Consider the following 72089-nt stretch of genomic DNA (forward strand, 5'->3'; position numbering starts at 1 on the left):
ACAGTGTGGTGTCAGAAAAGGTAGGCACTAGCTTGTGTTAGCTGGGCAGCACTGCCAATGGGACTTTTAATGTCCCAGTCAGCGGTGCTGACCAGAGCAAGGTAACCCAGCGCCTTACATGCTGTGACCTAGTAGTGGGTCACAACCCACAGTTTGAAAAACACTGCACTAGACACTACTATTCCTGAAACTTCTCGTGCCTGACTGCTTCTGCCCTCCAGCCTGTCCTAGTCCTAAGGCCCCCCAACTCCCTCATTCCATTTCCCATCCTTCCCACCTCATCTCGGCTTCCAATCTCCCCTTTGCTCCTCACTGCAGTCTGACCCTGCCACTATACCCCAAGTGTGACTCCACACTATTCTGCATTTAAAAAAAAAATCAGTCTGCATCTCCCTTCTCCTTCTCTCTGCTAGGACACCAATAGGGGATGCATTAAAGGAACAGGAGAGGCAGTCTCCTGACTTTGTGCATGGAATAGCCATGGCAAATGGGAGGAGCAATTGCAGGGAAATGCCTGTAGCCCCAGGCATACTCAGCAGCTCTGAAGGGATGGCACATACAGAAGTTGTCCAGCACATGCAAGCTGTGAGTGGATGGAGGGTGCTCATGGCAGATGGAATCATCGGAAAATTTAGATGCCAAAAACTCTAATTAGTCTTCTCTGAACAGGTGTGAACTCAGATTTTCAGAGGCTCATAACTTGGCCAAATTTGGGTGGACTTTCACAGGGATAGGAAATGCCATATCCCTGACAGTATGGAGACTGCTGCCCCAACCAAATTTCAAGTCCCTACTCCACACAATGGAGGCACGAGAGCTTCTCAACTCAACAGTTATAAAAAAAAAATATTAACATAGGCAAAACAATGCATTTTCCCTTGAACTTGTCTGAGAAATGGTGGATGCATTTTTGCTGAATTAAAAACAAAAAAACCATCAGCCCGAGGCAGAAACCTGGCATAGAAAATTTTAGCCTAAACTGTTAATGTCTGGCAAAATTATAAGCAACTGCAAACAGGGTCTTATAATGGAAAGTATTAGGCAGCCTTGACTAGGCATTGCTACTTGCACCACCTATATTAGGTGTGAGTATATAGTGAACACTCTTTTCCAAAGGCTAGCAGATTTCTTTAGCATTGTTCTTTCAAAGGTCACATTGCACAAAGAACATTAACGTCTGTCCTATTAGGCAGATGTTTATTTTATACCAATTCTCTAAATGACTGTTCTAATTTAAGGCTGTCAAGCTTAAAATTCAAAGCAGATACATGGTATTTAATCCTTTGTAAGTTTATCCTCCACCTTAATTTTTGTTTCTATTAGCACAGATCAGTAAAACTTAAGGTCAAGGAATGATATATGCATCAGAATTTGAAAGGAAGTTACAAGATCAGGGTTCCTTGCTCAAACTTCAGTGAAATTTAACTTCTCACTAAAGAGGTTATTTGACTTAATGAAAGATTATGAAATAAGATTTCCTTTACACTGAAGCCAAAAAAATTTACTTGCACGTGTAGACTACTATGAAAACATTTATTTTTATTCACTTTTCTTTTCTAAGATGGAACAAGTCTTATATTTCTATGGTGTTAGATCTCTGTGACCTTGCCTACAGTAGGCTGAAAAGCATGGCCAACAAGTTGCTCAGTAAAGTTTGAGACTATCCCAGCTGTACATTTGTAACTAGTGAAATAAACAAGCATTATACCAGAGCAAAGGAGAGGAGAAGCAGTCACCTGGTGTTCCGACAACACCTACCCCAGTTGTGTTACAAGCAATGCTTTTGTACCAGCTGAACTGCAACTTTGCTCACTACTTCCTACTCCTAGTGTGTGTGGGGGGGAGGGGGGAATTACACTAGTTCAGCAGAACCTAACTCCAGCCCTCCTTGAAAACATGGTTCGTTCAAGTTGACAAACCTTATATTAGAGTTCGTGCCGAATTCCATGAACACCAGTGTATATCCAACACAGTGTAAATCTTAAATAGGAAGAGAGAAGAATAATGATTTCACCTATTTGTGTAACCAGTGTTTAAAAGTCTGGGCACTCTTAAGATAAAACTGAACTTATCCCTAGCACAGCCCTTTTGAGAGTTGATCATTCTGTTTTATAGGGTCAGAATCTGGCCGCACAGTCTATGCACGGATAGGTATATGTTGTAAAAGCTAGAGGCAGACACATCAGCATGAGATTTAAAAACAGAAAAAAACAAAAAACACACCACCACCCTTCCTCTTCAATTCTGGCATAACTACACAGAGGCATCCATCAATCACCATTGTAAAGACGGAAGCAGCCATACAGTAGTCTAAATTGTATGGAAGAAAAAAAATGAAATAAAGCCACATTTTTTTGGGACTTTTCAGCTAAACAATTTACGTACCTGGTTGATTTTGTTGAAAGTTCTGGACATTCCAGAAATGTTGTTTTCAATCTCTTCATGACTTTGTTCCAGTTTTCTATGAATGGGTGTAAGCAAGGAAGCATCCGTATCACACTTAAGGGTGAAAAGAAAAGGAGTACTTGTGGCACCTTAGAGACTAACCAATTTATTTGAGCATAAGCTTTCATGAGCTACAGCTCACTTCATCGGATTTTCCACTGAATGCATCCAATGAAGTGAGCTGTAGCTCACGAAAGCTTATGCTCAAATAAATTAGTTAGTCTCTAAGGTGCCGCAAGTCCTCCTTTTCTTTTTGCGAATACAGACTAACACGGCTGCTACCGTGAAACTTAAGGGTGAGTGACTTAGCTGCTCTTTCAATGCCTAAAACAGGAAAGAATAAAAGATGTTTTAGATAAAGAAAACTGCTCAGTAGATATCGTAGAGAGAAATGCAGAATTACAAATGTTTTGTTCAAATAAGCATTGCAACTCATTTTTTTGTAAGAAAACACAACTAAAACACTCTAGGAGCAGAAGTATAATGTAATAATTTTGCTGCTCAAATTGAAGACATTAAGAGAGTACTTGTTTTATTGAAGTCAATGAGATAAATTGTTAGTTCATGTAAATGGTTTAAAGACATGTCAAAAGTACTTTAGCATGACAGGAGTGCTAGTAAACTCCCTAGGCTTAGTATTATAGTAGGCAATTACTTCCCACATTAGAAATTTGCTACTTCACCTACAATATTATCACTTTGAAGGAAAAAACAAACAAAAAAACCCCACAACACTATAGCAGACCCACGTGAGAAACTACAGGCATATGCTCTGTCCCACAAAACTCTAACTTCAGCCACTAAAAGCAGGCTGACAGAAAAAAACTGAAATTAATTTTCTCAAATAGAAGTGGCAAATTTGTCTCAATGTGATAAGTAAGGGTCATTTTATTAATTGTGCTTGAGTGCTTGGATGAACACCAGTTATTCACGAAAAAGTTCCTAAATCCTAAAAGTGTCATATTTAGCAGAATGATTATTCATTTGAATATTTGTTTCAGTAGTGCAATGTTCACTAATTTTTCATTCTCATATAAGATTTCTCAGTCATCCAATAAGGAAGCAGAAACAATACATGGTGACTTAGTTGATCACATTACTATGACTCATGAACAGCAAACAGTATAAGCTAAATCAGAAAAAAAACACACACATTCAGGAACGAGAATGTGCAAATGGGGAGTTACACTGATCTGCCGATATGGTAAATTTCCCTTGTAGCAAAGCCTTAAGAGGGGAAAGGCTGTCTACAGCCAGGTGTTTTTGTTCAAACATTTTAACTGTATAGAACTGGTCTAATGCATATGTATACATGTATTTATCTATGGAGCCCCTGGGTCTAGCTCTGAGCTGATACAGGCCACCAGCACTACTGCCAGCAAGCAGCTTCCAATTCCTGCTGTCTGCAGTGCTGCCATAGGTCGCGCAGGGACTCTGCTGCTGGAGCACCATTCCCACTCTCTCGTTCCAGGCCTCCGCTTTCATAGGAGACTGCTTGGAGGAGGCCCTTCTAGTGTCATGAGAATGGGGATGAAATTGGAAGAGCGGACAGTATTTGGTGTTTTTCTTTAAGCCCCAGCTGCTGGAATGATGTTAGTACTTGAAAATTGCAACTCTATTTAAGAATAAATTTGTAACCTTTATGGCTGTGAAGAAAAGCTTGAGAACATGATGCTTTAAGGTTCCCCCACCAGAAGGCACATCTCAAGCTTTATTAATAGTCATAAGGTTTCAAAATAAGCACGTGGGGTTAGTAATCATGGAATCTACCCACCATCTCCAAATTTCTGTCCTCAGTTACTCCATTTTAATCACACTGACTTCAAAGGAGTTCCACTGCTCTACTAAAGAGAGAATTTGCCCTAATGTCTCAATTTAGATCATGGTGAGACAGGGTTGTTTGAAAATATGAATACTGAGTACATGATTGGTTTCAGAGTAACAGCCGTGTTAGTCTGTATTCGCAAAAAGAAAAGGAGTACTTGTGGCACCTTAGAGACTAACCAATTTATTTGAGCATAAATAATTGGTTAGTCTCTAAGGTGCCACAAGTACTCCTTTTCTTTTTGAGTACATGATTAAACATGTAGTCTCAAATAATTGGGACAAAAACAACTTTAACTGTTAGAACACTCAGGTGTTCAATTAACCTATTTGCATGAGTAAATGCAGTTTCTGCATACAATGTACTGTTACTTTCACAACAAGTTGCATGTAAAAAAAGTTGGGAATGCAAATTTTCAGCCCAGAATTTTTAAAGACCATGCTTGAAATTCTGACCCTTAAAAGTTCAACACTGGGCAATTCAAAAAAAAATATTTTTTTTCAAAAAAGTTATTAGAACTTATTAGGGGCTAAAGCCTGAAAAAAATTGGTTTGATTAATCAACCAATTATGATAATACAAGATAGAGAAATGAAGACCTTTCAAGAACTATTTGCTGCCCCATAACCAAAAGTGTCTGAACAGATTTTTTTTTTTTTTAAATATTGTGCAAGATGGCTAAGAAATTGCATTTCAGCACAGGACACAAGTCTTTATTCAGCTGACTTGTGAATCCTGATATAACAGGGGTTTCTAGAGAAAGCATATCCAACCCTACTTATGTAGGAATTACAATCCTAACTGCTGTTATATAACAAGTTAAAGCCTACAGAGATTACTATGTTCCATAAGAGAAAACTGGAAACATGCCAACTTCGCAGATAACGCAGTTTTTTAAAATGCTATCTCCATATATAATTTAATACTGCCCTCTGCTGGAACTCATGCTCTACTTTGTAGGTTGCATGGAAGATCTCTCTCTTCCTGAACTAAAACATGATAAATTTGTTAAATATTTTCCTGTAAATGAAGCACACACCAAAATAACCTTATAAAATAACAGATTTTTTTGTATCTTACATTCAGGTCAGTCTATTAGATTGAATCCCTGGGTTTATTTGCAAAAAGAAAAGGAGTACTTGTGGCACCTTAGAGACTAACCAATTTATTTGAGCATAAGCTTTCGTGAGCTACAGCTCACTTCATCGGATGCAAAGGTACTCCTTTTCTTTTTGCGAATACATACTAACATGGCTGTTACTCTGAAACCTGGGTTTATTTGGATTCTTTAACTTTATATTTTTAAGACAGAGCACATTAAAAAATGAGCAGGTAGCCTCACTCAGCTCCATATAGGGAGGCTCTGCATGACAGAGTGAGCTTGGTCTTTACTTCATTGGGTGGTGCAGGAGAAGCATGATCTGCTTCAGACACTCTCAGCCATGCCTTCAGGGTAAGTGAGAAACTCCCAAGACAGCTGCACACAAGCTTCTTTGGATGGAGGACAAAGTTATAACAATGCAGATCACTTAAAAAGGAAGCTTCTCCAATGACTGGGGTAGAAAAAGCACTCAAAGATCAAGTAGTAAGGCAGTCTATGAATTCAGCAGTCCTCCACCTCTGAATATCTGGGCTCCAATTTTACAAAAAAGTCACAGACAAGATGTCTCAATCAGCTTGTTGTAAGCCCTAGCAGATATTTTCTATCATTATTGACCTGCAATTTGTCATGACCTGTCCACTTACAGTGTCTACCCAGCAACAGAACAACAGACATGCTTGAAAGTCAGGACTGAGAGGCAACAGGAGCAGTGTTTGAGGAAGCTTGCATTGTACCAGTCATGATGATGACAGATACAAGCTATTTTTAACAGCTTCTCTAGTACTGAAGTTGATCACATCTGCCATGAAGTGTTTTGTAAGAGCAATGACCTCCTTTGGAAAAATAGCATTATATTAAACTAGGCAAAATATAGCCATTTTTTAGCCTCCCCCCTCCCCCGAAGTGTTCATTTGTTCTAGTGCAAGGTATATTGTAGAAAGGTATAACTAAGCTTATAGTACACAATCTTTTAGTGATTCACAGAAAATTACTGTATACAGTACAATTTCCATTTGAGTGAGATAAGGAAGCCTTTTTTTGGCGGGGGGGGGGGTAGTGCTGTTATTGGCCCTTGGTGGTTTTCTACAAGCTAATGGGGTGAGAAGGAGCACATAGGGACTTCCTCTACTTGCACAATGCAGTCCCTGTTGATAGGGGAGAATAGGGACTGTTCCCTCCAAATGTCCCTAAGGAAACATCACTCTAAGGACATGGCATCAGTCTGCAGCAGCTCACAGAGTAGACTTAGAGCAGGCTGCATGCCCTAAAATAGGCATATCTTCTTGAGGTAGGTACAGGGTGGCTCCATACCACCCCCAAGCCCAGACTGTGTCTTAACAGCATAAATTAGTCTTAAATAAGTGACAGATTTGCTGCTACATTCCTTTTTTTCTTAAACCATCACCTTTTTAGTCAATTTAGCAAATTATCAGACTAGATTAAAAATATCTAGGCCCGAAGTGTGCCCCCATTAGGGTGGAGTGATGTTACATTACAGTTTGCTATATCTGCCCCCTTCTATCAGCATCCGAAGAGTGCCCCCTGCCGCTGCTGCACTCCCAAACTGTAGGGAGTTGGAGATGTCAGAAACTAGTGGTACCATGCAGCAGTAAATTTGTTATCCTTGCTCCTTCTCTAGCCCATTCTGCCCCTCTTTCTCAAACTGTTACAAGGGAACAAAAAGGAGGAGCTGCTACACAGTTAAGCTCTGAATTCCTGTGAAACGTAGCCTTGGCAGATCCTCCACCTGTACAAAACAGCGCCATCTGACGTGCTCAGGGTGGAGGGGATAAGATTTAGCCCATAATGCAAGTTCATCTGCACACACAGAAAAAAGGGTTTCTCGCTTACAGAAAGATTTTTTAAAGTTTCTAGAACTGTAATGTGCCTGGTCATGTTCTGTAATCCTTTATTATTTTATTCAGGTACAGATGGGCAAAAGCTACCATCCTCCCACTTATGATTTACCACCAGAGCAAGAAGGGAAATCTGAACAGTTCATATAACCGTCTGACGTTGTGCAAATTATTGTGATGGTTTCAAAACAGGATCAAGACCTAATTCTGCAGTGAACTCATAGAAAAGAAACAATTGGAGGATCCAGCCCTTAAATTGGTAGAAATGAAAGGTTGCTTTGATGAGAGCAGAGCCAAACTAACTTGGACCTCTCCCGATAGTTCTAAACATAAGCATGCCTTATGCTTGCTATTAAGGTAGGTATATTGACTGCGTGACCTACTTTCCAAGTAAAAACAAGATGAGAGATACACATTTAAAACATTAATTAAATCTTATTGGCCTTCAAGATTGAATGACTAGCAGAGTTGCTTACAATCTCATCTGTCAGGGCCAGAAATGCGCTATTCTGAGATTTTATTTCCTGCAAGAAGTCCTGCAAATATTCCCAGGCATCTTCAACGGACAACACTTCATACACAGCTGCTTTTTTATCTTCATGGGCCTTAGAGTTCTAAGAAGAAAGAGATTAATGGAATTCTACAGAATAGCAAATTAAGAATTATATTCAGTGCACTGAAAGGAATAGGACTTGAACACTGAAGAGTTCAAAACAAAAATCACAAAAGAAAAGATTTCACAATACAATAAAACAAATTCAGAGATGTGATTTTTCTAGTATACTGCACGTTATTCAGACCCTCATTCTAATGGAGTCATAGTCATTCCTCATGTATAGTATCTGTAGAGTTACACAAAGGAGGAATCTGGTACACAATGAAGTTTTGATCAGGAAGACTGACTATAGTGAAAATGGCTCCTTCACTCAAGCAGGAGAGATTTCTGTGTGCATTCAAGGTCATAACTGCTTACCTGACTGACAAAAATAAAGGTTTTATTCTTCTTTCTGCCAAGACAATACAGCTCTGGGCAATTCTTTTCTGACTCCTCCATCATCAACAGATTTGTTGACCAAGTTCCAGCTGCAGAAGCTTTATTAATGGTTATAACATGCAAGCCAAGAGGAAGACAGCTAGTCCCTAGCTCCCAAGCTGACTCTGTAGCACTAGTAGATAAAAATGTTTTTCTAACTTATAGACATACATTCCTGTACCAGAGAGGGCAGCTCCTCCTGTAGAGGCATGTGACGACACACTGTAGTACCTCAACTGCCCTCTGCCAGGAGGAGGGCAGCTTTGAATTGCAGTCAGGCCTCCATAATGAAACATTCTGGCAGAGGCAGCTCAGAAGGCTCCTTCCCATTCCCTCAGCCTCATCCACTTTGCGATGGCACATACTAGCTCCAGACACCTTGGTGGAGTGAGGATTGCAGGCAGCTTGCAAAGCTGTACTCCATTCATGGGGACTTTTTATGGCTATGAACTGCAGTTGGAGTTCTATCAACAGAACCCAGTGAATGAATTGGGCCCATTGTCTATATACTGTATTACGACCCTGCTGAATCAGTAAAATGTTGTCAGTTAAAAACATTTTTTTGTAAGTGCCATGTAATAATACAATTCTCTATACTAAAATATTGGGTATAGAAGTAGGAAAAGTCATCCATGGAAGTTGCAGAACTTATTAGAAGCTTCATTTTCAACAGGATCTTGTTTCAGTCAAGAAAGATTAACAAAGATGTGCACTACTTCTTACACACCAGATCTACCTAGTAAGAGTGTAGCTTTAGAGAGAGACTTAATTTAGCAAGAAAAATATGATTAAGACCTACTCTGTCAGTAATCATATTTTGTTCTGTATTAGCAAGGAACTGGCATTAGAACTCATAACATCTAGAAATCACATCCACCTCTGGTCGAAGGTAGTTATTGGCTTCCTTCCTGACTGATTCAGCAAGGTAATGAAGCACCATACCAGTATTTCGGTCTAAAAACGTCACCTTCTTTCAAGTCTGGCATCCATCCCCATTACTCTCAAAACAGATAAAATGTTGCTGGTCTCTAAATGGGGGGGGGGAGAGAAGAAGAAGTGTGGAAGTAAACACAGGAAATGAAACAAATAACATTCTACAGATTTTTCTTGCAGAAACAGATAAGTTAGTGCTAACTATACCTATTATTGCACTGGAGTTTAGTCTCAGAGGATTGGGGGGATTACCATATCCAGGGCAGATGAGAAGTGAAATTAATGATTTTTTGTTTATATAAACAAGACTATTTTAAAAATGCACAAGAAAAAAAAATATGGAAAACAAGAGAAAGCTTATCCCCAGAGAAAAAGAATGTTAAAGTTACAGAAAAGCACACTTACTGTACCTAGCAATTATTTCCATTGGGTTAACAGTTTGAGTCTTGAAAATTCAGATCCCTTGCAGTTTGTTTTGTCACAAAGAGACATTGTAAAAACCTCAATTAAGTTTCTTTTTAAAAACAAAAAACAAAACACACACAAAAAACCCACAACAACACTACAGTTGTTAGTGTGCCAAGCAAGACTTTGTGCTATTGATTTAAACCTCTGACATTTTAAAGTGATCTGGTACTTACCTCCTCTAACAAAGTCAATTTTGAAGTGAAAGATTCAACTTTTTTTTCCTGTTATAAAAAGGAAAACAAGATACATGAAAATACACAGATGAGAAAAGAGTCATTATCCTCAATGAAAACTTAACATCCTTTAGTAATGAATACAGTAACTAACAAGGATTAAATATTGTTTATCTGCATATCAATATTTCAAGGTTTCTCTTGTTATATCTTTACACACTCTGATTTTTAAAAACATGGCTCAGCGCTGATCCTGTACTTTGAATTGTCTTGTGGAAGCCCTGGGTTTGCTTCCCAGTTCCACAATCCCTTGCTCCCCAAGCCAGCAAGCCAAACTGAATTCCCACATACTGTGGGCCCTTTGTCCTGAAGTATTTCTTTGTATTCTGTTATCAGTCAGAAAATTGAAATCTTATCATATCATTAAAAAGGTTATGAATAAGCCTATAGAAATGTTATCTAATATTTATTCTAAATATTAGAAAATATTTTATTAGTACAACTTTAAAATTATTTCACCAACATAGGACACAATCCTTTAAACACTCCATGCTTTGAGCACCAACTCATGTCCAAGTTTTACATTCAAAGTATTTGCAGGATCAGGCCCTTATCAAATATGACCCAGAAATCATATGAAATGTGAAATACAGCTAGATTAACAATAGTTGCTAGAATTCTTATTAAAAAAGGGACAGCATCTTTTGATGTAATATAATAAAAATATACATACCAGTCTTCTGCAGCATTCACAAACCACATGATTCTCCTCACACAAATTAATTGTTTTGCACTTGATGTCTTCAAGCTCATTTGATACATATTTTAAATTTTCTAGAGGTTGCTGCATGCTGTAAGATAGATGGACAAAAGCCACATTTACTTTGAAAGAGAGAGAGAGAGAGAGAGAGAGAGAGAGACGTTCATAGGCGCCGACTCTATGGGATGGAGCACCCATGGAAAAAATTGTGGGTGCTCAGCACCCACCAGCAGTTCTGCCGATCAGCTCCTCCCCCTCCCTCCCTGTGCCTCCCATGCCGAAGATCCGCTGTTCAGCAGAGTGCAGGAGGTGCTGGGGCAGGGGGTGAGGCAGGAAGAGGCCGGGGAGTCGGCTTGGGGCAGAGCAAGGGGTCAAGCACCCCCACCCTGGCAGAGGAAGTTAGCCCCTATGCACACTTTTACAGGATTTAAGGCCACAAGAGGTGGATTTTTAGATCACCCTTTACAGTATGGCATGCTGTCCAACCAGGAAGAAAAAACACTGGTGTGTTAATAGCTGAAAACCTTAAAAAGTGATTAGAGAAGATCGACAATGGGGAGTGGTTCAAGGAAGAGAAGGGGGGGGGGAACGGAGTAGAAGAGACAAAAACAGAAGAAGGAAAAAGTTAGAAAAACTAGTGAAGAGGAAAGGAAAATTGATTGGTTACCTAATGAAACTACATGTGGTCAATATAAAAGTTTAATTTTTAAAAAGTCGCATTAATGACAGAGGAGTTAAATAGGAAATAGAGAAAGACTTTTTGCTGTACTGAAAAACCACAACCAACCAACTTCCCCCATCTTTACTTCTTCTGCTTCTCAGGTTTCCTTCTTCTAGAGAGTTTTGAATCAAGTATTTTCACTCACCAGAGTTAGAAATCAATACCAAAATTAAAAGCTATGCTCACAGATACTTGCTTATATAAATTTGACTAAGTTATGTGTTGCTTTAACTTCCTGTTAAAATTTGTGCAAGTGCTAAAAAGGCCCATTTCAGAAACACGTTCAATTGTTCTACCAATGATGGAAAACAGAAGACATTTTAAAGTAAGGTACAGTCTCAGGTGATTTGGCCCATATTTGACTCCTACCACTGTCTGAAACAGAAATTGTTGAGTCATTTTTTTCAAATTTTTTATTAAGTTCGTACTGAGGCAGAACTCCTACTCAAGTCAGAGGGAGTTATTTTGAGGGAGAGGGGTTAAGCTTCAGATTTTGACACTCTAACTGGCAGGAAGCTAGGCATTAGCTATCATAACATACAGAGATGGTGACATTTAAATTTACTGTGAAGGAACTAGATTAATAGTCCAAATTTAGGTAGTTAATCTATCACTCTGTTAGCATCTTTGGTAGGCTGTCAAGTGATTAAAAAAATTAATCATGATTAATCGCACTGTTAAACAATAATAGAATGCCATTTATTTAAATATTTTTGGATGTTTTCTACATTTTCAAATATATTGATTTAAATTACAACACAATACAAAGTGTACAGTGCTCACTTTATATTTTTTATTATAAGTATTTGCACTGTAAAAAGACAGAAATAGTATTTTTCAATTCACCTAAGTACTGTAATGCAATCGCTTTATCATGAAAGTTGAATTTACAAATGTAGAATTATGTAAAAAAAAACAAAAAACCACAAAACACTGCATTCAAAAACAAAACAAACAATGTAAAAATTTTAGAGCCTGCAAGTCCACTCAGTCCTACTTCTTGTTAAGGCAAATCGCTCAGACAAACAAGTTTTTTTACATTTGCAGGAGATAATACTGCCTGGTTTTGTTTACAGCGTCGCCTGATAGTGAGAACTGGTGTTCTAATGGCACTGTTGTAGCTGGAATCGCAAGATATTTACATGTCAGATATACTAAAAATTCATATGTCCCTTCATGCTTCAACCACCATTTCAGGGGACATACATCTATGCTGATGACGGGTTCTGCTCAATAAGAATCCAAAGCAGTGCGGACCGACACATGTTCACTTTCATTATCTAAGTCAGATGCCACCAGCACAAGGTTGATTTTCTTTTCTGGTGGTTCAGATTCTGTAGTTTCTGCATTGGAGTGTTACTCTTTTAAGACTTCTGAAAGCATGCTCCAAAATCAGAGGGATGAGGTGTAGAAGGCACTTCAGATTCTTAAACCTGGGGTCAAGTGCTGTAGCTATCTTTAGAAATCTCACATTGGTACCTTCTTTGCGTTTTGTGAAATCTGCAGCGAAAGCGTTCTTAAAATGAACACCATGTGCTGGGTCATCATCCGAGACTGCTATAACATGAAATATATGGCAGAATGCAGGTAAAACAGAGCGGGGGACATACAATTCTCCCCCCAAGGAGTTCAGTCACAAATTTAATTAACACAGTTTTTTAAAGAGTGTCATCAGCATGGAAGCATGTCCTCTGGAATGATGGCTGAAGCATGAAGCGGCATACGAATGTTTAACATATCTGGCATGTAAATACCTTGCAGTGCTGGCTACAAAAAAGTGCCATTCAAATGCCTGTTCTCACTTTCTTATGATACGGCAAATAAGAAGAGGGCAGCATTATTTCCTGTAAAAGAAAACAAACTTGTTTGTCTTAGCAATTGGCTGAACGAGAAGTAGGATTGAGTGGACTTGTAGGCTCTGAAGTTTTACGTTGTTTTGTTTTTAAGTGCAGTTATGTAACAAAAAAAAATCTACATTTGTAAATTGCACTTTCACGACAAGGATTAAACTTCAGTACTTGTATGAGATTAATTGAAAAATACTATTTCTTTTGTTTATAATTTTTACAGTGCAAATATTTGTAATAAAAAAATACAGACTTTGATTTCAATTACAACACAGAATAAAATGCATATGAAATGTAGAAAAAACATCCAAAATATTCAGTAGGTATTCTTTTGTTTAACAGTGCAATTAAAACCACAATTAATTTTTTTGATTTAATCATGTGAGTTAACTGCAATTAATCAACAGCCCTAATCTTTGGCCATTTTGAGCTCCATGTTAAGCAGTTTCCATTTCAAACAGCACCACAATCAAATCTGAACAGGATTCATGTCTAATGGTAAGAGAACCAGAAATCCTAGGTTAGTTTACATGCACTCTTATTCAAAGGCACCTTGAGACAGTTTTCTTTAAGTGCACGTTTGTTTTTTAAATAATATTTTAAGAAGGATATGAATTTAGAGCACAGAAGAGAGACACCTTTCTTCCCCTCCCCCCAAATCAGCATAGATGGGTCCAGATGAAATACTTTCAGACACAACAGTGCTGTCTAGAGAACAGCCAACTCTAGAAATCAATCATATCTTGTTAGTCTGCTGTTCAGCTCTGCAATTTCATCTGCCAATTGCAGACAGGTTTCATCCAGTACTTCCATTGCTTTCTGCATACCCTGTATTTGTCCATTTAATTTCCAATTCACATACTTTAAGTCTTCAACATTGCTGGTTAAGGAGTCAAATCCCCTTTACCAAGAAAAAGAAAAAGTACCTCTTTAGTACATATATTTTGGGGAAACGGAACCTAAATTTAATTTGAACCCTATCTTAAAGCAGTGGTGTACAACCTTTTTTTTTTTTTTTTTTTTTACGCACAAGATCACTTTTTGAATTTAAAAAAATCAACCCCAGGATCTACCCCGCCCCTTCCCCAAGGCCCCACCCCAATCACTCCATTCCCCCCACCCTTGCTCACTCTCCTACACCCTCATTCACTTTCACTAGACTGTGGCAGGTGGTTGGGGTGTGTGGAGGGGTGCAGGGTCTGGGCTGGGGCCACAGGGCTCAGAGTGTGGGAGGGGGCTCCAGGCTGAGCCTGGGGCAAGGAGTTGGGGTGCAGGAATCATTATTGTCACACTGCACTTAGTCTCTTAGAATCCACTGGATATTTCATGACTTTTACTTTTTATTAGTGTCATTTGTAGTTTATAGATCCAAAATCCTTCAGGGATTGTCACAAATCAGTGTAATATTCTCAACTGTGGGTTGGCTGAGCCGGGTGCAGGGGGTTGGGGTGCAGGAGTGAGGGGTGCAAGCTCTGGGAGGGAGTTTGCTGCAGGAGGGGACTCCAGGCTGGGGCAGAGAGCCGGGGTGTAGGAGAGAAGTGTGGGCTCTGGGGTGGAGTTTGGGTGCAGGGGGGATCCAGGCTGCAGGAGGGGGTTGGGGTAGGGGAGGGGGTGTGGTTGGGAGGCACTTACCACATTCAGCTCCTGGCTGGCCGCACAGAAGGGCTCAGGCAGGCTGCCTGCCTGCTGCCTGGCTGGTTCCCAGCCAACGGGAGCTGCAGGGACAGTGCTGGGGCAGCATGCAGAGCCCCCTCATTCCCCTGCTCCCCCGCCCCACAATGGCTGCAGAAATGTACCAGCAGCCAGCTGCTTCTGGGAGCGGCGTGGGACCAAGGCAGGTGGGCAGGCAGCATGCCTGAGACCCACTGCTAGTGGCCCAGAGATCACAATCTACTGGCAGAGGCTCCAGGATCGACCAGTCGATCACAATCGATGGGTTAGTAACCACCGTCTTCAAGGGAGGATAATTTCTCCCCTCCCCCATATGCCACTATACTGACCTGGACAAAATCTGAACTGGTGAAAAAGGGCAGATTTTCATCTTTTAACCATTACTTATTGGATGTAGTGTACGAGTCCCAATATTTAAAAGTGGTTATATTTTTAAATGTGAAAAATGTTAAGGCCAAGGGGAAGAATAAATGTAAATCAATAGGATAAGTTAATATTAGACACAAGTCCATCGCTTCAATATAAACAGTTCAGTGCTTTATCAAATAAGACACTAAACTGGGAGTCAGGATATCTGGATTCTATTCCCAGCTCTTCCCCCTTTCTACTGGGTGACCTTGGGAAAGTCACTTCATCTCTATGTCTCAGTTTCCCCATACGTAATATGGGGATAATGACACTTGCCTCTTTTGTAAAGCACTTTGAGATCTACCGATAAAAAGCACTATATAAGAAGTAGGTGTTATTACTGGAAGTTTTATTTTATGTTGGCAAACTTACTAGAGTAATTTCCACATTCAGGAGGGAGAAAGAATAGGAGGAACTTGATGTTTTTGCAGTTCTCGTCACTTGGGCCTTTTTCAGACCCAGCTCATTTCCTCTTTCCCGCAAAAGGGTACATCAGTATTGCCGTTTGAGGTGTGACTGCAGCTCAGGTAGACAGACATGCACTAGCATGCGATCAAAAAAGCCATGCAAATACATTGCTTACCCACGCCGAAGTCTGTGCTGCTGCATTAGTCATGAGGAAAAGCTACTCAAGCTGTAATCACACCTCATATTGCACTGCAGACAGGTGCATAGAGGAGGAAAAGTAACTTCAGTCTCCTCTACTACACTGTTCCTCCTTCCCACAACTCTGTGGTGGGTGCTCATTAGATTGAGGCCCACATGGGGAAGGAGTGGAGACTGCACCAGGTGGGAGAAAAGCCTGGGAGGACATAGGGTGGACAACACCGGTGCCAACCTTCATTGGCGCCAGTGGGCACTCGCGACCTGGCCCCGCCCCAGACTCCACCCCCTCCCTGCCCCTATTGGACCCCTGCCCAAATCCCCACCCCAGCCCCACCTCTTCCCCGAGTGCACCACATTCCTCCTCCTCCTCCTCCCCCCTCCCAGCGCTTACCACATGAAACAGCTGTTTTGCGGCGCAAGCGCTGGGAGGGAGAGAGGGGGGAGAAGCAGGACATGGCGGCACGCTCAAGGGAGGAGGCGGAGCAGAGGCAAGCTGGGGCTGGGAGGCGGGTTGGGGAGCTGCCGGTGGGTGCAGAGCACCCACCAATTTTTCCCCGTGGGTGCTCCAGCCCCAGAGCACCCACGGAATCAGCGCCTATGGTGAACAATATGTTTGCTCCCTCTGCCCTCCATCCACAGATTTCCCTGGAAAAGAAAATATAGCCTCAGGCTTTGTTTTTCTGCAAAATTCCCCTCCTACAGGTCCTAGGGAGCTGCATAGGCACCCCCTCAGCACCCTGGAAGCAGAGCTTGAGTGTGGAATCTGAGGAGCTCTGTGCTGCTAACAACTTCTGCCCTTGGGACAGGGAGTTTGTTTATAAACAGAGGCAGAGCGATTAAGATAAAAGGGTTGCCATTAAATTAAGTTGCTAAAGATCGTTAGAGGATCCTAAAAGCATTCCCAGGCACTCCAGTTAAAAGAAAGGAAACAACTTTTCGAGGAATAAATGGTCCATTTTCAGAATGGAGAGAAGTAAATAGAGGTGACTCCCCCGCTCATCCGGACTTGTACGGGTTTGGGATAAGTGCTGTTCAACGTATTCATAAATGATCTGCAAAAAGGGGTAAACAGGTAGCAAAGTTTGCAAAAAGATATAAAATTATTCAAGTCTAAAAGAGACTGCAAAGAGTTACAAAGGGATCTCACAAAATTGGGTGACTTGGCAACAAAATGGCAGATGAAAATCAATGTTCAATGCAAAGTAATGCATGTAGCAAAATATAATCCCAACAATACATACAAAATGGTGCCTAAATCAAAGAAAAATCTTGGAGTCATTTGCAGTACTCTAGAAGCACTATGTTTCCAGAGTACTGAAAATTCATAAGAATCCTTCTCACTATGTTTGTGTCATCCTGAACTGTGGAATGCTCATTCTCTTGCTTCAGAAGACTTAAAAATTATCTCCAGCCATTCATGGGACACACACAACTGAATAATGTAGCTGTCCTTAATGTGCATCAAAATCATACCACAGAACCTAGATGTAAATAAGGTTGCTGACAGTTTCATCCAGAAAGCTACAGTGACACATAATGTCTTTAAACTGGGATGTTAGTGAAGACAGCTTGTAGGTGATTGCAATGATCTTAATATACTGTAATTCATGATAATGTAATTATGTAATTCATAACAATTGAATCATTATTAAATTAGTAAAGATACCAATGACAGTCACATTCAATAACTAGAAAATGAAACAAATGTATAAATATGCTGAAAATAGGCTCCCCCCAAAACTGGCAGAGTGCCCCTCCAAACACACATCCCTCTTCAAAAGCACCCACTGGCAAAAAACGAAAGTCAGCACCTATGGGGAGCTAGGTGGGGACGCTGGGACTCTACCAAATTTGGATACAGGTGCTTGCTACCCGTGGCCTGTGCTCATCTGTCTCCCACAATAAAAACAGTAGAAGACATTAAAAAGCATTCTTGTGGAAATTTCCTTCCCTTGAACATTTCTCATGGGATTTTTCCACAGAAGAGGCAATCCAGCTGGATCTGTGAGCTATGCAATCTCAAGTGTGTGTGTATATATATATTTTTATCTGGGTAAGTTAGATGAAAGAGAGAGAGAGTTAGTTCACTTATAAGGCACAAAAGGAGCCCTAATTAGGGGAAAACTATGCATTGAAAACAACAACATTTAGTTTTCTAGAACAAAGGGGTTTATGTAAAAAATATTCAAGGTCAGCAGAGGTAGATTTGAATCTAAAGTTAAATGAAAACCCTTCCAACTATGTGCAGTTGGACAAATTCATCTCTGGGTTAACTATGTTGATTTCAATGGAGTAACTCCAGCAGTGAATGTAACCAATTTAGAGAGAGAGACAGACAGAGACATACACAGTGTGTGTATATATATATATATATGTAAAACACACACACTTAAGGTACTATTCGCTATTACCAAACTGCTCTTTTTCTAGATGATAACATGATCTTAAGATGCAGTTTTCAAATGCTGATATATGTAGTGTATATTCAGAGTAATGTGGGCCAAATCCCAATAGGAGTTTTGCCTAACTAAGACCAGTAGGGTTTGGCCCTATTTTTTATTATGCTCTGCCATTTTAAATAGGAACATGTCAGGAATAGAAGATACATTTTTAAGGCATGGGTAACATTATAAATACCCACAAAATAGGCAAAAAAAAACAACAACAACAAAAAGACATGAAGATGGCTAAAAGAAATAATTGACCACCCCATGGCAATCAGGCACACATTCTAAACAATACACTATAGGCAACATATATGTCCTCTGCTGTTCCCTGGAATTCCTCATAATCTTCTTCAGATAGGAATGATGTATTTCCTCCTTGAAAGCAGGAGAGAGATTTACAGCTTTAACGTGTCACTCATAAAATAGTTAAGTGTTTTAAGTACCTAATCAAATGTTATAAATTATGTGCAGCAAAACTGACATGCAATAAAGCTTATTATTTATAGCATATGACAGTAATGTCCAAAATGTGCTTGGCATTCTATCGAACATGCAAGACCAAAGAGAGACTTACTATTTTTATGCATGTTTCTTTTACTTGTTGACCTATTTTCATCAACTTCATCATCTGAAATACTGAATTTAGAAAGTGTTAGAAGTCTATCTATTTAAAAAGATCAAAATAAACACTGCACCGATCTTCCTTTCTTCTTTGTGGGAAAGTTTGCTTCCTGTAGTTTTCAGAATTATATCAAACACCATAGGTGAGAGATTTGGTCTATAATTAGTCAGAAATACATTGTTTCTTGCTCTTCATAGCCTGTGAAGAGGGGTAAGAGGGCATGAAGTGAAGCTACTTTCCCTACAGGTCACAGTACAAATGGGGAGGAACCCACATAAGGCTGCTACTCCCTCTTCTGTGCAGGTAGATGGGTAGCTGTGGGGAACAGATAAAACAGATGACAAGACAGAGCTTTATCTAAGTCAGCAGGCCAGGTACTTAGGTGTGGATTTAGATCTAAGTGACTTGCCTATGTGCCACAGGAAGTCAATGGAACAGATAGGACAGAAGCCAGCTATCCCCATTGAATGCTGTGCCTTAACCATAAAACTATCATTCCCTCATTTTCAAACATTCACATTTGTTTCTTATAGAGTATGTCCCCAAAGCTTACTAAAGAACCTCACTGAGGCAAAACACCCACTGACTTCAGTATCAGATCCATCATGCATACAAATCAAATATAACCAAGTCAAAACAGCTTGAATAAAAAAAAAAACAAAAAACAAAAACCAAACCAAACTTAGTTACCAGTCCTGATAGCATGTGGCAATCCAGCTTTTTATAGTAGAGAAACATTTCATGCTACCAATAAAGCTATTCTGCCTTTTAGGGTCTAACATATTGTAGAGGATTAATAATCTGCATTTCTCATGGCTCTGTCCTGTCACATCTTCCAAATATTTTATAAAAACAGAAGCAGGAACTAGTCCTGTAGAAAAAGCAATGATATGGAGCACAGTTTAGTATATGTTTACCTGTCCTATTTTGATTCAGTACCAGTAGAACAAGAGTACCTGTTTCCTTAAGGTTGCAAGCTTCAAAAGTAATATTGATCAAATCATCTTCTAAGTAACCAGCAACTTTTACTATATTATTAACTACGCCTTCATTAACAGCAGTACTAGCATTTCCTAAACAGAAATATTATAAAAGTTAAAAATATATTTTATGTTATGGCTTCAGGACACATACCCACCATTTAATAAAAACATATCACTTTTAACCTATTTTCCCCAAGTCTCATAAAGAAAAGGAAAAAATCCCAAAAGCAGTCTCTTCCAACCCCCGCCATCACATTCTCTAACAAAGGGGTGGGAAAACTACTGCCCACGGGCCGGATCTGGCCCAACAGCCATTTTAGTCTGGCCCTCAAGCTCCTCCTGAGGAGCAGGGTCTGAGGCTTGCCCTGCTCCGGTGCTCCAGCTGGGGAGCAGGGTCGGGGGCCACTCCATGCGGCTCCCGGAAGCAGTGGAATGTCCTCTCTCTGGCTCCCATGCATAGGGACAGCCAGGGGGTTCCACTTTGCACACTGCCCCCACCCCAAGTGCCACCCCTGCAGCTCCCACTGGCCGGAAACTCCAGTCAATGGGAGCTGCAGGGGTGGCACCTGCAGATGGGGCAGCGAGCAGAGCTTCCATAGCCATGCCTCCGCATAGGAACAGAAGGGACATGCCACTGTTTTTGGAAACGGCTTGAGGTCAGTGCTGCCCAGAGCCTGCACTGCTGAGCCTCCCACCCGTGCCCCAACCCCCTGCCCCAGCCCTGATCCCTCCTCACCCTCCGAGCCCCTTGATCCCATCCCAGAGCACCCTCCTGCACCGCAAACCCCTCATCCACAGCTCTACCCCAGAGCCCGCACTCCCAGCTAGAGCCTGCACCCCTTCCCACACTGCAACCCCCTGCCACAGCCCTGATCTCCCTCCTGCCCACCGAACCTCTCGGTCCCAGCCCAGAGTACCCTCCTATACCCCAGACTCCTCATCCCCAGCCTCACCCCAGAGCCCTCATACCCCCCGCACCCTACTCGCCCACCCAGAGCCCCCTCCCGCATCCCAACCCAAATTTTGTGAGCATTCATGGGCCACCCTACAATTTCTATTCCCAGATGTGGCCCTCAGGCCAAAAAGTTTGCCCACCCCTGCTCTATCAAACCCTTGAGAAAAGATTTAACTTGTATTATGTTTTAGAAGCCAATAGTTGCCTGCTCTATCAGAACAGCAAAAGATGAAAATTCCACCATCCAACCATCCAACATCCAACCCAGATGTTTTAAATTAGGGCTTGTTAACTTGGGCAACCTTACTGACCCCAACTGCAGTAGCCCCTCATTGAGAGAGAGATGGTCTCAAGTAGTTAGGCCCCAATTCATATAGTTTTTAAAACAATCAAAGTTAACAACCTTAAACTGCACCCAAAAGAAAGAGCAAGCCAGTGCTGTTAGAAATTAGAGCACTACACAATGTTTTAACGTTTGTTTTAATGAAGAGGGAGTGATAAGGGTTTCAAGTCAGGGGGTGCAGCAGCACCCCTAGTTCCAGCCCCTATGTGCACCACACCATATTGTGGATGGGGCAGAAGTTGTCTAAACTGGAAAAGCTCTGGGAAGACTTCTTACTCTTCCAAGCCCCAAACATAGGGCAATGCCTCCATGATACAAGAGAGCCCTATACCTGCAATCAGAACTTGTCACACTTCAAAAAAATTTGCACACTTACTTTCAGTGGTAAAAAACACAGGGAGGTCTAACACAGGTTCTGAAGTTTCAGCAGAGTCTTTCAATAGGGAGTTACTATTCTCTGGTGATAGATGTATATCTTCTGAAAAAGTATCTGACCCAGAATCCATATTGATTAAAATGCACTGGTTAAAGTTCAAATCAGAATGTTTACCTTTTTTTCTTAGAGAGTCAGTTTCCATTCTCCCTCTATTATGAAACAAAATGAACCTCCTTATAATTATCAGATGCACCACTTGCCTAGGAATTAATAAGATAATGCAAATGAAAACAGTAGAAACCAATTAGTTTATAATTCTGTTCAAAATTAAATTATTTTAACATATCTATTTCAACTGACATACACATGTAAGGGGAGGTGGACTCCCTTGTTATATATGAAATACATTTTTCCTTGAAATAAATATATTCAAAAAACGGTATTCTTTTAACTGATCCTTATGATTCTCTTCACAGTAAAAGTAGTTTTTTGCCTTGTCTTTTTGTTCCTTCAATACTGCTTCAAAACTAATGACTGTAGCCGCTCTTGTATAGTAAATTACCACCCAGTGTATACTTTATACTGAAACTCCAGTGCCTTTATTGTGTACATTGAGCTGATCTTGCAGTTGTAATTGAGGCAAAATAGCAATTTAAGAGCCCAATCCTGCAATTTGTTCTTCACAGGTGGATTCTTGCATCTGCATGGAGCGAGGGGCTCCACAGAGATTCAAGCAACACACTGGCAAAATCAGGGCCTAAGTAAATTGGTGTTGTGTCTGAATAAGGATCACAAGATCAAACTCATGGGTTGCAATTAAGAAAATTATGTCTTTTTATGTCTGCATTTCAATTTCTCTACAGATCTCTTTGAGAAATATTATAGAAACTACCATAGGACTCAAGCCTGCAAACACTAATGAGGGTAGTGCTTACTGATATGGCTTGTCTCAAATACTACTCATGGCTGTAAGGGTGGGATGCATAAAAGTACTTAGGTGCCTAAATCCTAGATTTAGGCCTATGTCTTGAGTTTAGGTGCCTAAGACCCAGATTTGGCTCTACTATGATCCACAAAACTCTTGCTGAACCCTGTAGGCTCCTAAATTCATTTGGTATCTATCTTTTCACAGTAAAAGTCCCTAGCCACTTACGACTATGAGCACTATAGTGGAACTCAGAAGTATTCTTCTGTCGACCTAGCTGCATCTACAATGAGGTTAAGTGGGATTAATAACTACACTGCTCCAGGCTGTGAATTTTTCACACCAATGAGCACCCTATGTTGACCTAGCTTTTGAGTGTAGATCAGACCTAAGTTTCTGCATCTCAGCATGTCCACTGCTGCCTCACTATAAGTGTTCTGACACCTATCTCTCACCTAAACCCAAGAGCAATTCACAAACCAGGGAAAGACAGGCATTTGTCCACTTAAGCTGTGCACAGAAGTTGCCAGCTGGATTGGGCCCCATTCAGAATCTGGCCAAAGGATGTGGTGGTGGTGCTGGTTCCCACCCTATAACCTTTAGCCCAGAGGTTAGCTGCTCCCTGGCCCAAAGAGAGAAAGAAAAAGTGTGAGACTTACCCTGTAGTCTAGGTGTTAGAGCACCCACCTAGGAAGTGGGAGATCGCAGGTCCAGTCCCCCTGCTCCAACCACTTTTTCATCATTTATCCAGAGTCCAACAGCTTCAACAGGAGGGACTGAGGGAGCCTCATATCAGAATAACCCATAGCACATATTCTACAGCCAAGACTTAGCTGCAGGGCTGGCTTTAGGGAAAATGGCACCCTGGGCAAACTTGTATTTTGGCATCCCTGGCCTCCATGCCTCTTCCCCAGGCCCCGTTATGTTTTCTTGGTTGATGTTTCCTTTTAAAAATATTTCAGTCACGATGGATAAAAATCAATTATTTCTTTTTAAATAAAAAAAAATTGGATTTTTTTTTTTACTTAAAACAGATTGTTTTAATAAAATGCTTTTTGAGGAAAAAACCTTTCTAATGTTTAAGAAAAGTTTTGTAAATGAGTTCCAATAGTTCAAGGATTAGGGATCCAATTTTATGGGGTTCCACAGACTTCTGTATAGATTATTTAGGTTAATCTTTCTATCTACCCAATGGGACTCAGTGCTCAGTCTAGAAGATACCATCAGAGATACTTAGTTTTGCAGTTCTCAAACTGTGGATTTGTTTCCAGGGGTAACACGCTTGTTAACAGCAAAAATGTTTTTAAATAAATAAATAATATATAGAGGTGAGAGATAACAGACCTCAACCCTATTGTCCCTCTGCAAATTTGTGTACACACAGTCAATCCCTTACCTCTCTCTAAAAGTGCAAAGTTTCAAAAAGTTCAATGAATAGAAGATTGTTGGGGGCGGAATAGATCTGGACAAGAAGAAGAAATCTGGAGATAAATGTGAGAAGGGAGGGACAGGCAGCAGAAACAAAAGTGAAACTGTTTGAGCAGCATATTCGAGAAGTCTTGAGGTCTTTCTCATTGTAGCCTTCATTGATTTGCGATCTACCATACCATTCTCTCACTACAAGGGTAAACCTATAAAGGCAGCAGGCCATAAAAGAGACCCAGTTTGCAAATATTTTAATGACATTCCTCTATCTGTAGGTAAGACAGGCATGTGTGCAAAATGCAAACAGTGCAACAAAGAAATGCAAGGCCTGGTTTCCCAAATGAAGCAACATAATGAGAAATGTTCCTTCTCAGGAGGAAGCTGCACTGAAGATGATGAAATGAACATGTCTGAACATGTAAGATCTTCAGATTGGTAAACTTTTTTATTTCATACTTCTTTCTTAAGGACTGCCTGTCTTCCTTCTGGACCATTCTTGAATTCTCATGTTTGAGCAAAAAATATTTGGTACTCTATGGTACTATCATTTTAGATGCAGTTGTGATAAAAAATAAATAGCTGAAATAGGCAGATCTTCCTTTTACAATTTCACCTTTAAAGTAGTACCGAGTGTCAGTGAATGCAATGAGTAATATTAAATGAGCAGTATGGTAATAATAATTAAATAAGTTCATTGGCTTATTTTGTTTAGGAGAAACCATCCTCAACCTACAGGATTCTGAAGACGATCCACCTTCAAGATCAACATCATTTTCTATAGTTTCAGAATTATCTGCCAATCACAGTGTTTCAGTCACATCATGTATGTCACATAGCCACAGTATAGCAAAAAGAAAAAAAAATCCCATCATCCAGAAACAACCACAGATAAATTTGTGATAAGAACCAGCAGATTACAAAAAGAGGTAATTGATGAAAAAATTGCCCGGTTTGTTTATGCAACAAATTCTCCTTTCCGTATGATTGAGAACCCACACTTCATTATCATGGTTCAGTCATTAAGACCAGGATACAGTCCACCCAACAGAGCAGATGTTGCAGGCAAATTGCTGGATAAAGTGTATGAAAGAGAAATTGAGAAGTGTGCCAAAGGTCTAGAGGATGAAATTGTTAACCTGAGTCTTGGTGGGTGGAGCAACGTCCATAACGATCCTGTTGTATGTGCTTGTGTGACAACAGAAGAAGGGAATGTCTTCCTTACAGAAACAATTGATACATCAGGAAATACACACACAGCAGAATACTTACAAGAAGTAGCAGTAAGAGCTATAACAAACTGTGGAAAAAAAATTTGAATGTCTAGTACGCAACTTGATCACAGACAATGCTGCAAATGTATCCAAGATGAGAAGAAATTTAGAAGAGTCCAAAGCTAATAACATACGGTTGCAGTGCTCATTTGATGCACCTCCTAGCCAAAGACTTCAGTGTTCCAGAAATAAAGGCTAATGTTGTTGAAATTGCAAAATACTTCCATAACAACCACTTTGCAGCAACTGCTCTGAAAAAAGTGGGAAGAACCAAGCTAACTCTCCCACAAGAAATGTGATGGAACTTAATAGACTGTTTTGAGCACTGTGTCAAGAACTGGCCTAATCTAATGACAGTTTGTGAGCAAAATCGTGAAAAAATAGATGGCACTGTCACAGCCAAAGTTCTCAACATTGGGCTTAAGAGAAATGTTGAACACATGCTGAGTACCCTGAAGCCTATTTCTGTAGCTTTGATCAAAATGCAGGGAAATAGCTGTTTTATTGCTGATGCTGTTGAAATTTGGAAGGAACTGAGTGAGATCTTATAAAGAGAAATATGCAATGACAAGCATTAAATTACAAGCATTAAAAAAACGAATGGGACAAGCATGATCTCCAGCTCATTTTCTTGCAAATATTCTCAATACTCGGTACCAGGGTCAAACCTTAACTGCTGAAGAAGAGGAGTTGGCTATGACATGGACATCCAGCAATCATCCCTCCATAATGCCAACTACAATAAACTTCAGAGCTAAAGGTGAACCATTCAAGAAATATATGTTTGCTGATGATGTTTTAAAGAAAGTCACACCAGTGAATTGGTGGAAGCCACTTAAGCACTTGGATTCAGAGACTGTTGAAGTGATAATCTCACTTTTAACAGCAGTAGCTTCTTCTGCCAGTGTAGAAAGAATATTTTCTTCCTTTGGATTAATTCATTCCAAATTGAGAAATCGTTTGGGACCTGAAAAAGCGGGAAAGCTTGTTTTTCTTTTCCAGATTACAAACAAACAGGAAAATGAAGGTGAAGACAACTGAGTTAGGTGCAGAAGCCAATATTTTAAGTTTCTCATGTTGACCTGGCTGACAGTCGATTTACTTTTTTTATATATATATTTAAGTATTTAAGTTTAAAACAATTTTAACAAAAACAAACCTGATTTTAAAAAAATGTAATATTTAACTAAATTCATAAATTCATATGCTTGTTTTGTTAAAATATTATAAGTTTGCTGTTGCAGAAAAAATCCAGAATACATAACATTGTTGTTTTATTTAAATAAAACAATTTAAATGTCTGTCTGGTGATGTTCTCTTCCTAATACAGCATGGCAAGAAAATCCTCCAAATATTAATGATTAACCTGTTGAATTGGAGATAGTTCACCTCCCAATGACTTCATTAATATCTACTTCAAATACCTTTGGTAAATGAAATAACCAATCATTCATTTTCTGATATAGCTGTAAAACTCATCTGAAAAGTTTTCAAAATAAATCACTTTAAAAATGTATAGTGTGTACCTTCTAAAAATGAAACCTACATCTACCTCTGAGTCGTGAAGAATATGTATTAAGGTTATAACAACCAACCAGAATGCACTTTTATGTAGAAATCCATAATTAAATTGGGTCTTCCTGACTAGTGATTTAAATCATAATTAAAATCAATCTGATTTAAATCAAATCCTCCCTGATTTCAGTTACATGTTCCATATACTACTTTTAATAAATGTGATAATTTCCTTGTCTTGTGTGTGGACCCTCCTTCCTAAAGATGTTTGCAGATTCGGTATTGTGCCATGTGACTCACAGAACATGGATTGGAATGACGTAGCTGTCTGGTGCCATCATACTGCAAACACTTTTCTGTTCATCCCACACCCACAATCCCTGCCTCAGTTTAAGAAATATCCAAAATCCTAAGGATACATGGGAGGAATGGGGAAAATACATTATCCGCTCACAGAAAGCACTGGGAGTTTTAAAAGCAGCAGAAGCACACCACAGAAAATGGGTAGATAAACATCTTCATGGCTTGGTTCATATACAGAACAATGAAACACAATTAAAAACGCCATGCAGGCCTCTGCCATTACTGGCATTCATCATATCTGTCCAGGGGACATGAAAGAATTGTCATTCATCCTCATAGTTGGTTGCCTTCAGCACGTCAGAAAGTTCAGCCCAGATTTCATCTTGTATCTCGCCGATCACCAATGCCACCACGTAAACATTTGTACCGCAGTAAGGAGCAGCAGCAGAACCAGACCATCATCCAGTTGCTCCATGCCTTCCACCCAATTTGGCAGGAGGGAGAGGTGAGCAGGAACTGTCATCAGCAAATGTATGATAGTGGGGCAGATAGCACCAACAATACACAGCAAAGCAGTTCCTAGGGAGTCTGCAGTGATGCACAGCACACTGGGATACCATCCCTGAAACGGTAGAGCCAACACTGTGTAGCAACAGCACAAGTGTGGTTGTGGGTATATGCACGTACACAGCGTGATACCTGTATACAGTACAGTATAGGTGGACACATTATTTTATTAATATTATTGCATCACTTATATCGTCAAAGAATAAACATTTCTATTGGCAAATTATTGCCCCCAATGATAGGAATAGGTTGTTGAATACTTTATTAGATCTTGATTAAAAAAAAAGAGATTCTTTGAGGACTTGAATGGGAGCCTATCTACACAAACTCATCAGGGTCTTGAAGTTAATGGGGTGCTGCACGGGAGTCTGCTGTGCAGTCAGCTGCAGAATCAGGGCCTAATTTAGGGCTAACTCCTGCAACCATTAATCACATAATCAGGCCTTACTCAAGCGAGTAACAGTCTACTTGTGTGTCTCCATGCTAATTACATGAGAAAGGGTTAAAGGAACATGCCCTTAAAGAGGCACATAGAGGTTGTGCTTCAGAGTAGCAGGCGTGTTAGTCTGTATTCGCAAAAAGAAAAGGAGGACTTGTGGCACCTTAGAGACTAACCAATTTATTTGAGCATGAGCTTTCGTGAGCTACAGCTCCCTTCATCGGCTGCATAGAGGTTGTGCTATAACACAACACACGTAACCGCTCTGCCAGCAGCAAACCCTCCTAGTGGGGACGCAGCTGACAGAGGCCAAAAGAAGCGCTTCGGCGGGCGCGCCCTGACACTGGGTGCCTGGGGGAAATAAGCGCTACCAACGCACTTGCAGGTCACTACAACCGAGTCGACACCAAGGGCACTTCCTGCTGGAGACGAATTACCGCCGCCCCCCGCGAACACATGAACCTTCCGCCCCGGCAGCCGTTCCCGCCGGAGCCCGGGCCTGGCAGGGTCGGGCACCCAGCGGCGGCGGCGGCGACTGACACGGGTTCCCACACGGCGGCCCGCCCCCGGCGCTAAGCCAGGCTGCTGACCACGATGCCGTTTCCCAACGCGGCCAGGCCCCGTCGAGGAGCCAGGGGGCGACACCCCCATTACCGTGGCCTCCCCGCGCGGGCGCTGCTGCTGGTCACGGGGCGGCTCGGACCCGCGTGGGCGGCTCGCGGGGCAATGGCGGGTGCCCCGGGCCGGGGCGAGGGGGGCGTGGTTCGGTGTCACCGGGTTGTGCGCGAGGCGGCTCGGTGCCGGCCGGCGGCTGGAGTGGCGGGGGCGGGGCCTCAGGGGAGGCGGGCTGAAGGTGGGCCGTTCCCGCCCGAGCCGTTCCGGGGTCAGAGGGCGTGTTTGTGACGGGGGTTGGGTGCGCGAGGCGACGGGCGGGGAGCGAGACGGAGGCTGCCGGCCGCCCGGGAGCTCGCAGCAGCGGCAGCAGCAGCAGCGCTGGGCTGAAGCGGCCCGGCGGGGGCCAGCGCCGGCAGCACCATGTCACGCGGCTCGATCGAGATCCCCCTCCGGGACACTGACGAGGTGAGGCGGACGCGGCGGCCTCGGGCCTGGTTCTTTCCCCCTGGTGACCCCTGGCGCTGTGCGGGGTGTCCCCCGCCCCGCAGCCATGAGCTGGCCCCGGGGAGCGTGAGCGTGTGTGTGAGAAGTGTGTGATGGCCTCATAACTCTGACTCCCCCCCCCCCACACACACACACACGGGCCTTGTGAGTCGTCCTCGCTCCGCTGAATACTCCCCCCCGGGCCTGTCGCTTCCCCCCCCCTCCCCCGGGCCTGTTGCTCCCCCCTTGGTGGGCAGCGGGGTTGTCCCTGGCCGGTTTTCATAGGGAGGAAAAGCAGCTGTTAGGAAATGCGGCCGGCCGAGGCCCCGGGGCTGCACGTTGTGCTGGTTGTTTTCACGCAGGCACCACAAGGAAGAGAGTGGTGGCCTAGTTCCCCCAATAATAACCTTCAATCATAAAAGTGGAAGCCTCTTACAAAGCCACTAAGGGCTTTAGTCTGAACTCCTCTGACGACTAGTAACTTTCATTTGCCCATGTGCTGTCCAGCTGTAGCGTGGCATAGTTAAACTTAATGTTGTCTAATTCTGTGTCACGTCAGGTTAGCTAAAAGTGTGTTTTAAAGTCAGCTTAAATCGGTGGAAAACCCTGTGTGGACACTCCTAATTCAGTTTAAAGCTGATTTATATCAAGTTGGGTTACATGGGTTCCTTGCCAACATAAACTAAACTGACAATAGGGATATATAGATTTAAGAGTGCTGCACAGGTGTTTACACCAGTATAACTAAATCAAATTTAAAACTGATATTGGTTCAAAACTTGTATGAAGACGAATCCTTAAACTGGTGAAGCAGTTATATTCTGTTACTAGATACTACTTTCACGTACTTGTTTAAAAAAAATCTTTCACTACAATTAGCTGTTACTTTGTTTGAAACTTGACACCAATTTGGCAGTATGTTTTGCTTTCTGTAGGTAATGTATGTGTATAATCATAAGTATTAATCGCCCCCCCCCCCAAATTAATTGCTTTCACTGTGGTTTTCCACAAGGATAAGTGATCTTAGTACTGCTCTTTGAAATGAGGGCCATCTTTTTTTGTGACATGAGACAAACTTACTTTTCTTTCCATCTGGGAGGCTGGTCTGTGGATTAATCTCCAGGGACTGCAGTAAGAGTACAATGTGCAGTTTTTCTTCTGTCTTTTTCCCCTATACCCTTATTTGCTCACTTCCTACCACCACACACACACTGGAAGATTATCAGAAATGACTTTATTTTCCTGTAGTTCAGCAGTTGGAACAAAATACTTTAATTTAGCAAAAAAAGCATAACAAGATCCAGTGGTTGGAAGCTGAAGCAAGATATGTATTCATGACAGTGAGTATAATCACTGGAACAGTTTACCCAGGGATGTGGTGGATTCTTCATCACTTATGATCTTTAAAATCAAGTCTGGTTGTCTTTTCTAAGAGTTGCTATAGTTCAGAAAGAAGTTATGGGCTTGATGCAGAAGTTACTGGTTCGGTTTTATGCCTGTGTTTAAGAAGGAAGTCAGACTCAGTTATCATAATAGTTCCTTCTAGCCTTAAAATCAATGTATGTATGGTACAAAGCATTTATCTCAGTTAGTAAGGCAGCTAAGTAATGCTGGGGACCGCATGGCTCATTGATAGAGGCTGGACTGTGAATAAAAAACAAAGGTTCTATCTCCAGCTCTTCAACTGATTTACATTGTGACCTTGGGGAAATCATGTAATCTCTGTGTCCGTAGCTGTAAAGTAGAGATCTACTGTATTTGTCAATGAAAAGTGCTATTGAATTGCAAAATATTATTGTTCTTTTGCATCCATGTGTGGGTTATTGCCATGTCTTATGTGGCATTATCTTCTTATTTACAGTTAGTGGTACTGCAGTACCCAATATCCAGCTCAAAATCCAGTTTCTACAATTTAATTATATCTGTATAGAGTGGATTGTGGATTACAGCCTCAATTTTCTGCTCAGTAAAGGTTTTGCTCTCTGTTTTAGGTACTTGTATGGTCCTCGCTGCATAGTATCTGAGTGCCTCACAATCTCACATTACTCCTGTGATGAAGTGAGCTGTAGCTCACGAAAGCTTATGCTCAAATAAATTGGTTGGTCTCTAAGGTGCCACAAGTACTCCTTTTCTTTTTAGGGATATATTAATTAGCCCTATTTTACAGATGGGGAATTGAGGCACAAAGACACTAATGACTTACCTAGGGTCACACAGTAATCCTATGTTTTATAGAAGGGAATTGAGCCTGGATTTCCCTGAGTCTCAGGCTAGCACTTTATCCGCTGGACCAACCTTCGTTCCATATGTGTGTTTTCTGGATCATAACCTCTTTGAGAGAGACTCATTTTATGTCATTTACATTGCTGAGCACATTGTCAGTGCTGTATAAATGATAGGACAGATTTATTCTTTTCTCCTTTTGCCCACAGACTGCAAAAAATGGATTATATTCTGCTCTCTGAAATATGTCCAGTTTCTGCTGATCTCTGTGGCCGTGGCCATTTGTGCTCTGAGGGCAGTATTTGCTCCCAACCCCATAGATACTTACTTTCTATGTTATTCGGGGGATGGTCTTATTGGAGAACCTCTTCAAGTGGAAAATCCAGTCTCCAGGTTGTCTAATCTAATTTCTGGCATGCTGGAGAGAGTGAGGATTAGGGTTTCTGTTGAGTTTCTATTATAAATATTGTAAATATAGACTTTAAATGCAACTTTTAAAAAATTGATAACATGAGTTAACACTTACTATGAATATTATTGTTGCTTTTAGGTCATTGAGCTTGACTTCGATCAGTTACCGGAGGGGGATGAAGTTATAAGTATCCTGAAACAGGAACATACTCAGCTGCATATATGGATTGCTTTAGCGGTCAGTATTTATGCAAATAATTTCTACTTATTGCATTTGTTAGCAGAAGAAATTAAATTATTCTTCTAGATCACTGATATTTCTCACATCAATTTTGATATTGCAAATATCGGTAGAGGCTCTACAACTTGAGGTTTGTAATGAATTGATACCATTTTTGGCTGCTTCTATTACTATATTTAAAAATTGCACACTTCATTAATTTTGTTTTAACTTTGTTTTTTCCAAGTAAAAAACATTGTCCTGATGTTCAAATATAGTGGAAAAAATACATTGGTGACTGAAGAAAAATAAAATTGTCTCTTTGATTGTGCTTATAAAAAATCCCTCTTAATTTATTAACATAGACGTCACTACCTAGGCTATGCATCACAATGAGGCAAGATCAGTGCTAGCAATATTCACTGAACTATCCTATCAAGTTTATGCTGGCTGGAAGGGAGATCTGAACAGTTCCCATGGGAGTGCTTTAATAAATAAGAAAAGAGTGAATGGAGGAAAAATTGCCATAAAAGACTGACTGTGAAAAGAATCAACAACATAGAACTTTAGGATTAAATGGTCTGAACATTTTCCTTGTAAAGTTCAACTTCTGTATGCTTTGGCTCAGTTTCCAAAGGTGTTTTCCAAAAGTATGTTTCCATTAGAGAGAGTAATGAATTACATTGGCATGATTGCAGCCTGACTGGTAGGATGCTCACTTCTGTACCAGAAGCTGGTGGGGTTGAAGTCCTACATGAGGATGCTCACCCTCTTCTGACTACCGTACACTACTAGTAGGTTCTGCAGTCTCAGGCGTGTTACATTGCAGACAGGCTTCAAACTGACTTTTTTTGTTTTGCTTAGTCTCTGATTGTCCAGTTGAACACTTAAGGATCCCAGTGCTCTTTTGGACAGGCACAGCTGATCACTTGTGTACTGTCCAACAATTTAATCTTTGAATAATTTTTCATGTGTGTGTTTGTATGAATGAATGATTGTGAACAGCAGAGCACCTGCTCTAACAACTGCTGTATTTGTGTATGTAATTCATCAGTGGAAAGATTTTGTACTAAGAAAAAAGTACTCATGGAGCTATATTGAAACATGTTACATTAGAATGTAAGTGAAAATCTGTGGTTTAACTGGAAAAAAAATATGGTGGAATAGCTATAAAAGTAGTATTAAAATGTTTGCTTTTATAGTTGGAATATTACAAACAAGGAAAAACAGAAGATTTTGTGAAACTGTTGGAAGCTGCACGAATAGATGGTAACTTGGATTATAGAGACCATGAAAAAGATCAGATGACCTGCTTGGATACTCTGGCAGCATACTATGTACAGCAGGCACGGAAGGAAAAGAATAAAGACAACAAGAAGGAGCTCATTACACAAGCTACCCTGCTGTATACTATGGCTGACAAAATTATCATGTATGATCAGGTAAAAAAAAAAAAAATTGTCCATTTATACATAGAATCATAGCTATAAACTGTGTCATTAAACTTAGTTTGTAACTTTGTTATAGTATCCATACTCCAACTCTGATTCAAAGTACATTTTTTGAAAGGAAGCAGATACCTAATTATTGTACCCTAAAGGGAAGGTAGCCACTGAGCAGGCCCTTATAACCTCATTAGTGTGTGTTACACTACTGATTTCACAAACATTTGGATTAAATTGGCACTTGTGTAGCACTGCCCAGAATAAAAGTGGTCCTAGCTCAAGCTTCTTGATGTAACTATGCCTCTGTATTCTTTTTTTGTTGTTGTTGGCTGAAACATTTTGTTCGATATACCTTCCTACTTTGGTGGTACGTGATTTGTAGAAATTAGTTGTGGGAACCTACAGTCTCCCCATTGGTATTGCACAGGCTTTGATGCAGGAGAATGAAATTCATCATAAAATACCAAAATGAGGTTTGAAGTAGTACATTAGCACTCTTTTCTTTAGTCTGATTTTTATAACTTTTTTAAGAAAGACCCAAATACAAAATCCTAGTATTTGTATAAAAATGCAAAGAATAATATCTTAGAAATCTGTTTCTCCTCTAGAATCACTTGTTGGGAAGAGCCTGCTTCTGTCTGCTGGAGGGTGATAAAATGGACCAGGCTGATGCACAGTTTCATTTTGTGCTCAACCAGTCTCCAAATAATATTCCAGCCCTCCTTGGTAAGAATTTTGTGAATATCTCTGCAAAAACCCAGTGTCTCCATCTCTATTTAGGACTTGTAGAAAATGCATGTTCATAATCTGTCCCGGTTCTCGTAAGGAGAGACATAGATGGGCCTTGCAATAAAGAAGGGAGATCTCTGTCTTGGGGTAATACGCATTTAAGAGCCTGAGATGGATTCAGGAAGTTCCTGCAGAAAGGAAAGCTATGGTGGTGGAGATATTATCAACAACCACACAGGCATTAGCATACAGTTATGTCCATGTATACCCTCAGGATGCCCCCTTGTAGCACGCTTGATTCTGCAGATGTGCTACCTTTTCTTTCCCTTTTGGCTCTTATAAGAAGTAACTCCCAGGTCAAAATATTTTAAATTGAGATTCCTCTGTGCGGTCATGTATGTTTAATATGTCTCTTATAGTGTATCAATTTAGTTTTTACCCCCTGAAATCAAGTCCTTGTTCCTCTTGATTCAGGGTTCCTACAGCCCTTCTGCTAGGCTTCTGTATGTGTGTTCCCATAGGCTACCCCTCCATAGGTCAGGAGTCTCACAGCCCTCCTAGGGTCTGTGCTGATAACAAAGGCTGGCTGCACCACTCAGCTTCTGAGTGGGCCTCTTTTAATCCTATCCTTCCCCCAGGGCTGTGAAAGGTCAGTAGGCTGAAGAGCCAACAGGCAGGTGCACAGTTATACTTTCACTAGGCAGATATGTCTCCTTCAGGCTGTCTGCTCACTCCCTCCTCCTTTGGCTCTCTGGAGATTTCTCTTTTATTCCTAGGCCTGTGACTGATTTAGTCACATGACCTACCTGATTTGTCACATTTGGGGAGGAGAGCTGAGTGAGGCACAGGTGGGGCAGACCCTTTACTCTAAAAGGGACCAGTCACCTAGGACAGTCCACCTTACTTACCAGTCTTTTCCTGCTGACACTAGCGGTGCTGTGGTCTCTCAATGTGGTCAGAACACTTTCAGTAGTGAAGAGTCAGCAAGCAGTAACACCTTCAATCAGTATTCTAGAGTGAAGCTTAGGGCAATTTTCATCCAAACTTCCTAACCAAGAAAAGAAAATGAAAGTTATTTTAAAATGATTTAAAAACCTTACATTTATGCTTGCTGTTGCCCTTTATTAATTGTATTTTCTGAGATACTTGACACTTGTAGGCTCGGCATCAAGACACACAAAGCAGTTATAATTAAATGAATGTTCCTGACAGCATGCAAGTCTTTACTAATTCCATTTATTCTGGCACTAACAATTGGAAAAAGTCAGAATGGCAAACCTATAGCAACTTCTGTAACTTGCTTGTTGTAACAGGTAAAGCATGCATTTCATTCAACAAGAAAGATTATAGAGGAGCCCTTGCCTACTACAAGAAAGCACTACGAACCAACCCAGGTTGTCCAGGTAAGGCGTAGAAAATCTTTGCTACTGAAGCGATCTTACTAAGTTGTTTAAACCTAAAACTGGTCCTTTTAATTCCTGCAGTTAGAAAATGGGCTTTATTATAATTCCTTTTTTCCAATCCATGCAGTCACAAATGAAATTCTTATTCTTGTAGGACAGATCTGCTTTCTGCTGGCTCTGTAATAGCTGCTAACTGAGTAAATGACTAAGAGTATGTCTGCCGTATTGTTGTAGCCATGTTGGTCCCAGGATATTAGAGAGACAAGGTGGGTGAGAGGTAATTTTGTTTTATTGAACCAATTTCTGTTGGTGAAAGAGACAAGCTTTGGAGTTACACAGAGCTCTTCTTCAGGTCTGAGAAAGGTACTCAGTATCACAGCTAAATATAATGCAGAACAGATTGTTTAGCATAACTAGTTAACACGTTATTGGGGCATTTAGTGCACTGGATGAGGTACACGTGTGATAGGCATGTGTAGGATCCATGTATCTTGAAAGGTGTGGGTGGGTATTGGTCATCATAGCAGTGTGGATATGTGTACAGGTTTTGCCTCTGTTGTTGTGGTAGGGTCTGGCGTCACCTTGAGCTCGTGTGTTTGTGAGGAGCTTGCTTCTGATAGTGAGATTGGTGGGTTGTTTGAAGGCCAGAAGAGGTGGCTTGGGAAAGATTTTTTTTTCAGGATGTCTCCATTGAGTATGGGTTGTGATTGTTTTATGATACCCCATAGGGGTTTCAGTGTGGAGTAGAAGGTGATAAGTAGAGGTATGTGGTTGGAGGAGGTTTTTTTCCTGTATTGAAGCAGGTTCTTTTGGGGTATTTGGGTGACCTGTTCTATGATGTGATGTATTTCTCTGGTGGAGTGTCCTTGTTTGATGAAGGAAGTCTTAAATATGTTAAAGTGTATATCCCAGACTTGTCACAGAATATGCTCTGAGAAGAATTTGAGTGCCTGGCTGTAGATAAGATTTCTTGGTGTGTTTGGGGTGGTTACTGGATCTGTGAAAATAAGTGCAGTCTGTGGGTTTACTGTGTATAGTTGTCTGTAGGGTTCCATTGTTGAAGCTGATTTTGGTGTCCAAGAAGTTGACGCTGGTGCGGGAGTGTTCTAGAGGGAGTTGGATGGATGGGTGGGGATGGTTGAAGTTGTGGTGGAAATGTGAGGAAGTCTAGGTCCTTTGCCCTGAAGATGAAAATATCATTGATGTATCTCCAATATATCACTGGTTTCATGGTGCATTTGTCCAGAAATTCTTCTGCTTGGTGTCCTATGAAAAGGCTGGCATATTGAGGAGCCATGCTACTACCAGTGTCTGTTCCCATGGTTTGGTTGAAGTGTGTGGTGTTGAATGTAAAATTGGTCTGGGTGAGGATCAAATTAATAAGTTTGGGGTGGATATCTTCTGAGTGTTGGCCATAATCTCGCTGGCTATGATTTGAGCTAGCATATCAAAAAGAGCATAGCTATGCCAATGGGAGAGGCCAGCTACCTCAAGTATGTGCCTAGCATCTCAGACAAGTATGTACTCAGGGTGACCAGTGGCTCACATCAAAGTGACTACGCCCCATTTTTAGTATACTTGCTCCAGGGAGCTGGTGCAGGTATTTCCTTGAACTAGGAAATATGCTTCCTGTTCAACGAGTAGACATACCTTAAGTAGGCCAAGTTCATGCATTTCTCACCAATAGATTTTTAAAAAGCCATTAAAGAAGTACAGAAAGTACCAAAGGGATGTCCAAATCAATCCTCTTGTCCAAAAAGGATTACAGAAACTAGCTCTAAGCTTTTTGAATATGAAGTTAGACAGAGGTAAATGGAGACATCACAAAATTCTGAACAAAACAAACTATGTATGTGTCAAATTTATCTAAGATGTGTCAAATGATACAGTGAACCATCAGCTCATCAGATATTTTTGTATCGTATGGGATTTTTATTACTAAAATTCTGCGGAAACCACCAGAGGCAGCAGAAGTTATATGTGCAGTGTTTAGAAATTAAGGAAGTACTTGAAGAGGGTGTCACACATTCCTTTAATAGAGGAATAAGTGTTTTCAAACACTGAAATGTGGGGTACACCTACATAAACTACTTGGCCATTTTCTGTCCTAAACATGAGTTATAATTAGGGCCACGTGTAATCCGTGATTTTTTTTTTTTAGCTGTGGATTAGCTTCAGAATCCACTCCTTGCTGCAGAATTGTGCTCAGAAATTGAAGTTGGGTTTTTTGTGTGGTGTGTTTTTTTTCTTTTTTTTAAGAAAGTTTCTACTACTTACAAGGAAAACTTCTATATGTGCACTTAATGTAAACAAATGTGGCTGTTTATTCCTGAATCTGTAGACAGCCTAAAACAATGTCTGTAGTGTGAACTGCTCCCTTGATGTTGAACAGTGTAAGAACTTTGATATCAATGGATGATGATTTAAGCAGCCTTTGTTAACCCTTTCACTGCTAATCATTTTAGAAGAAATACCTAGCTTAATTGCTTATCCCACAATCCCAAACCATCTCATACCCTTGCCGAGGTACCAAAACTATCCCCTTTCTGATAACCTCCAGCTTTCCTGACTGACAGTTCTGTAATACTGTTCTTTCTAAATGTCATTCTGCACCACACTGAAAATTAAATTATTAGGAATAGATTAAAAGTGATATTAAGCATAAATGTTCCATTGACTGCACTAATCTTTCATATTTCATTTAATTAAAAAAATTATCTGAAACTACTTCAGAAGTATAAGCCTGCTCCACTGTAAAATAGTAGAAATCAGGGGCCTTACCACACTATTAATGTCAGGTTTGCCACTGAGCACAGGGCCTTGTTTATAACCGTCTCTAAATACAGTGTGAATCAAGTAATAAAGATATCAATCCTGTATCAGTTCACTGTCTAAAGTAAAAAACATACATGTAAAAAGTTTTGATTTTTGACATTCTGAATGACTTGCTTTTGTTTTCTAGCTGAGGTTCGATTAGGCATGGGCCATTGCTTCGTGAAACTGAACAAGTTGGAAAAAGCTCGTCTGGCATTCAGCAGGGCTCTGGAGCTCAATTCGAAATGTGTAGGGGCTTTGGTTGGATTGGCTGTTCTAGAACTCAATAACAAAGAGGTGGGTGTGATGGGGAGAATGTGAAGTGCTGTATTGGGTTTCTAGTTAAACAATGAGCCTCACAGCAGTCTGAAATTATTTTTTTTTTATTTTATATATCTATATATCACTGAATCACTTTAATCAACATCACTGATGTTGATGGTATTGCAATTCTGAATAGTTATGATGAGTGCAAATTAAATAATGCTAATCTCTCGTGTACTTCTTAGAGCCGCCTGTGTTTGATAAGTGATATGTACACTAAGTGATATGAATTAAAAACTATAGCGGTGTGTTAAATGTGTGTGTAAAATATATTTTACATAGAATAATAAACTGTGCCCATGTACGTGGTCTGAGTACGTTTCTAATGGTTTGAAATTTGTTCTTAATTCTGGAACTTTAATCAGTTCACCACTTTCAATAAGCAGCACCTCCAAATACAGATAACACTGCAACACATTGGCCAGTGCTGCATTCTTCCCTTACCCTCTTCAAAGGCTGGGCATTAAAAACAAGTCCTTTAGCAAACTCTGAAAGTCTGCAAATCTCAAGTAAAATTGGTCTGGTGTAGAAGGGCACTTCAGGGAGAATGCTATACCAGTAGCCCCCTCATCATTGTATCAAGGAGTAATCTACTGTCAGTGTCTCCACTGATTGCAGTTGTAGCAGAGTGTCTTGGTAAGAAAGGCAGTCTCTCAGGTGGCCTGATCCCAGGCCATTCAGACTTCATAAGTCCAAACCAACACCTGAACGTCTGTCTGAAGTTCTCATGTAACCAGTCAGGAGCACAGGTGTCACATGGACCTTGTCCACATTAAAAGGTTTGCCACTTTAATCACACTGGCAAAACCCTCCTGTGTTGATGCACCTTTACACTGGTATAACTGCATGTACTGGTTATTCCATTTTGGCAAAGCAAAATGAGCTAAAGTGGTATACGTGCATCTACACAAGGGCTTTTACCCAAATAACAGCATCAGTAAAAATTACACCCTTTGCCAACATAATTATGCCAATAGAACTTTTTGAGTGTAGACCAGGCCTTGCTCTCTATTGGACACCCTACTTACCAAACAGGTGATCACCTTCTGCATTGTTTCTAGCTTTCATATAAATCAAGATGTAGCCTCGTAGAGTGCGTTGAAAATACAAATACTAATTCTATTTCTGTATGGATTTTCCTTTTGCATCCATTCAAACCTGCACTTGCATGTTTAACTTTATCTACAGTATAAACAAACATATATGGAAATGAGAGAATTTACACTGTTAAAATTATAGAACCAAACCAAAAAGTTCTAAAATCTGAGATCATAAATGATTCATTAAACTAAATTCACAGGGATATTGCTATGATAGCTTTGGAAAGGACCAATGTATTTTGGACTGTAAAACACTTTCACTTCTATTGCACCTTCCATCTGATTGTCTGAAAGCACTTCATGAACATTAATTAATCCTTGTTAGGTATTTTACCCTTTTTATGATGGATAAACTGAGATGTAGATGCTAAATGAGTTGCCAGAAATTACACATTGAGTCAATGGCAAAGCAGAAAATAGAATTAGAGAGAAGATTTCTTCCCTGTGACAATTTCACATTTGTGCCAGCTTGCAAGTTACTGTACTTGTCATGGGTTCTGACTTGCAGTAAAGTTTGGGTTTGTACTCAGGAAAACTAAATTATTGCAAATTAAGAGATCCCTTTGGAAGGGAATGATTTCATGTTCATTTTTTAAAAGGCAGATTATAAAAAGCAAATGCTTATCGAATATTTTGTAGTGTAGTAGTGCTCAAAGTCCCTAGTTGAGATTGGAGCTCCAGTGTGCTAGTTGCTGTACAAAGGCATAGGAACACATGGCCAGAGCTTGCGCGTTAGAGAGAGAAACGTATAGGGTGGGGAAAGGGATACAACATATTAGCAAAATAATCAAGGTGAGGATGAGCACACATGGTGTTTCTTCTTTTAGTAGTTGTGGCCAGAGTGGGGATGAAAGGGAATGTTGGTGGTGGGTGGGTCAGTAAATAGGAACAAGGGAGTTGAGTGTGAGGGAAGGTACCATAGCGGGCAGAGGAAGTCCAGCCATGAGAAGATCTGTGAGGAGGAGGTAGGGGCAAACAACGGATGGAAAATATCTCCACCTCAGGAAGTCCTGGTCCTCTTTCCACCACCCATGAAAGGCCTTGGTGCCCTGTCAAAGGGGTACTCTCTGTTGTGAATCTGGGGGGAGTAAAGAGGTTCTGGTTGGATTGTCCTGATGCTGCTGCTTGCCATCAATGGGAAGGCTCTTCAGAGCCACAGTTCCTGGGACTTGTGAGAAGAATAGCTCTGAAGATGTTATATTGAGGAAATATGTTGAAATATAGTGCTAATATCTATTATTTCATTTAGGCTGATTCTATCAAAAATGGTGTTCAACTCCTTTCTAGAGCTTACACAATTGATCCCAGTAACCCAATGGTGCTGAACCACTTGGCTAATCACTTCTTCTTCAAAAAGGTAAGAAAATACATGAATGGAAAATTCCATAACTTTCTGAACAGTAACCGCTCCAGTGTCAAACTCATTACTGCTTCTGGCTTCCAAAAATCATTTTAAATCCTGCATTTTGAAAGGTATTAAAGTACAGCTGTTAAAAGAATAAGTTTTACCCATTGTGTGACTTTCATAAGGCCAAAGGGTAAAAGTACATTTTTTTAATATAGGTAGACAAATGTAAAATTTCAGCTTTTAAATCCCTTGTTTTTTTTCTCAAAACTGCCAAGAAAGAGCGCACACTTTTTTCTTAATTTAAACCTACTTACGTTTCCTGAAAACATTTCTTTTCTGCTACTTTTAAAACTGGGGTGTAGAGAAAAGAACAGTACGTTGTAAAACTAAATCTACTGATGTTAACTTACCAAATGCTACTGCTTATGTTTGTCTGCATTAATCAGTCCAGGCCTGATGTTTCAGAAATGTATATACTTGACTGTAAATGGGTTGGGATTTTTCAAAGTGAGTTTTATTTTCATCTTTCAGGATTATGGTAAAGTCCAGCACTTGGCTCTCCATGCTTTCCATAATACAGAAGTTGAAGCTATGCAGGCAGAGAGTTGCTACCAGCTGGCCCGGTCTTTTCATGTACAGGTAGAATGAATTTTTAAAAATCCTCTTCTAGATTACATTCAGAATGTTGTAATATTCAAATGTATTCAACATCTTTAAAAAACTAAACAAAACTCTAAGAAAATAATCCATCTGCTTTTTTTTTCTCCTTGTTTCTTTTAAATTAGGAAGATTATGACCAAGCTTTCCAGTACTACTACCAAGCCACACAGTTTGCCTCATCCTCTTTTGTATTACCATTTTTTGGATTGGGTCAAATGTACATTTATCGGGGGGACAAAGAGAATGCATCACAATGCTTTGAAAAAGTTTTGAAAGCCTACCCTAACAATTATGAGACTATGAAAATCCTTGGATCTCTTTATGCTGCTTCAGAAGACCAAGACAAACGAGATATTGCAAAAGTATGTTCAAATATTTATTTGCTGAATTTGGATCTCCATGTTACCTGTTTGATGACCTTGAATGTATGTCACTCCAGCTGATACCTCATTCATGCATCCAAGGGAAAAATTTGTCCCTGAAAATCTGAGTTATGATATCGCTAAAAATCAGGTTTACTTTGCTGTGAAAATAGAAGTGGGGGTGTGATAGTAGGTCAATCACTTTTCCGAATGGCAGATGTTATTAACTGCAGAGAAGGTAATGCCATCTGAACAAAAGTGGGACCACACTAGGAGACCTGTTAACCAAAGCTAACAAAACCATTCTGCTTTCTGTTGCATATGGAAAAACACTTTTTTTCCTCTGCACAAAAAAGGTGATTTGCCTGTAAATGACAACTTGACTATCACATTTCTGGGAATGTTCTTATCCTCCCACTTTAACATTCTAAAAGGACATTGTCACATACTAGTACAACATTTTTAAAAAAAATTGTCTGTTTATTCTTTCTGCTGCTTAGATCTCTTCGTACTGATTTTCTTTGTATTTACTCAGCACTGCTTTTCCTTCAAATTTTGAATGGCAGTGTGGTAACATGGTTTCGTTTACTGATCAGTAATTTAACAGTATATAATACCTCTATCCTGACAGACCCCCCTTTTGGTAGGGAACACAGACGTTTCCCAGAGCTGAGCTTTAATGAACACCGACGAGCATAACATCGGAACTGATCTAAAAATAAGTTTCATGGCAAATCAGTCTGCTAATTTCTCAATTATTTGAATGTGGTAGTTTTGAAGAAGTTTGTATTCTTCCTGAATATTTAGAACCCTAAAGGCTTCCCCCATATCTTACTAAATGGGGTGGGGTGCGGAATACATGTTGTTGAGTTAAGTGATGATGAACTAGGTTGGCTTTGTTGCCTGACATGGTCAGTCATATGCGTACATTTGAGGTTTTACATCTTTACAGAAGAGATGTTTCTGCTTTCAAGCCTAAACAAGTAGAAAAACAAAATCTGCTGCCTTTTTTGACAGTTTATATTTTTCTTTTGAGTGCATAAGTAATGTTTGTTTTTTCTCAGGGTCACTTGAAGAAAGTCACAGAACAGTATCCAGATGACGTAGAAGCGTGGATTGAACTAGCGCAAATCCTTGAGCAGACTGACATACAGGTATTAATGCTGTAAAATGGAGACATTGTGTAATACATACACTTGGTTTAAGTTACAAAGTGATGCATGGAACTCATCCCGCTACTTCCTTCCCACATTTTCAATCTTACAATTGCACAGGGTGCCCTCTCAGCCTATGGAACAGCAACACGCATCCTTCAGGAGAAAGTGCAGGCTGATGTCCCACCAGAGATTTTGAATAATGTGGGTGCTCTCCATTTTAGGCTTGGAAACCTAGGTGAAGCAAAGGTACTAAACCACATTACTACTTTTTAAATAACCTAATTTTAAGAAATTATCCAAATCTGATTTTAAATTATTTAATCATCTAAGCATTCTGTTCCTCTCTCCTTGCTCTCTTTTTATTTTGTCCTTAGAAATACTTTTTGGCATCTCTGGATCGTGCTAAGGCAGAAGCTGAACATGATGAGCATTACTACAATGCTATCTCAGTAACAACATCTTATAATCTTGCCAGACTATATGAGGCAATGTGTGAATTCCATGAAGCAGAAAAGCTATATAAAAACATATTAAGGGAACATCCTAACTATGTTGACTGTAAGAAATTCTTCTATTTTGGTTCAATAATCCTCTTCAAACTGAAAGATTTTTGTTTTGAGGCCCTCATCTGCCCCTTTGTATTATTTGAGATTTTTGTTTTATAACAGACTTCAGGAGGCTGAGCAATTTGTCTTGTGTAACTGATGTATCCTCCTTTCTTCTATTCGGTGCATAGATCATAAGTCAAATCAAATTGTTTTCAAATTTTAACCATTTTAATTAACACTTACAAAGATATAGTCAGAGATAGCATAAGCTTTCCAACTCAAAAGATATTCTCCAGCATTAAAATAAAAATCCATGTGTGTGTCCATATATAGAAATACAAATATAGAATATCTTTAGGTGCTTGATATCCTAAACATATCAGAAAAAAGACAGTTTGTGAAATCCTTGCCTGGCCTAATTTATTCTGTTTGAGCGGATTATGTAAAATCATTTTCTGTTTTTAGGCTATTTGCGCTTAGGAGCTATGGCTAGAGATAAAGGCAATTTTTATGAGGCTTCTGATTGGTTTAAAGAAGCACTTCAGATAAATCAGGTTAGTGAGACTCTTAAATATTTAATTTAGAACAAAAATTTCAAATGAGATTCTCTGGATTCCTGTCTTTTTTTAATGAATATATGCAAGGTATCCAAAGTAGTCCTTTCTTTTAGTTAACTTCCTCTGCTCTGTTTTCTGTATATAAAAATGTAATTTATTTCCATATAATACATGTGTAATAATACAATGATTAAGGCTTGTATTTAGATGTCTAGCACAGATAAGTGAAAACAGTCCTTAAGTTACTTACAATGGAGTTTGTTTCAGGACCATCCAGATGCTTGGTCTTTAATTGGTAATCTTCACTTGGCTAAACAAGAATGGGGTCCAGGACAGAAGAAATTTGAAAGGATATTGAAACAACCATCCACGCAAAATGACACTTACTCCATGCTGGCTCTTGGTAATGTCTGGTTGCAAACTTTGCATCAGCCCACCAGGGATAGAGAGAAGGTAAATTTCACACCTGTTGAAGTGCATTGGTATGCCATTAACCTTTGACCTCCCTGGCGGAAGTATTTTACGTTGTATGTATGGCAAGTTCATCAGCTGTAAAAATATTAGGTGCACTGCGTCACCAAACAGATGAATGAATGATTGATTGATCTTTTTCTTACTCATGTTTGTAGGAAAAGCGTCATCAAGATCGTGCACTAGCAATCTACAAGCAAGTACTTAGAAATGATCCAAAGAATTTGTATGCTGCTAATGGCATAGGTGATTATTACACCTGAATTCCCTTTAGTAGTTTACCAGTGGTGGTTCTTGGATTTAGCTCTCTTAGTATATAATCTACAGAGCATTTCAAGCATCATTTTTGGTTTTTTTTCAGGGGCTATACATTACTGATCTCAGGAGGAATGTCTTGCTATATCATGCAGTTAATAGTCTCAATTTTCTGTTAACATTCTGGGAACTTTGATAGTATTTAAACCTGGAAGCTTACACTGTACGTTTAACTTTCCCTTTAGGAGCTGTATTGGCACACAAAGGATATTTCCGTGAGGCTCGTGATGTTTTTGCCCAAGTGAGAGAGGCAACAGCAGATATCAGTGATGTGTGGCTGAATTTGGCGCACATCTACGTAGAACAGAAGCAGTACATCAGTGCTGTGCAGATGGTAACCTCTATAAGCTGAACCATTTAAAATATTGAAATGAGGTAGCAAAGGAATAGCTAGAGGTCGTTGCTGGCAGCTTCAGATATTGTGAATAATATTCTGTTTTAACAAATTATGGTCCTATTCAAAATAGAATAGAAGTCCTTTTAGCGGCCAGGCTATGTCTAGATTTAGACGTGAACTGCCAACTGTGGACAAGAGTAACAAAGGATCTATCAACTTGTACATTTTATCTTCTATGCTGTCCTAAGTAGAGTTAAGATATAAATAAGAGCTTTTGTTCTACTAGGAGGCATTTTTGATTGTGTGTAGTTCAGTCAACAGTCACTTAATGTCATTTATAAGAGAACATTACTGAAGTAGATAAGTACAGTTTGCTGTCTTTCCTTCATGGCACAGTTTTATAATCATGGCACAGAATGTGACTACTAACATGTATATAACACACACTTTCAAAACTATCAAGAAAACTTTTATAATTTCATCACCCCCCTTTCAACACACACACAGTTGATCCTACCAACTCTTTTGGCCGAATCCACAAACCCAAAAATCATACTAAATAATTAAGAGATAAAATGCCTATTGTAAACTGGGGATCCGGTAAACTATGGCCTATACAAAATTGTTTCCAAAGAAACATCCATCCACTAGAAAACTGCTACTCTAAAACATGTGCCCTACAAGTCAAACTTAAAATAACAAAAACAAGCAAAACTCAACTGAATGACATTTTGGAGAAAAGCTCAAAACAAACTAAAACATTATTAGAGACATGGAAATAGAACCCTCCTTAAATTGTGTGTACATGGGCCTTAGGATAAACACACCCAGGAGCTTCAGAATGGCTACAAAAGCATTACAAGAAACAGCGATGCCATATGGTTTCATAGATAATGCCATAAAAAACCTACTAAATACAATCCTCCATTGAAACTACTGATATAACTATTTGATAGCAATAGGAGTCAAATTATACAATATGAAAGTGAAGTTGCAAGCCTATTGTAACAGCCAATTGCACTGTTTGGGACAAAAATCTTAATAGAAACTTTACTTCAACATTTTTGCAGATATTTTACGAGCACTAGAACTCCAGGGACAAACTGGGGGGTCACTTACCCATATCTTTCTGATATGCAGAAAAGAACGCTAAACTTAAGAGCAGCACAGCAAAAAGTTCCTCCACTGCAAAGCATAGGGAGATCAAAAGATCGTACCCAAATAGAAGTGCATTATCCTCTGTGGGCTTGCCAACACAAACAATTCCACCCAGAACTAAAAATGAACAACACGCTAAGAGAGCACCAGTATTGGCATATATGGAAGAACAAATCAAATATAACAACTTAGACTACTACAGCCACAAAATTATTGCAGTAGCTGACTCTCTACAGAAAATTGCAAAGCTAAGGTAGCTTTCTCACCAAATATAGAATCCTTGGCCATAAACTACAAGAGGAAATTGGGAGACAAAGCACAGTCCAACCCCAGAGGGTAGTGCTTCCTGCCAATTTAATAGAGATTGAGACACTTTCTACTCCAGTGTTTGAAATGTGAGGAAGTTCAAATCAAATGATTTTCCCATAAATTATCAGAAATGATGCAAGGCTTCTCAATAAAAAAAAAAAACAGCAAGGAAAAACTGCATAACTTTTGGATGCAGGGGGAAAAAGAGAAACGGCATGGTATGTGACAGCCTGCCACTAGATCAAGAAAGGGTGGTAATGACCAGTGGAAACTGAGAATAAAACCCTAAACACAGCATGAAGCCCAGTTGTAGGCTGATTGTACCTGCATTACACTTCAGCAACACTTAGATAAGTTACTGACTCAAAGAATATTGAGTTAGCTGGATAGAACTAACTTGATAGGTATTTATTAAAACTGACTATTCTTTTTCCTCAGAAATTATAGTGAAGGGGATGGGGTGAAAGAGGTACATCGAATATATTTCAGGTTATGGTAGCAATACATACACATGAATAGAGAGAAAATGGAAATTTCAAATTTCATAATTTAAATAAACATGCTTATTACAACAGTTCTTTTTCTTGCACAATTTGTACCCCTACCTTGGTTACTTTGTAAACCAGTGATTCTCAACCTTTCCAGACTACTGTACCCCTTTCAGGATTCTGATTTGTTGTGTACCCTAAGTTTCACCTCACTTAAAAACTACTTGCTTACAAAGTCAGATGTAAAAATACAAAAGTGTCACAGCACACTATTACTGGAAAATTGCTTACTTTCTCATTTTTACCATAAAATAAAATTATTGGAATATAAATACTGTACTTACATTTCGGCATATAGTATATGGAGCAGTCTAAAACAAGCCATTGTATGAAATTTTAGTTAGTACTCACTTTACTAGTGCTTTTTATGTAGCCTGTTGTAAAACCAAGCAAATATCTAGATGGGTTGATGTACACCCGGAAGATCTCTGTATACCTCCAGAGAACCACTGCTGTAAACGAATGGTACGTGCTTACAATGTTGTCCATTCCAAAATGCATAGGATCCTATTGTATTAAGCTAAGGACTTGCAGGAGTCCTGAGGGACCTACGAGTTTTTACAATAACTGGAAACTCAGAATGGTATATGATAAAGTGGAAAAGAGCCATACAACACAGTGTAATTATCCCCCCCCCCCCCCAAAAAAAATCCATGAAGTAAATATATTTCATGAATAGAACCCAAGTTACTTGGACTTGTCTGCAAGGCAAAACTGCTACAAGAGTTCTTAAAACTCCGCTATCTCTTTTTTTAGTAATTTGATCTCTGCATTTCAGTATGAAAACTGCCTCAGAAAGTTCTATAAGCATCAGAATACTGAAGTATTGTTGTACTTGGCCCGAGCACTCTTCAAATGTGGCAAATTACAGGAATGCAAACAGACTTTGCTGAAGGTAAAAATATGTATGTATATTGCAGTTTTTAAAGTAATTTTATTCTTTAGTACATGGTGTTTCATATCCTTGGGTTATTAATGTACATTTATTTGTACATCTCTTTAAATACTATAGTCTGGGGTTGAAATAATTGATTACCATCCATATGTCATTGATAACTTCTGTGATTTAAAAGATGTCCATTTCATTCACAGGCTAGACATGTAGCACCCAGTGATACAGTCCTTATGTTTAATGTGGCACTAGTGCTACAGAGGCTAGCCACCTCTGTCCTGAAAGATGAAAAAAGTAACCTGAAGGAAGTACTAAATGCTGTGAAAGAACTGGAGTTAGCCCACAGGTAACAATTATGCAGTAACAAAGTTTTTATGCCCCCTTTTTAATTGCTGTAGTATGTTTTACCTAGCTGTCATTAAAGAAAATACTTTCTTCTAGAAAATACTCAATGTGGATCTAAAATTCCAATTTTGGTATGAGTGAAAGTGTCTTCTGTAAAAATCTTGAGTTTTTTGTTTTTTTTTTAAAAAAAGATACATCTCTCAACATTCCTAGTGGATAAACATTAGATATAGAGAGCTTAAGCTTGAAAAAAATGGAGCCCTGCCAATCTTTGCTCCAAATCCAGTTTTCTTTGTTTTGGTGTTGTATGTCCTGATAAGCTAATGAGTTAATCTCCAAAGAAGTTCTGTTTTTGCTGTCTCTGCCTTATGTAATTCATTCTGGTGGGAGAAGATCACAATTGAAGGGGGCGAGGAAATCCATCAAACTGCTATTCACTAACTGAAAATGAATAAATACTTATTCACAGAAATTGTGAAAATAAAAAAAACTACCAGCTTTAGAGCCATTTCATGAGTTTGTTCAAGGTCTCTTAATCAGACTTCGAGTTATAAAAAAATAGTTTGTAAAAAGAGAACTGAGTGTAATTAGATTAATCAAACTGTCAGCACTTGTGAGCATATTGAGTTGAATGTACCACAGAAATTAAGGCTTATTTCTGTCCCTTGGTAATTAATGCTGGCCTTCCACAGCTTTCTTTTCTTCCTGCCCACTTTCCTGATGCAGACTTTGGTTGTAAAATCTTGAAGTAATTTGTTTTATATCCTGGTTACCTGCCAACCTACTTCAGTCACAGATCTCAAGAAGTAGTTTACCTTAAATTCCAAAACACTGTGTGGCAGGCAAACTTTGTTACTTTTTTGTTTGCTTGAACAAACCACAGTGCGATTCTTCACTCTTAAGCTGTATACCTATCAGAGTGACTTGTTCTCACTTCTGTAACTGAAGCTTGTGTAGATCATAGAATCACAGAATATCAGGGTTGGAAGGGACCTCAGGAGATCATCTAGTCCAACCCCCTGCTCAAAGCAGGACCAATCCCAATTTTTGCCCCAGATCCCTAAATGGCCCCCTCAAGGATTGAACTCCCAACCCTAGGTTTAGCAGAGTGATTTGGTTACAGGTATCGACCAATGTTACAAATTGAGTACTTTTTTACTAGTCCTGGCTTCGTTTTGCCACTTGACATCTCTAATTCTAATCTCATTCATAGTTACTAATCAATTGCTATCCAGTTTGCCGAGTCAGACCAACTGGAGGAAGGTCAGCCAGTCATATTGGCATGAGGGATTCTGATATACTTCCAAAAACAGCCTGTGCATCCAGGCTGATGTTGCTGTCACTTGCTTTATATACTTAAGCACAACTCTGAAATGCGAGACAAAGTTGCCTAGTAGGTGTTTCTTTTCAGACTTATGTTATAGCAGGAACTTGCTTTGTCTGAGCCCTTTTGCCCTATTTCCTCATTCATGCCCAGAAATATCGTGCTCCTAGTATTGACCAAAACACTTCCTCAGGATAAAGGCTTCTAATTATTTTGCTCACAAATTAAAAAACAAAAACAAAGCCCTTTTATTTATACAAGCAATCACTTCAAAATTGTACTGCCTGCTGTAATACAAAAATCTAGTTAAACAAATTTCCATTTAGAAATCCTGTAAGAGAAGTCTGTAATCTCTTGTCTTGAGGAAAATGGCTTGCATTACATGACTGAGTTTTGTCAGAATTGATGTGGAATTTAAATTATCCTGCTTGAGTTGTACTCACTAAAGTATTACTGCCAGATTTTTTTTTTTTTAAGTGGAGTTGATGCCCCAGACTGGGGGAATTCAGAGTTCCAACACATTTCACTTTTGCTGCTGAATGTCTGTCAGGATAAACTTGAGGGTGGAATCTGAATCTTGTATCTCATATGAAAAAAAGTTGTTGTTTTTTTCTTTGCAGTAGAATGCTACGTCAGTCTAGCACAGGAAAAAAAGTTCTACTATAGAAATCCTTTCAGTCATAGAAAGGTAGGGCTGGAAGGAACCTCCCAAGTCATGAAGGTTAGCCCAGCCCTCTATGCTGAGGCAGGACCAAGTAAACCTAGACAAATCCTTGCTTGCAGATTGAGAAGTTACTTTTGAGGGGGTTGGAAAGTCTCTATTGCATGCCTTCCAGAAGCTATACCTATAGACCTCAAAGCCTCTAAAGGTCTCTGGATCTATCCTTGCTTACCTGTGTTCCTGCTTCTTCTGAGATCCGTGCTTCTGTCGAGAAAATGTAAATTTGGCCAGGGCAGAGTTCTAGCAGGAAAAAATATTTTTTCTATTTCCTCCCTTTCTCACTGCAGTTTCAATGGTCACCACAGTCCGAAGTAGAATGGAAAACACATAAGCGTGACTAGTCCAACAACATACGTAGTCAGGCACCGGTGGAGCAGGGTTTCAAAGACTCCCTCCGGAGTCTTTTGATGTCATCACCAGAGGCTACAAATGGCAGCGTAGCAGGACTGGGTTAGGCAGGTGCAGCAGAAGCAGATACTGAGGTTCCTGGGAAAGCTAAGGCAAGACTGATCTGTAACGGAGGAGAGATGATGATTTTCAAGGCAGTCTCCAACAGAGCTCTTTATTTCTGAGACTTCAGTTTCTTGCTGTGTGAGAATTACAGTACATAGGACAGCTGTGTCTAGAAACTAGGCCTGCCTCCAGTGTAGAAGCAAATGGAGAATTTGGATTTGACCCTCTAGTAACAGGAATTCTAAGAATTAATTTTTAAATTAAGAAGATCTAAGACTTGATTGTTAGATGTGGTTCTGTTTGAGTACTTTAAAACAGAATAGAACCAAGTCAACGGTGCTGAAAAGATGCTATCTCATTTTTTTGCAATAGTTAGGGTGTTCACCTGAGTTATCACAGCCAAATTTCTATTTACCTACATTTTCCCAGTAGTTTCAATTTGGTGAAGTTTCTTTTTTTCATACTTATTGTAAACAATTTGAAAGTGTCAGCAGCATTATAAGACTGCCATGTTCCACTTCAAACATTCCTACATGCTGAGTGACTCAATCCCTACAGAAAGCCTGTAAAGTGTTTTATGAACTTTTTGGATTAAAGGTGGAAAAGAGCAATAATAATTGTAGTGATCATTTTAAGAATGTTTATTTTAGGGATATCAGACTTAAATGTCAATGTAGTAGCCTTCTTTTGTACTAGAAGGCCCAAGCACAGTGTACAGATATAGAAACCCGCGTGTCATATCGGTAGTATTGTGAAATTTTGCAGTGACACGTTCGCTTTTGGTTTAGGTGAGTGTTAAAGTAAAACAAAACGGGGAATATAAGGTGAAATGTCACTATATCAATCTGCTTTTGTTTTTCATTTTCCCTCCAGATACTTCAGTTATTTAAGTAAAGTAGGAGATAAAATGAGATTTGATTTGGCTCTTGCTGCTACTGAAGCCAGGTAAAAATTACTCCTTTTTTTTCTGATTAAAACAGTATTTTCCAGAACTAAACTAAGTTGTCGGTTTGTTATCATGGGGGAATAGTGATAACTATAGATAAGGTGCTGTGAGCATTTCCATCAGAATTCCATTTTTTCAGTTGCTCATAATTTTCCAAAATTTACTGCTGAGAGGCTAGAACGCTCCAGGCCTGGTGTCTGCCCTCTGGTGGAATATTTATTTGTAAGGTTGAGCAAAACATTGTGAAAATGAGTTGTGGGTTTTTTTAATGGCAAACATTTTTCCCCTTAAAAATAATTTCTTTGCCCTTTTTTCTTTTTTAAGGGGGCTTGGGATCAGAAAGATGAAATCTGGCAGCTAACTAGCTTTCACTGAGAAGATTTTGAGTGCTTTAGTGAAACCAGTTATTTGAAGTGTAGTTAGGACTTCAAAATGAGTTCATGCAATCACAGTACTTCGGATGCAGTTTCTTAGCTGTTTTTACCAGTGCTCCAAGTTAAATAATATAGTACTGTGCATATGAGTACATCTAGCTTAGGTGTGCAGTAAACATATATCTTGAAGGTGCACATTGAAAAACTCAGCTTTATTCATTGTACATCTTACAAATTCAGGCTTTTCACAAATTGTCATGTGCAGACTGCAGTACCAATATAAGTTACAGGTATGTCTAAAATTGTGGGCAGAAAAATATTTTGCATTGTATTTGAGAAACTATTTGTGAACATAATATTACAGGTAACTTCATAATGAACATTAGCTTACAGGGGGTTGAACTGAGACCACTTCCTACTTTATTTCCTGATGTTTGAGCACTTAGGCCCAGATTTTTAAAGGCATTTAGACAGGGCTGCACTCAGCGTTGCCATATCTGATTTAGTTAGGAGCCTAAATCTCATTTTCAAATGTGATTTAGGGCACTGAGAGCCTAAATCCCATTGACAGTTGATGGAATTTGGGCTCTAATGTGCCTAAATCATGTTGACTGAGATTTAGTCCTAAATCAGTTAAAAGATCTGGGCCCTGAACATAGTCTTAGCTTCTCACTATATTTTTGGATTAGGTTAATTAATTACAGCTGTTTAAATACAAGGTGCTTTTGTAAGGGGTATTTGTGGAGCTGCACAGCTGAGAGTTTAAGACTCTTCCTCTTTATGTTAAGGATTTTTTCTTACCGAAGTAGCTAAACTTTTTAACAGATAAGACAGCTTTGAGTAGCATTCTGTGTGGAAACATGTTCTTCAGGCTTAAATTAAAAAAGCTAGCTAGAAAATCCATATGTCTCAGAAAATGGATGAATGAATAAACTGAAGTAAAAGTCATATCACTGTAATGGATTTTAAAAGGACAAATAATTATGTTGTGTATAGAATTATTTAAACACTTCAGTTATGTTACTTCAGATCGCTTGTATTTTGTTCAGTGGTACGCACAACTTTAGTATTGTGATGTGTTCTTTTTATAACTGTTTCTCCTTCTAGCATGTACGATGTGCCTAGAAACTTACTTTCCTTTAATTGAAAACATTGAATGTTATAGGCAATGCTCTGATTTACTGAGTCAAGCTCAATATCATGTGGCTCGTGCACGCAAGCAGGATGAAGAAGAGAGAGAACTGCGTGCCAAGCAAGAGCAAGAAAAGGAGTTGCTCCGCCAAAAACTGCTTAAAGAACAGGTTTATATTCCCTGTAGTACTCTGTGTGTGTAGTTTTTTTAAATGGGTATCCTTGCCACCATAGCTCTGTGTTGATACCTAGAAACTGTTCAGGGAGTAAATGAGCACTTAACAGAGAGGGGACTGAAAATGTATGGGTATGTAAAAAGGAGTGAAATGGTTTCCTCTACAGAGCCCGTTCATTCAGGCTTTGGGGAAGGATGAGTGAAAATGGTGTTTAGGAGAACAGAATTCACCCCCACAAGATGTGAGATTCTAGCACAAGCCATCCATGGTCCCTGTGTGATCTATGAACTACACTAGCAGCAGCTGCTTCTCCATGCCTCCAGTGCAGGGTCCTGATAATGGTCAGTTTGTTCTGATTCTTTCAGGAAGAAAAACGCCTCCGAGAGAAAGAAGAACAAAAGAAACTTCTGGAACAACGAGCCCAATATGTGGAGAAGACCAAGAATATTTTGATGTTCACTGGAGAAGTAGAAGGATCGAAGGAGAAGAAACGTGGTGGTGGAAGGGTACAGAATAGAGTTTTTTCCACACTTTTCTATAATTTAGAGTTACTCTGTGACCAGAGTTAAGACAGGCATTAATCAGCACCTGACATTTAGTGAGGCTGTACAGAGTGCTCATCAATGACATGCAGACACCTTTGGGATGGAAGGTAAATTCAAGATATTGCTCCAAGAGTACAGTACAGAAAATAAATACTTTATCCAACAAATAGCAGCAGCAGGTGGAATTATATATTATAATAATCATTCTGAAGAATCAGTTTTAGTGCTAAATCTGTACAGATAATGGGACAGTCGAGGCATTAAGGTGAAAAGTCTTATATTCTCCATATGTTGACCGATTGGTTTTCAGATTACAAATCTGGTATGGTATGCGTTTTTAATTTATTGCAGCGTTCCAGAAAAGGAGGAGAATTTGATGAATTTGTCAATGATGAGAGTGACGAAGATCTGCCTGTGTCCAGAAAGAAAAAGAGGAGGAAAGGCAGTGGTAGCGAACAAGATGGTGAAGAAGAAGATGGCGAGAGGAAGAAGAAAAAGAGGAGGAGGTAACTAAGTTTAAATCTTTTAAATTCTTTTTGTAACTCTGTAGTATCTGTTTAGAGTATACCTTACACAGGAGCCTGCAAATGATGTTAGAATAAAACCAAGTAGATTTGCTTTTTCCCCCGAACTTTCTTTTAAAAAAGGAAGTTCCCAGTTGTAAATGGCCATACACATCCGTTATAAACCGTAAATGTTAGCAAAATGCTAACTGTTCATATTACTATAATACAAGAAATGTAGGGTTAACAATTGATTGTTTGACACTGTTGGAAATAATACACTGTTTGTTCAGGAATTAAATATTAATTCTGACTTAATTTTTGTGTTTAAGACCCCAGAAAGGAGATGATGGAACCGATGATGAAGAAAACGAAAATGGCCCAAGACCTAAAAAACGACGTCCACCCAAAGCAGAGAGGAAAAAGGCTGTAAGTTTAAAAGTGTAATGCCTTGATAGTTCCTGTTTACATTTGGAAGATTACAGTGCGACCGCATTCAGTAAAGTGACATTTGCTGAAGGGGAAAGCATGTAAAATACTTCCTGCAGCAAACGTATCATTCTTTCCCCTTCTTTTATGTCTCCTAATATAGCAGTAGCTACAGGGATGCTGCTGAAGCTCTCCACTTCCATTTTTAAATCAGAACATAAATTCTGACCGGATTTACAAATAGCTGTTTGAAATGAGTCTAGTTTTCTGCATCCATCTGTTATGTTAGAACAGCTGTACTTTAAGCTCTGTTATTGATATCAGTTTTACTCCAGTGAACAAGCAATATTACTTTGTATATTTTTCCATACAGGCCAAGCCAGAACGTCTGCCTCCTTCAATGAAGGGAAAGATCAAATCAAAAGCCATAATTTCATCTAGTGAAGATTCTTCTGATGAGGATAAACTCAAAATTGCTGATGATGGGTATGAACCTTTGATTTTTGTACATTTTGAAAGTCAAATGTTGACTTCTGCCTGATGGAAAAAGCTCTGAGATTGGCTTTCGACCTTTTCCATTTTGGGACAACCCCCCCCCAGTTAACTGACACCATTCTCTAAATAAGCAATATGTAAAGGGCAGGTCATGACCCCTTGACATCCAGTACCTCAGGTTGCAAACTCATGCCTGAAGATAATGATTAAAATAAAACTAAGTATATATTCCCAAATCTAAATTGACATAACTGTAGGGTTGACACTCCTCAAATTAACAAACTAATTATTGTTACATGGCCAAAAATTCAGCAGTCAGTACTTTGAAATACTGTGCCCAGAAAGTGTGTATTTTTGAGGTCTAAAAAACACTCAGTCAAAGCATATACTCATGTCTCCTTTGGTATTTCTGAGATTGGAACCCCCCCACTTCTCTTAGTCCTGACTTGCTGCTTCAGTGATGTATAACTGATGTATCATGTTAGTCTGAATGAGTTCTTTGTGTTTCACCTTTCATTCTCTACTGTATTTCCTTTGTGATCCACACAGATTTGACAAATACCCTTTTTCATAGCCAAACTGGGAACCACTGCACTTGGGAAGATAGTGAGTACTCCACTGTGATACAAGATACCATCTTCCTCTCTGAATTATTTGAGTGTCCTTTTCTCCTCTTCCTTCTTAGTGCGAGTGTCAACATCTCAGTGAAATCCAGGATTCTTGCTTGATCATAGTAAGCCAATACTTGCAGCTTTAATAATTGATTCTACTGCTTTTTTTAAAAACAGAAATGCCAGGAACAGCAACAGTGATTCTGATGACACTGAGCAGCCGCGCAATAAACGCATCATGTCTGACAGCGATTCAGATAACGGAAACAAGTCTGGTAGTGAGGTAGTCAGTCCACGGAGATCCAGTGCTCATCCATCTGATGAGGATTCGGACAGTGACAGGTCAGCCAGAAAGAAGAGACTGTCAGATTCAGAACAGTCTGACAATGAGTCTGTGCAGTCTGGGAGAAGCCACTCTGTACAATCAGGAAGTCGTCACTCGGGTGGCTCAGAGAATGAATCTCGTCCAGCTTCTCGCAGTGGTGATTCAGACAGAGATTCTGATAGAGGATCTGACAATGAAGGCTCTGGCAGAGAGTCTGGCAATGAATCTGAACCAGAGGCATCCAACATTGAGGGGTCTGAACATGGATCAGAAGGTGGATCAGATGATAGCGATTAGATTTAAATTACAGCCATTTTTTTAAAATTGTTTTTTAAATATACTTCAGTTATGAGGAGGAAAATCCAATTTTTATATTTGAAAACTGATTTAAAACAAAACTTAAAGTTTTAGTAAAACTGTTGTGAAACTTGTTTCATATGATTTTGTTCTATCAAGCTGTACATTACTAGGCATTAATGAATATTTCTCTGTGTTGGTGTATATGGTGTGTTCTTACACTGAAACTAACATAGCTGACGATCACAGATGCTGTACAGTGAGTGGTAAACTCACACAGTGAGGATGGGGTGTATGTAAATGCTGCAGAACAAAAACACCCAAGTTCAAAGAGTTGGTTAAAACTGTGGTGTATTTGTTCCATGTTTCTACATGCAAAAAAGGTACAGGCCAATCTTCATGAGATCTTATTGAATGGTACAAAGAACTTTGGATATTTATTTCTTTGTGTCATTCTGAATAGAGATCAATGGTGATGTTTTTTTTAACCTTCTGTTAAAGGATAAGTTTACTGTGATGCAACTCCTAAGTTTTGAAAAGTTTTCCTTCTTGTGCCTGCTTGTTTTCCTGATATACCAATTTAAAAAAATAAATAAAAAGCAACCAAGATGCAGGTTTAAACAAAAGTTTATGAAATAACATTACAGGTATGTAGATAAAATGCAAATATATTAAGTTGTAGAAAACTTTCTGTATTCTTATGTGGTAGAATGAAGAGATCTGCCATTGTTGCAATAATAAAAAGTAATTACTACCATCTGTTCTGGAGTGATCTATTTTACTTCATCTTTTAAAAAAAAACAAACCAAAAACTATCCCCTGTACCCAATAGTAACAAAACAAACAAACTTCAATCTATTATGATGGTGGCAGCCGAAAATCTTGAAGTTCAGATGTCAAAGAAAATTAAGTTTGCCAGCAATCAGACATTTAAGTTCATTTTTAATTTCTAATAGATGGCTCCACGTTCAAGAGTTTTAAACCCCCTCAATCTAGTACTGTGTACCATGTAACAAACAAAATTGGTAGACCATATGTAGACACCAAAACCAGACTTTTCAATCTGCTGCTCTAGTTGTTGGGGTAATGTTTCCCAAACTTGAGAGCTGAGCTATCCGTTGGGAAAGGAAACCAATTTGATTCCCTAACCTCACCATGTATTAAAGGCCTATCCAAAATGAGCACTCGCTCAATGTATGTTGTATAGAACCTCATAATAGGAGACTATCGCCTGAGGGAGGTGATGGGTCCAGAGTAATGTACTAAAATGATTTGAGTCCTTCCTGGATGGATGTTCCAAACAAGTAGTGATGGGAAACTGCACCTCCACCACTAGACTCCTCATTTACGTTGTTCCACAAGGATCCGTTCTCTCTGGTCCTTTTCAACATCTACACACAGCCACTAGGTGAACTGGTCATATGACACTGACTAAAATGCCAGCAATATGCAGATGATACACTGCCCTACCTATCCTTCACCACATACAATACCACTACCACTACCAAGGTGGCCCAGTGCTTGGATGAAAACCAGCTGGCTGAAGTAGAACTTGAGGAAGACGGGTGATGCTGGTGGGCAGAGGACAGTATTTGGAAGACGTTGCAGCCACAGTGCAGTCTTGGTTGAAGATGGACACTCACAATTTGTCAATTCAGTCCATAGTGTTGGAGTACTCATGCATTCTTCACCGACGCAGAGCTCTCACATAACATCACCAAGTAACACTTTCTACCATCTTAGTCTGTTGGACTAAGACCTGGTCTCAGTTATTCATGCCTTTGTCATCTCTCACCTGGATTACAGCAATGCAGTATACCTGGGTATAAAGTCTTCAGCACTTGGGAAACTCCATCTAATATAGAATGCTGCAGCATGGCTCCTCAGCCACACAGGTTACTGCAAATACATCAGACCTGTCCTCTACACTCTACTGGCTTCCTATAGAATCTCAAGTCAAGTTTAAGGTCTTGGCCCTTATCTTCAGAGTTCTCTAGGGCCTGTGTCTAGGATATCTAAAACATCTTCTGAAGACTCTAAGGGTATGTCTACGCTACGGAATAAGGTCGAATTTATAGAAGTTGGTTTTTTAGAAATCGGTTTTATATATTTGAGTGTGTGTCTCCCCACAGAAAATGCTCTAAGTGCATTAACTCGGCGGAGTGCTTCCACAGTACCGAGGCTAGAGTCGACTTCCGGAGCATTGCACTCTGGATAACTATCCCACAGTTCCCGCAGTCTCCGCTGCCCATTGGAATTCTGGGTTGAGATCCCAATGCCTGATAGGGCTAAAACATTGTCGCGGGTGGTTCTGGGTACATATCATCAGGCCCCTGTTCCCTCCCTCCCTCCGTGAAAGCAAGGGCAGACAATCGTTTCGCGCCTTTTTTCCTGAGTTACCTGTGCAGACGCCATACCACGGCAAGCATGGAGCCTGCTCAGGTAACAGTCACCCTATGTCTCCTGGGTGCTGGCAGACGCGGTACGGCATTGCTACACAGTAGCAGCAACCCCTTGCCTTGTGGCAGCAGACGGTACAGTACGACTGGTAGCCATCATCGTCACGTCCCAGGTGCTCCTGGCGAAGTCGGCTGGGAGCGCCTAGACAGACATGGGCGCAGGGACTAAATTTGGAGTGACTTGACCAGATCATTCTCTTTAGTCCTGCAGTCAGTCCTATTGAACCGTCTTATGGTGAGCAGGCAGGTGATACAGATTGCTAGCAGTCGTACTGTACCATCTTCTTCCAGGCAGGCAAGAGATGAGGAGGGCTAGCAGTCGGACTGTACCATCTTCTGCTGAGCAGCCATCAGATGTGGATGGCATGCAGTCCTTCTGCACCGTCTGCTGCCAGCCAAAGATGTAAAAGATAGATGGAGTGGATCAAAACAAGAAATAGACAAGATTTGTTCTGTATTCATTTGCTTCCCCCCCCTCCCCTGTCTAGGGAACTCATTCTTCTAGGTCACACTGCAGTCACTCACAGAGAAGGTGCAGCGAGGTAAATCTAGCCATGTATCAATCAGAGGCCAGGCTAACCTCCTTGTTCCAATAAGAATGATAACTTAGGTGCACCATTTCTTATTGGAACCCTCCATGAAGTCCTGCCTGAAATACTCCTTGATGTAAAGACACCCCCTTTGTTGATTTTTAGCTGCCTGAAGCTAACCCTGTAAGCCCTGTCGTCAGTTGCCTCTCCCTCCGTCAGAGCAATGGCAGACAATCATTCCGCGCCTTTTTTCTGTGCGGATGCCATACCAAGGCAAGCATGGAGGCTGCTCAGCTCACTTTGGCAATTAGGAGCACATTAAACACCACACGCATTATCCAGCAGTATATGCAGCACCAGAACCTGGCAAAGCGATACCGGGCGAGTAGGTGACATCAACGTGGTCATGTGAGTGATCAGGACATGGACACAGATTTCTCTGAAAGCATGGGCCCTGCCACTGCATGCATCATGGTGCTAATGGGGCAGGTTCATGCTGTGGAACACCGATTCTGAGCTCGGGAAACAAGCACAGGCTGGTGGGACCGCATAGTGTTGCAGGTCTGGGCCGATTCCCAACGGCTGCGAAACTTTCGCATGCGTAAGGGCACTTTCATGGAACTTTGTGACTTGCTTTCCCCTTCCCTGAGGCGCATGAATACCAAGATGAGAGCAGCCCTCACAGTTAAGAAGCGAGTGGCGATAGCCCTGTGGAAGCTTGCAACGCCAGACAGCTACCGGTCAGTTGGGAATCAATTTGGAGTGGGCAAATCTACTGTGGGGGCTGCTGTGATGCAAGTAGCCCATGCAATCAAAGATCTGCTGATATCAAGGGTAGTGACCCTGGGAAATGTGCAGGTCATAGTGGATGGCTTTGCTGCAATGGGATTCGCTAATTGTGGTGGGGCCATAGACAGAACCCATATCCCTATCTTGGCACCGGAGCACCAAGCCGCCGAGTACATAAACCGCAAGGGGTATTTTTGATAGTGCTGCAAGCTCTGGTGGATCACAAGGGACGTTTCACCAACATCAATGTGGGATGGCCAGGAAAGGTACATGACGCTCGCATCTTCAGGAACTCTGGTCTGTTTCAAAAGCTGCAGGAAGGGACTTTATTCCCAGACCAGAAAATAACTTGGGGATGTTGAAATGCCTATATGTATCCTTGGGGACCCAGCCTACCCCTTAATGCCATGGCTCATGAAGCTGTACACAGGCAGCTGTGGACAGTAGTCAGGAGCTGTTCAACTACAGGCTGAGCAAGTGCAGAATGGTGGTAGAATGTGCATTTGGATGCTTAAAGGCGCGCTGGCGCAGTTAATGACTCGCTTAGATCACAGGGAAACCAATGTTCCCACTGTTATTACTGCTTGCTGTGTGCTCCACAATATCTGTGAGAGTAAGGGGGAGACGTTTATGGCAGAGTGGGAGGTTGAGGCAAATCGCCTGGCCAGACACCAGGGCGGTTAGAAGAGCACAGGAGGGCGCAGTACACATCAGAGAAGCTTTGAAAACCAGTTTCATGACTGGCCAGACTACGGTGTGAAAGTTCTGTTTGTTTCTCCTTGATGAAACCCCCCACCCCTTGGTTCACGCTACTTCCCTGTAAGCTAACCACCTGCCCCTCCTCCCTTCAATCACCGCTTGCAGAGGCAATAAAGTCATTGTTGCTTTACATTCATGCATTCTTTATTCATTCATCACACAAATAGGGGGATGACTACCAAGGTAGCCCGGGGGGGGGGGTGGAGGAGGGAAGGAAAATGCCACACAGCACTTTAAGCACAGCACTTTAAAAGTTTACAACTTTAAAATTTATTGAATGACAGTCTTCTTTTTTTTGGGCAATCCTGTGTGGTGGAGTGGCTGGTTGGCCGGAGGCCCCCCCACCGTGTTTTTGGGCATCTGGGAGTGGAGGCTACGGAACTTGAGGAGGAGGGTGGTCCGTTACACAGGGGCTGTAGTGGTAGTCTGTGCTCCAGCTGCCTTTGCTGCAGCTCAGCCATACACTGGAGTACACTGGTTTGGTCCTCCAGCAGCCTCAGCATTGAATCCTGCCTCCTCTCATCACGCTGCCGCCACATTTGAGCTTCAGCCCTGTCTTCAGCCCGCCACTTACTCTCTTCAGCCCGCCACCTCTCCTCCCGGTCATTTTGTGCTTTTCTGCACTGACATTATTTGCCTCCACGCATTCGTCTGTGCTCTGTCAGTGTGGGAGGACAGCATGAGCTCGGAGAACATGTCAGCACAAGTGTTTTTTTTCTTTCTAAGCTTCACTAGCCTCTGGGAAGGAGAAGATCCTGTGATCATTGAAACACATGCAGCTGGTGGAGAAAAAAAAGGGACAGCGGTATTTAAAAAGACACATTTTATAAAACAGTGGCTACACTCTTTCAGGGTAAACCTTGCTGTTAACATTACATACATAACACATGTGCTTTCGTTACAAGGTTGCATTTTGCCTCCCCCACACCGCATGGCTACCCCCTCAACCTTCCCCCCTCCCTGTGGCTAACAGCGGGGAACATTTCTGTTTAGCCACAGGCAAACAGCCCAGCAGGAATGGGCTCCTCTGAGTATCCCCTGAAGAAAAGCACTCTATTTCAACCAGGTGACCATGAATTATATCTCTCTCCTGAGGATAACACAGAGAGATAAAGAACGAATGTTGTTTAAATGCCAGCAAACATACACTGCAATTCTTTGTTCTACAATGATTCCCGAGTACGTGTTACTGGCCTGGAGCGGTAAAGTGTCCTACCATGAAGGACGCAATAAGGCTGCCCTCCCCAGAAACCTTTTGCAAAGGCTTTGGGAGTACATCTAGGAGAACCGCGAATGCAAGGGCAAAGTAATCCTTTCACATGCTTGCTTTTAAACCATGTACAGTATTTTAAAAGGTACACTCACCAGAGGTCCCTTCTCCGCCTGCTGGGTCCAGGAGGCAGCCTTCGGTGGGTTCGGGGGGTACTGGCTCCAGGTCCAAGGTGAGAAACAGTTCCTGGCTGTCGGGAAAACCGGTTTCTCCGCTTGCTTGCTGTGAGCTATCTACAACCTCCTCCTCCTCATCATCTTCTTCTTCGTTCCCAAAACCTGCTTCCGTATTGCCTCCAACTCCATTGAAGGAGTCAAACAACACGGCTGGGGTAGTGGTGGCTGAACCCCCTAAAATGTCATGCAGCTCATCATAGAAGCGGCATGTTTGGGGCTCTGACCCGGAGCGGCCATTCGCCTCCCTGGTTTTCTGGTAGGCTTGCCTCAGCTCCTTCAGTTTCACGCAGCACTGCTTCGGGTCCCTGTTATGGCCTCTGTCCTTCATGCCCTGGGAGATTTTGACAAAGGTTTTGGCATTTCGAAAACTGGAACGGAGTTCTGATAGCACGGATTCCTCTCCCCAAACAGCGATCAGATCCCATACCTCCCGTTGGGTCCATGCTGGAGCTCTTTTGCGATTCTGGGACTCCATCATGGTCACCTGTGCTGATGAGCTCTGCATGGTCACCTGCAGCTTGCCACGCTGGCCAAACAGGAAATGAGATTCAAAAGTTCGCGGTTCTTTTCCTGTCTACCTGGCCAGTGCATCTGAGTTGAGTGTGCTGTCCAGAGCAGTCACAATGGAGCACTCTGGGATTGCTCCCGGAGGCCAATACCGTCAAATTGTGTCCACAGTATCCCAAATTCGAGCCGGCAAGGCCGATTTAAGCGCTAATCCACTTGGCGGGGGTGGAGTAAGGAAATCGATTTTAAGAGCCCTTTAAGTCGAAATAAAGGGCTTCATCGTGTGGATCGGGTGCAGGTTTACATTGATTTAATGCTGCTAAATTCAACCTAAAGTCCAAGTGTAGACCAGGGCTAATAGACAATTATGCTCCTCTGGCACAATGGAACGCTCAACAATAAGAGTAAAGGTCGTCCATGCTGGAGACAGCGTTTCCTCAGGAGGCTGTCAGACTGTGAAATGAACTCCAAGAACTAAGGGCCATCACAGACCCTTACCCCTTTCTGCTCCAAGTGCAAGGCAACTTTTGATTTTTGCCTTCTCTAATATATAGCAACAGAGGTGTGTGTGCGTGTGTATGTGTAAGAAAAAGAAAAACCACCCAAACAAGATACTCCACTGCACATTATTCCTTTGGGGAGGATGAGAGAACAAACAAGTGAAACATTAGTAGTGACTTTGCTTAATGCACTGCTGGAAGGCTCTCAGATACAATGGTGACGTGTAGTATAAAAACCTGTATAGAATACAATTACTCCCTTTCATGCTTTGAACTACTTTAAATGCCAGCATTAATATAACTTGGCATCTGAGTTAGCACCCATTGTAATGAATGGGGAAGTCCTTAACTCTCAAGGCTGTTGTTTCAGGTTCTTTGCATACTGCAGCAGATAGTCTTCAGTTCTTCAAGCAGATGCAGCTGTGTATTCCGCTTATCTGTGTATGGGCCCAGCTCACAGGAGCCAGAGAAGTTTGCCTAGCAGTACTGGTAGGAGGTGGTATACTTAATGTTTTGAATGTTTTGAATGTTTTGTTTGCAGCCATATCAAAAAAAAAACTTTTAAAAGTACAGCTGAGACTCTGGAAAATATTTGAGGCCCGCCTAGCCCATTATGCCCCACATGTCAGGAAATGCTGTCTCATGCCTAGATTTTCAGAAACCTGTATGTGTAGACTTCAGCTCCTAAACCAATATTTAGGCACCTAACTATAAGGGTATGTCTACACTACGGAATAAGGTTGAATTTATAGAAGTCGGTTTTTTAGAAATCGGTTTTATATATTCGAGTGTGTGTGTCCCCACAGAAAATGCTCTAAGTGCATTAACTCGGCGGAGCGCTTCCACAGTACCGAGGCTAGAGTCGACTTCCGGAGCATTGCACTGTGGGTAGCTATCCCACAGTTCCCGCAGTCTCCGCTGCCCATTGGAATTCTGGGTTGAGATCCCAATGCCTGATGGGGCTAAAACATTGTCGCGGGTGGTTCTGGGTACATATCGTCAGGCCCCCGTTCCCTCCCTCCCTCCGTGAAAGCAAGGGCAGACAATTGTTTCGCGCCTTTTTTCCTGAGTTACCTGTGCAGACGCCATACCACGGCAAGCATGGAGCCCGCTCAGGTAACCGTCACCCTATGTCTCCTGGGTGCTGGCAGACGCGGTATGGCATTGCTACACAGTAGCAGCAACCCCTTGCCTTGTGGTAGCAGACGGTACAGTACGACTGGTAGCCGTCATCGTCATGTCCGAGGTGCTCCTGGCCACGTCGGCTGGGAGCGCCTGGGCAGACATGGGCGCAGGGACTAAATTTGGAGTGACTTGACCAGGTCATTCTCTTTAGTACTGCAGTCAGTCCTATTGAACCGTCTTATGGTGAGTGGGCAGGCGATACGGACTGCTAGCAGTCATACTGTACCATCTTCTGCCGAGCAGCCATGAGATGTGGATGGCATGCAGTCCTTCTGCACCGTCTGCTGCCAGCCAAAGATGTAAAAGATAGATGGAGTGGGTCAAAACAAGAAATAGACCAGATTTGTTTTGTACTCATTTGCCTCCTCCCCTGTCTAGGGGACTCATTCCTCTAGGTCACACTGCAGTCACTCACAGAGAAGGTGCAGCGAGGTAAATCTAGCCATGTATCAATCAGAGGCCAGGCTAACCTCCTTGTTCCAATAAGAATGATAACTTAGGTGCACCATTTCTTATTGGAACCCTCCGTGAAGTCCTGCCTGAAATACTCCTTGATGTAAAGACACCCCCTTTGTTGATTTTAGCTCCCTGAAGCCAACCCTGTAAGCCGTGTTGTCAGTCGCCCCTCCCTCCGTCAGAGCAACGGCAGACAATCATTCCGCGCCTTTTTTCTGTGCGGACGCCATACCAAGGCAAGCATGGAGGCCGCTCAGCTCACTTTTGCAATTAGGAGCACATTAAACACCACACGCATTATCCAGCAGTATATGCGGCACCAGAACCTGGCAGAGCGATACCGGGTGAGGAGGCGACGTCAGCGCAGTCACGTGAGTGATCAGGACATGGACACAGATTTCTCTGAAAGCATGGGCCCTGCCAATGCATGCATCATGGTGCTAATGTGGCAGATTCATGCTGTGGAACGCCGATTCTGGGCTTGGGAAACAAGCACAGACTGGTGGGACCGCATAGTGTTGCAGGTCTGGGATGATTCCCAGTGACTGCGAAACTTTTGCATGCCTAAGGGCACTTCCATGGAACTTTGTGACTTGCTTTCCCCTGCCCTGAGGTGCATGAATACCAAGATGAGAGCAGCCCTCACAGTTGAGAAGCGAGTGGCGATAGCCCTGTGGAAGCTTGCAACGCCAGACAGCTACCGGTCAGTTGGGAATCAATTTGGAGTGGGCAAATCTACTGTGGGGGCTGCTGTGATGCAAGTAGCCCATGCAATCAAAGATCTGCTGATATCAAGGGTAGTGACCCTGGGAAATGTGCAGGTCATAGTGGATGGCTTTGCTGCAATGGGATTCCCTAACTGTGGTGGGGCTATAGACGGAGCCCATATCCCTATCTTGGCACCGGAGCACCAAGCCGGCGAGTACATAAACCGCAAGGGGTACTTTTTGATAGTGCTGCAAGCTCTGGTGGATCACAAGGGACGTTTCACCAACATCAACGTGGGATGGCCGGGAAAGGTGCAGGATGCTCACATCTTCAGGAACTCTGGTTTGTTTCAAAAGCTGCAGGAAGGGACTTTATTCCCAGACCAGAAAATAACTGTTGGGGATGTTGAAATGCCTATATGTATGCTTGGGGACCCAGCCTACCCCTTAATGCCATGGCTCATGAAGCCGTACACAGGCAGCCTGGACAGTAGTCAGGAGCTATTCAACTACAGGCTGAGCAAGTGCAGAATGGTGGTAGAATGTGCATTTGGACGTTTAAAGGCGCGCTGGCGCAGTTTACTGACTCGCTTAGATCACAGGGAAACCAATATTCCCACTGTTATTACTGCTTGCTGTGTGCTCCACAATATCTGTGAGAGTAAGGGGGAGACGTTTATGGCGGGGTGGGAGGTTGAGGCAAATCGCCTGGCTGCTGGTTACGTGCAGCCAGACACCAGGGCTGTTAGAAGAGCACAGGAGGGCGCGGTACGCATCAGAGAAGCTTTGAAAACCAGTTTCATGACTGGCCAGGCTACGGTGTGAAAGTTCTGTTTTTCTCCTTGATGAAACCCCCCGCCCCTTGGTTCACTCTACTTCCCTGTAAGCTAACCACCCTCCCCTCCTCCCTTCAATCACTGCTTGCAGAGGCAATAAAGTCATTGTTGCTTCACATTCATGCATTCTTTATTCATTCATCACACAAATAGGGGGACGACTACCAAGGTAGCCCAGGAGGGGTGGTGGAGGAGGGAAGGAAAATGCCACATAGCACTTTAAAAGTTTACAACTTTAAAATTTATTGAATGACAGCCTTCTTTTTTTTGGGCAATCCTCTGTGGTGGAGTGGCTGGTTGTCCGGAGGCCCCCCCACCGCGTTCTTGGGCGTCTGGGTGTGGAGGCTATGGAACTTGGGGAGGAGGGCAGTTGGTTACACAGGGGCTGTAGCAGCGGTCTGTGCTCTTGCTCTCTTCCCTGCAGCTCAACCGTACTCTTGGTTACAGAGGGGCTGCAGTGGCAGTCTGTGCTCCAGCTGCCTTTGCTGCAGCTCAACCATACACTGGAGCGTACTGGTTTGGTCCTGCAGCAGCCTCAGCTTTGAATCCTGCCTCCTCTCATCACGCTGCCGCCACATTTGAGCTTCAGCCCTGTCTTCAGCCCGCCACCTCTCCTCCCGGTCATTTTGTGCTTTCCTGCACTCTGACATTATTTACCTCCACGCATTCGTCTGTGCTCTGTCAGTGTGGGAAGACAGCATGAGCTCGGAGAACATTTCATCGCGAGTGCGTTTTTTTTTTTTCTTTCTAAGCTTCACAAGCCTCTGGGAAGGAGAAGATCCTGTGATCATTGAAACACATGCAGCTGGTGGAGAAAAAAAAAGGGACAGCGGTATTTAAAAAGGCACATTTTATAAAACAGAGGCTACACTCTTTCAGGGTAATCCTTGCTGTTAACATTACATACATAGCACATGTGCTTTCGTTACAAGGTCGCATTTTGCCTCCTCCCACCGCGTGACTAACCCCTCAACCTTCCCCCCTCCCTGCGGCTAACAGCGGGGAACATTTCTGTTTAGCCACAGGCAAACAGCCCAGCAGAAATGGGCTCCTCTGAGTGTCCCCTGAAGAAAAGCACTCTATTTCAACCAGGTGACCATGAATTATATCTCACTCTCCTGAGGATAACACAGAGAGATAAAGAACGGATGTTGTTTGAATGCCAGCAAACATACACTGCAATGCTTTGTTCTACAATGATTTCCGAGTACGTGTTACTGGCCTGGAGCGGTAAAGTGTCCTACCATGAAGGACGCAATAAGGCTGCCCTCCCCAGAAACCTTTTGCAAAGGCTTTAGGACTACATCTAGGAGAACCGCAAATGCCAGGGCAAAGTAATCCTTTCACATGCTTGCTTTTAAACCATGTATAGTATTTTAAAAGGTACACTCACCAGAGGTCCCTTCTCCGCCTGCTGGGTCCAGGAGGCAGCCTTGGGTGGGTTCGGGGGGTACCGGCTCCAGGTCCAGGGTGAGAAACAGTTCCTGGCTGTCGGGAAAACCGGTTTCTCCGCTTGCTTGCTGTGAGCTATCTTCTTCCTCGTCCCCAAAACCTGCTTCCGTATTGCCTCCATCTCCATTGAAGGAGTCAAACAACACGGCTGGGGTAGTGGTGGCTGAACCCCCTAAAATGTCATGCAGCTCATCATAGAAGTGGCATGTTTGGGGCTCTGACCCAGAGCGGCTGTTCGCCTCTGGTTTTCTGGTAGGCTTGCCTCAGCTCCTTCAGTTTCACGCGGCACTGCTTCGGGTCCCTGTTATGGCCTCTGTCCTTCATGCCCTGGGAGATTTTGACAAAGGTTTTGGCATTTCGAAAACTGGAACGGAGTTCTGATGGCACGGATTCCTCTCCCCAAACAGCGATCAGATCCCGTACCTTCCGTTCGGTCCATGCTGGAGCTCTTTTGCGATTCTGGGACTCCATCATGGTCACCTGTGCTGATGAGCTCTGCATGGTCACCTGCAGCTTGCCACGCTGGCCAAACAGGAAATGAGATTCAAAAGTTCGCGGTTCTTTTCCTGTCTACCTGGCCAGTGCATCTGAGTTGAGAGTGCTGTCCAGAGCGGTCATAATGGAGCACTCTGGGATAGCTCCCGGAGGCCAATACCATCGAATTGTGTCCACAGTACCCCAAATTCGAGCCGGCAACGTTGATTTAAGTGCTAATCCACTTGTCAGGGGTAGAGTAAGGAAATCGATTTTAAGAGCCCTTTAAGTCGAAATAAAGGGCTTCATTGTGTGGACCGGTGCAGGTTTACATCGATTTAACGCTGCTAAATTCGACCTAAAGTCCTAGTGTAGACCAGGGCTAAGTAACCTGCTTTTGATTAATGCTGAGCACCCAGCAGCTCCTATTGACTGCTAGATGCTCAGCACTCTCAAAAACCAGGCCCCACGTTTTGGTGCCTAAATGTGGACCTAAACTTTATTCAGCTTTTGTCTTTAAAAATCTTTGCCTTAATGTGCATCTTGTCTCATATAGAGCTACCTCTATGTTTCATAAAAGTGATAAGCATTCTTAACATGAAAAGCATACACACGTTAATTTACATGTTTAGTGCAGCATACAAATGTTGTGTAAAATTAAGCTGTATTTTAGTCATGAGTGGCTAAAAAAAAGCCTAAATTACTATTTTCTGTTGGCTGCATCCTTCTAAAAGGGTCTTCAGAACTGAACTTGTGAGGGGGAAGAATGTGTGAATATTCAGCTTGGAGCAGAAGAAGCAGATGCTGTGGGATGTTCATACTTAACTTTGATGTGGATGGGGGGGGTTGCTTAATACAGAGAGACAGCCCCTAAATTCCTACCAACAGTTATGGGTTTGAGAATCCCCATGACTCCTTTTTTCTAAGGGTGTGTCTACACTGCCCGTGTTACAGTGCCGCTGCGGCCGTGCTGTGATGTAGGCACTGTAGAGACACTTTATCACCGGGGGAGAGCTCTCCCGGTGATTTAAAAAAAACAAACCACCCCCCTGAACAGTGGTGGCTTTATCGCTGGGAGCACAGCTCCCAGCACTAGAGGGCTGTCTATACTGGCACTTTGCAGCCCTAAAATTGTTGTTGATCAGAGGGGGTTTTCTTTCACACCCCTGAATGACTAAGTTTTAGCGCTAAAAGAGGCTGTCTCCACCCTGCCGAAGTGTGATATGTGCAAATTGTCTTCCATCGTTTGAAGGAATTTATCAGCACTCCTCAATTACAAGTAACTTCTGCATCCAGTGGATGATATGGTACCTAGTGCCAAGTCAGGGGCTTAACGTACCTGAAGGTAGGAGGTCTAGTTCTGTGAGCCCCTTCTGCAGTTCAAGTAGAAAACATGCACCTGGTGGGTATGCAACTTTTGAGGTGCGTCTTCTGCCCTGAGCCTTGGCTTTGGGTCTCTCTGGCTTAGCATACATTCAGCAATACCGTGTTCCATGGGAGAGAATGGATCTAAAGACTGTCACAGGGGATAGCTGCATATGCTGTTCCATGTCGAAGTGTGCTCAGACTATACTGGGGAAAAGAGCCCCCTCTGATCTCAAGTGAAGCTGTCCTGCACTTCCCGCTGCAGGTTCTTTGCCTCATGTGACCTACAGCAAGGGATCTGCCTGGTCTTCCCTGAGATGGCATTGCCCTGGGTTTGTGGAACCTGTACTGATCAAATTTGTAGATGGCAGTAGGAAACACATGGAAAACCAGTACTAAACTCCAAAGTTGCCTGGAAAGAGTACTGGAGCTGTATTTAGCAAGAAAAAAAATTGATATGAACATTTCTCCTCCAGCATGAGAAGAAGAAATAATAACCATAGATACCCAAATAGTCACTCCTCACAGTCTCTCAATATCACTTTCCTAATATCTTATGATATAACCAAAGACAGCAGTTGCTGCATGGGAAGTGGTGATTTGGAATGGGTACGGTGGCTGAGAAATAGAAGTCCAAGAGAAGATCTCTGTCCTGAGAATTGGTGCACAGCATGAAAAAGTTTAAGTAGCAGTTTAAGGTAAATATACTTTTTTTGTGGCAGGGGCAGGAGTGGAGGAGATTGGGGCGCGCGGAGGTTGGAATGACTGAGAAAGCAGCTGCCTGCATGTTAAGAATTTAGTAGTCATAAATTGAAGGGAAAGGAAATGCAGAAAATGTTTACTTAATTGTAACATTAATGAGGTTTAAAAAAATAAATCCCATGTCTCAGCCTCTCTCAAATCCTTCCTCTGGGCTTCTCTTCACAAGGCAATTAGGTTACATTAGATGCAACCCTGAGGAGCTGTTACAACTAACCCAATGTTAAATGCAACTTAGCACTCTCTGTAGGTAGTCTGTTATATTCAACGTGTCAGTTACCATAACTTAGTCATATTCTAACGCAATATACATTTCTCAGGCTAGACAAGACCTCTGACTAGCTAGTCCCTTAAGTAACTAGTTCAGACTTCCCAACAAACAACTAGGCTTGGCAGAATTAACTTACAATGTTGACAGGTAATATCAATGTTTCTATTTAAGCATTTTTTCCATATTTATTGAATTAAATTTTCAGTTGCACAAAATTATGGGTTTTAAGCTTTTCCAATTTTTATAAATTTTAACTTTTCACCCTTGTGGGAAATTATAGGAGGTAGATAATCATTTAAGAACAGCAAATGTTGAGATTCAAGAAGTTAGCTTTATAACCATCAAAACACTAATTTTCAACATCACATTCCAAAATGTACAAAGTGAATATCCTTAAATCAAACTAAGTTCTCAAGCAGCATTTTTCTTTCTTTGACACTGTAAACTTAGGTTATTAGTATTTAAAATTTGT

General features: G+C 41.2%; 1 protein-coding gene and 1 long non-coding RNA gene across 2 annotated transcripts; one reads left to right on the plus strand and one right to left on the minus strand.

Moving 5' to 3' along the window:
- The first annotated feature begins 28912 nt into the window (after positions 1-28912).
- CTR9 (CTR9 homolog, Paf1/RNA polymerase II complex component) lies at positions 28913-57842 on the plus strand. The gene is made up of 25 exons (XM_084632707.1): positions 28913-29098; positions 31890-31988; positions 33173-33412; positions 34024-34141; positions 35458-35547; positions 38510-38658; positions 41035-41142; positions 41665-41772; positions 41919-42155; positions 43220-43309; positions 43430-43558; positions 43687-43870; positions 44326-44414; positions 44685-44870; positions 45047-45134; positions 45389-45537; positions 48334-48450; positions 48648-48793; positions 52164-52235; positions 53776-53911; positions 54283-54423; positions 54814-54968; positions 55298-55394; positions 55768-55880; positions 56678-57842. The coding sequence occupies exons 1-25, from the start codon at positions 29054-29056 to the stop codon at positions 57120-57122; spliced, it is 3531 nt and encodes a 1176-aa protein (XP_084488833.1). The 5' UTR covers positions 28913-29053; the 3' UTR covers positions 57123-57842.
- On the minus strand, positions 30374-31944 carry LOC311523040. The gene is made up of 3 exons (XR_014712248.1): positions 31866-31944; positions 31668-31757; positions 30374-30612 (listed from the first exon to the last, which is right to left on the minus strand). It is a non-coding gene; the product is annotated as an uncharacterized lncRNA (long non-coding RNA).
- Positions 57843-72089: the final 14247 nt, after the last annotated feature.

The sequence above is a fragment of the Lepidochelys olivacea genome (genome assembly GCF_965140295.1).
Source record: "Lepidochelys olivacea isolate rLepOli2 genome assembly, chromosome: 6".
NCBI classification, from domain to species: Eukaryota; Metazoa; Chordata; order Testudines; family Cheloniidae; genus Lepidochelys; species Lepidochelys olivacea.

Excerpts from the sequence above, each read along its gene's own strand:
- CTR9 (XM_084632707.1), top strand. The coding sequence starts at position 29,054 with ATGTCACGCGGCTCGATCGAGATCCCCCTCCGGGACACTGACGAG. Across the intron at positions 29,099-31,889 it reads CCCTCCGGGACACTGACGAG|GTCATTGAGCTTGACTTCGA; the intron begins GTGAGGCGGACG and ends TGTTGCTTTTAG. Across the intron at positions 43,559-43,686 it reads GAAACCTAGGTGAAGCAAAG|AAATACTTTTTGGCATCTCT; the intron begins GTACTAAACCAC and ends TTTTGTCCTTAG.